Here is a 60,948-nt window from a genome sequence, read left to right as displayed (position 1 = left end):
TGATTAAATTTTGAAACCAAAGGTTCAAATTGTGTACTATCTAACCCCATCTAGTCATTATAGCTTTACAATAATTGTTAAATGAGATGTAACACAAACCTAATTGTTGTTGCTTACGAGATTTTTTAGGTATTTAGATAAATTTATAACAAAAATTCCACTTCGAAAAGAGTTCAACAAAAAGTATACACAATGTTAACCAAGCTACCTTTAAAATCATAATTTTACTCGGTGTTTATTTTTGTTTCCTTGAAAGTGCGAAGAAAAGAAAAAATAATAATAGGAAAAATGATTATGTTATGGATTGTTATATCATCGAAAATATCAATAAAAATTAAATATAATTAAAATTAGTTAAAAATTTATACATTTAAAAATCTCAATTGCTATTCGCAACACCATTTTTACTAATATGATATTTTACATTCCTAAACTACCCTTCCTTATTCCTTTCCCCTCTCTCTCCTCTCTCCTCTCCTCTCTCTCCTCCCCAACCTCATGTCCCAATTGCACCCTTTTTTTATTTTTCTTTTCTTTTTCCCAACCCCCACCCTACATTTTAGCATTCTTTTTCTTTTATTGTTATCTTTCTTTTCATCTCTACCTACTCAACCTCCCACCCCAAGTAAACTTTGTGTTTTTTTCTTTTCATTTATTTTATTTTTCACACTCAATTGTTTTTCATATTCTTCTTATATTTTAAAACAAAATAATTTCTTTAAATAATAAATTATAAAATTATATTTTCACCAAAAGTATATTATGTAAAATGATTTTATTATATTCAATGTTTTAATGTGAAATTCATAACTCAATTTTTTAAAATAAATATTATTATTAAAATTTTAAAATAAACAATATTTAATTGGAATGGTTTTTTAAAAAATATTTTTTTTTATTGTGTTCGATATGATTTTTTTTGTAACCCAAACAAAAATATTGCATATAACTAAAGATTGATTAAGAATATGAGTAATGTAATAATTATTTGTGTATGCAAAGTAAAGACTCATAAAACAAAGTATGTAATCAAGAGCCTAAAAAAATGTCAAAACAATATACTTCTTTATAAAAAAAATAAAAGTTATAAATCTTACCTGAAAATTATCATAAGATGATTGAATTTCGTTATTCATTGTATTTCGTATGTGATTCGTACCCTTAATTAACTAGAATTTAGGTTTAATATGTTGAGAGGAGGTTAGAGAGAGTTCTTTATTAAAAAGGGTATATATGAAAAAAAAAATATGACAAAAAAGTGTTACATTAGCAAAAGAGATGTTGCGAATAGCAACCCCTTAAAAATTATTTAGTATTTACATGAGTTAAAATGAGTGATTTTAAATCTTTTGTTTCCTTATATTTTTCTTCTCTATTTTATTCCCTTATATTTTCCCTTCAAGTTTTCAGGAATCAAATATTGTCTAAAAGTTCTAACTAAAACAAAAATCGTAAAAATTCTAAATTAAGCTATTCACTCAATAAAAAATGATAGATTCATTCAACAATAATGATCATACCGTTCCAATGCATCAAGTTTATAATGTTTTTTAAAAGTTTAATACTACGATACCTTGACACAGAGGTGAAGGGTACTATGGTGATTTTATATATCAAACTTGAGAGCTGAACACATGAATGACCTTATCTAACAAATCCAACATCTAGCTAGTTGATATTTACCTCAAATAGATTTAGAATAATAATGAGAGCATAAATTAAAAGGTATAATTTCTAATCCAAAACTAACTAAAGTAAAATAGGAAATCTCTTTGAGAAATGACTTTATTTTAACAATTGAACTTTTAAATTGTATATTCAAGAAATAAGTTTTAATTGCTATAAATCCAAGAAAGCATCACAAATCCACTTTCTATTATCCATATGAAGAGTAAAAAATAAAAAATAAAAAAATGTTGAAATTAATCTCAACAATATTCATAAATCGGAAAATACATTTCATAAAAATAAGTTTTAACTTAGAAAAATTCTAATAGTTTCTTAACAACCAAACATGAATAAAAATCCTAATCATTATCTAATTATAAATTTTCTACTAATTACATAATTAATTGTCAGAAAATATTTATTATGGTAATAAATTAAATTTTTGTATATATTTGTAAATATATTAAATTACTATTTCTTAAATTATTAATTTTAGAATTAGAATAAAAAATAATAATTTAGATTTATTTACATTTTAGACAAAAAAAAAAAAAAACTACCACTTAGTCATGTTATGCATTTTTCCAACCCTTTATGTATAATAATAATAATAATAAAGAATTGTATAAATATAAAAATTTTAATAATTTTCATGATATTTTATTTTCCTTTATATGTCATATCACTTAACATGGAGTAGGAAGTCCCTTCATTCACGTAACTTTCTCAATTAATTGAAGTTGGTCAGTGGTCCATAGGAGAAAATTGTAGAAGTCTAGAAATGCCTTTTGTAGAAAATATATACATCATACATTAAAGTATTATTTATTATTTTCCTTAGACAATGACTTCAGGAATTTTGTGACATGTTGACTCTTGACTGAAACAAAGTCTTAGTCTATATTCCATGTGAGTTGGGAAAAAAAAAATAAAAATGAAGCTTTAATTTTTATTTTATTTTTTTCATTTTTCTAGCTTTCATTAATTTTCTTGTGGGAGGTACCTATCCAGTGGACCATTTTCAGATAGGGTCTTGTAGACCCCCCTGGAGGCAGAGATTTTTTTATTTGGATTTATTTTATTTCTTTTCCTTTTCCTACCTTTTTCCCGGGGCTCGACATGATGGTCAGGAGCTGGTTTTTGGGGCAGAGAGGGGACTCAAGTGGGCGGCTCTCGGGGGGCAGATTGGACGGGATACGACTGGCTTGCTGAGGAAGACAGGAACAGAAGAAAAACAGAGGAGAAAAGAAGAAAAGGGAAGGGAGGAAGGAGGACTTTTGGGCAGCAGAGGACGTCCGCAAGAGGATCCGCCGAGAGAGAAGAAAGGAAAGGTATGTCTTCCATGAATCATTGAACTCATTTTATCGGTACATATTCCTATTCCTCTTTTTTCTGGATAGTGTTTACGGATTTTTTGGTTATACGTTCAGTTTTATGGTCGCCATTTGGTCTATGAATTCATTGTGGCTAGCTCGTTTATTTTCCTCGGGATGATTTGAGAGCAACTCGGCTCTGTTTCTGTTGCACTATACTTCATGGGAGAGTTTTGTTTTTGTCCTCGCTCCCGTGGAATGCATCCGGATCCACCCACCTACAGCGAAGCCCATGGATCCAAGCGCGAAACATAGGTTTGTTTGCCTTAGTTGTTTGGTCAGCTGGTGCCCTCCTTTTTATTTTCTTGTAGTTTCCTCTCCTTCCCCTGTTTCTGATGTCCATCTAAGGGGAGCCAGGCAATGGATTTAAATCGATAAAAGGGTTCTGGACCCATCAAACTTGAGGAATCAGTTGCCCAGACATTTCGTTGTCGGAGAGAATACCAACCCCGAAGTCGAGAGTGCCTTGAAGGATCCATACTTGAACCCTGCCCTTCAAGCGGACGTCACTGGCACTCGAAAGGCTGCTGCCATGCATATCCCCAACAGTCCCTTTTGTTCAGCAGCCCCATAGCCGTGCACCCATGTTCCCGGCATGGCCGTTACCCTCACCTTTCTTCCCCATCACCTTTTCTTCCTCTAGTCGCCATACCCATTTCCGCAAGGGCTCCCAAAGCCACTCTTCTGCACGCGTGGGATCCAAGCAGGCAAGCTGCCTCCGCCATCTCCCTCCTCATTATTCGCCATCGCCCTCGCCGTCTCCATCGGCGGCACGTCTGCCAGAGGCCCGGAGAGCTTCGCAACTTTCCATGCACGCCGGCCTTCCCTCCCTGCGTCTTCTTGCTGTGCGCACCACGTCGGCGAGGCGCTGGCTCGCCTCACCAACCGCCATCACCCGCTCCGGCTAGGTGAGCACTCGCATCAGCCACCATGACGACGACACTTTCTGGATACCGTCGAACCGCTGCCACGGCTCCTCTCTCCACCTTGCTGCTGGCCATGAAGGCTTCCTCTGAGGATGGTGTGCGTTTAGAGGGGGGTAAGCTAGGAAGAAGATGGAGTTTCGGGCTTGGGTTTGGGATGGGTTTTTGAGCCCGCCCATGGTAGCTTTGGATTTGGGTTGGAGCACCAAGCCCAAGTTTGTGAACAAGTAAGCCCTCCAGGCTGCCCAATTCCTAAATAATCATTTTTTTAAAAATAAAACAAAGCCTCTAATTTCCATAATTAATTAATCAAATCATTTCCTTTTATTTGTTACCTTATTTTTACCCATTTAGTTAACTCATCTTAAAGGCAATTAAAGAACAAATTACTATTGTTAATTATATTTTTATCTTGGAGCTTATTTCATCTAATTTAACTAGTTTAAACATTATGATTGTTAATTATTATTATTACTTCGTACGCATCTATTTATCATCTTTTGAAAATCTCAGTCATCAAAGTTAAATTCTAATCCTTGAAAAACCCCATATCCTAATCTAATCTTTCAATAATCTATTTAAATCCCATTTTCATCAATTAAGAATTATCACCATATATGTCTAGCTATTTAAAGTCTAAGGCTTCCAAATAAATCATGTGTCTTAATTTAATTCTTCAATAATTAGTTCAAATCTCATTATCACCCATTAGAGTTAGTATCCCATATTTATATACTAATTTAAAATCCAACCCTTCGTAAATCCAATGTCCTAGCTTAATTTTCAAACTCCTAAAAATTCCACTGTCCTTGTTATCCCGTTTTAACTGATTATTTTCGTTAATTAGTATTATCATCCTATATTAGTTTATTTATTCAAAATTCAACCCTTAAAAAAAAAAGGATCCAATGTCATAATTCAATTCTCGATCCTAAAATCCCACTATTTGTCTAAACGTTATTTTCTTTAATTTGAATTAATATCCTATATTCATTTATTAATTTAAAGTCTAATCCATTAAGAAAATCCCATGTTTTAATTTAATTCCTCAAATACTCTTTTAAATCTCATATTCATCAATTAGAACTACTATCCTATATTCTCCTATCTATTTATGTCAATCCTTCAAAAATCCTAAGTCTTAATTTAATTCTTGTCTGAATCATGTTTTCATAAATCAAATCATTATCCCTTATTTATTATTTATTCAAAGCCCAATCTATAAAAAAGGTCACATGTTTTAATTTAATTCCCCAAAAACTCTTTTAAATCTCATATTTATCAATTAGAACTACTATCCTATATTCTCCTATCTATCTATGTCAATCTTTCAAAAATCCTAAGTTTTAATTTAATTCTTGTTTAAATCATATTTTCATAAATCGAATTATTATCCCGCATTTATTTAGTTATTTAAAATCTAATCCTTCAAAATCCCCTGTCTTAATTTAGTTTCTCAGTAATTCGTTTAAATCTTATTTCCATCAATTAGGATTATTATAACGTATTCGTCTATTTATTTAAAACCTAGTTCTTCAAAAATCTCTTGTCTTAATTCAATTTTTCAATCTTATTTTTCAATCTTATAAATTCTACAGTTCATCTAAATTTTATCTTCATCAATTAGAAACATTATTCCCATATCCATTCAAAGTCTAATCTTCCGAAAACCCCATGCCTTAATCAAAACTTTAATCCCAAAAATTCTACTATCCATCTTTATTCACCGAAATGTTATTCTCGTTAATTAGTATTATAATCACATACCTACCTATTTAGTCAAAGTCATGTCCCTTAAAAAATCCAACGCCCTAATTCAAATTCTCAATTAGAAAAATTCCACTATCCTCTTTTTTTTATTCGTTTAAACATTATTTTGGTTCATCAGTATCATTACTCCATACTTATTTACTTATTTATTTCGATCATTAACATTCAATTCTTCAAAGCCGGACCTCCAAATTTAACCTTGAGACTAAAAAATTCCACCATTCTCTTTTATTCATCCAAATGTCGCCTTTGTTATCATTGTTATAAATTCCACGTTTACTTATTTCTTCCTTCTAAAAATTCCAATAATTAGAGTCCAATTATTCAGAGATCCGACTTTCAAACTTAATTTTCAAAATCCCACTATTCACTATTCATCCGTCCAAATATCGTTTTGATTAATTAGTAACATTATTCCATACTTACCCATTTACTTCTCTTAAAAATTTCATTACATCTAATTCCTAAGAATCCAATTTTCAAATGATCTCTAAGATTCCGATTCTCAAATGAATTTCAAAAATCAAGTGTTCTTTCGAACAATTTTAATCCCTGTTCAGTGATGCATGTGATATGTTTTGTGCTCTATATGGTGTACTAACCCTCTCTAATGATAGCGCATGGTGGCTCGTGGCCCAGGTATGTACCCATTTTCCCTCTAACCGTTGTCTATGCATGTCTCGATTCTTATGTGTGCATGCTCATTCAGGATATTCATTGATTTACTCATCAGTTGCCACGTCAGTTTCATTTTAATAGTCGAGACCCGACTTTAGGGGCTTAGAGGGGTGCTACGGTCTTTACCGTACCTTCCCGATGAGTAACCTGACCCCCGAACCCAATCCGATTTTTCACAGACCACCTTTTCCAAAACAAGGAGTCGCACTTAGGGTTTTTCTTTCTTATTTTGTTTACCCTTTAAAAATAAAACAAAAATAAGTGGCGACTCCAAGTCATTTTTCTTAATCAATATAAAATCAATTTTTCGAAATCAAAATCGAGCTCGCCATCGAGTGGGAAACGCATGAGCCGAAATGCGGGGTCCACAGGTCTACATCAGTATTTAGATTTATAGCAACAGATGAAGTTGAGGACAGGATGGTGTTCATGATTGGCTCAATATTCTTGTGATACTTGCTCCACAAAGGGCTGAAAGGTCTTCATCAATTGTTTGTTTATGACTAGCATTGGCACGAAGACTTAAAATGGTTAAATAAATTTAAAATTTTGAGGGGAGAAGTGAGGGAAAGAAATGAACAAAAATAGATGGGAAGAAAAAAGTGAAGGAAAAAAAATTGAAGTTAATATGTTTTTTTAATTTATTTTATTTATTTATTTTATTAAATATAAATTAAATAATTTTAAAATGTATAAAATTTTAATTTATTTTTATTATATATATATTTGTATTTCCACAATGAAACCATTAATTAAAAAATTATTTTTCTTAGTTTAATTTCATAAACAAATATAGTTTAAGGGTTTATTGTTTTTTTAAAATTTAAAATTTTAATTCTAACTTAAGTCTTAAAACAAGTTAATTTAAAATTTAAGATAAAAGAAAAACAATGAATTAGTTTTTCTATTAAGATAAAATTGTCTTAAAAAATAATAAATTAAACAAATAAACGATCTTTAAAATGACTTAAATATTAAAACAATATTTTTTAAGAATTAAGTCAAAGAAAAAAAAATTGAAAACAAATCACTTAATATTTCATACTATTTAAATTTAAGTTAAATTAAAGTCTATTTAAATTGAGATAAGAAAAAGAAAAAAGAATGTCGGAATAGCAAATTCTAAGAGGAGTTTAAAAATACCTTTTGAAGAGAATATGTATATAATACATTAAAACACCATTTATAACTTTTTTTTTTTCATGATTTTTAAAATTTCCTTGGACATTTCTTGAAGGACTTTGATGACATCTTAATTATTGACTTATACAAAGTCCTTAGTCTATGTCGTATAAAAAAAATGGTTTTTTTTTTTCTTTTGGCAATGCTTGAAGTTTGCAGAACTTGGTAATTTACATCATTCATTTGATTTACTCATGAATAGAATAGTATATAATATATATGATCCAATCATGACTGAACCTTAATCCAATCATTTGAAAAAATTGGTAAATCTCAAATACAAGTCTGAAATATTTTGTGAATCTACCTATTAAACAAACATAATGGAAAAAATATTATTCTATCATTATATTATCCATTGTTTAATTTCCAAAATTAATATTTATTTTTTTCCCAAATTAAAAATAAAAAGTTAACAAATTAATCTCAACAATGTTCATAAATCATAAAATACATTACATAAAAATAAGTTTTAGCTTAGAAAACTTCTAATAGTTTCTTAACAATCAAACTGTAGACCTCTTCAAAGACCAGGGGTTTTTCATTCGTTTTGGGACCACTCGGGAGAGAAATTTTTTCCTTTTTTCTTTTTTTGAAGTGGAAGGGACCTCTTTCTGGAGAAGAAACTAGCTGTATGGACGTGTGGCAAAGGCGACCATGGTGGTGGTTGAGGATGACATCCTCCCTAAGCAATGCATAGTGGAGTGGGTAGTATGGCTTGCTGGGGAAGACAAAAACAGGGGTTTTGAGAGATATTTGGGGGGGGGGGGGGGGGGGGGGGTGGAGTTGGATAGCTGGGAGGGAAGGAGACGGAGAGGAGAGGAGAGCAAGCCAAAGAGGATTCAGTCTGTTTTATTTCTCCCGTTTTGAACAGTTCTCCTATGTTTCTTTTCATTTGTGGATTCCTTTGACACTTGAAGACTACTTGTGCATTTTTATTTTTATTTTTTTGTTTTGGAGTGTTCTGAGTGTAGATTCATCACTGCATTTGATTTTTGGAGATCATGCCCACGTTTCCTTTTGGTTCCACCTAAACCCCTCCCATTGACATCTGTGGAATGGGGCAAGACTTAGCAGCCTTCTTTTTATATATATATGTGTACATGCTCTGTTTTCTTCTCATGTTTTTTTCTTTTAAGTTTTTTTTTTGAAATGTTGAGTGTCGCACTTCGTACATGCTCCTATGTTTCTTTTCATTTGTGGATTCCTTTGACACTTGAAGACTACTTGTGCATTTTTATTTTTATTTTTTTGTTTTGGAGTGTTCTGGGTGTAGATTCATCACTGCATTTGATTTTTGGAGATCATGACCACGTTTCCTTTTGGTTCCACCTAAACCCCTCCCATTGACATCTGTGGAATGGGGCGAGACTTAGCAGCCTTCTTTTTATATATATATGTGTACATGCTCTGTTTTCTTCTCATGTTTTTTTCTTTTAAGTTTTTTTTTTGAAATGTTGAGTGTCGCACTTCATACTGGTCATCTGGGTCGAGGTGCTTACGGAAAAACTCAAGTCCATTCCATAGATGCAAACTGCCTTACCTCCTCATTTTGATTGTATTGGAAAGAGGCACTCGATTAGCAAAAGTGTTATATTGAAAGTTGATTATAATAGAGATGTGTTGCAATCTTTGGTAAATGAAATTGTCACATCCATTTTCTCTGAGGAAGGTCCCAATGAGGTCTTGAAGTTCTTTGATTCATTACCGCCTTTGTTCATGGAAAATTTATTTTCAGAGGGTTTCAGTGTCAGCTTGGAGGATTCTTCCGATCCCAGGGAGGTCATACAGAATATCCAAAAAAAGGTTGAGGACATTTCATCGTTGTTGTATAACTTAAGGTCGAAGTATAATGAATTGCTAGAGTTGCAGGCAGAGAATCACTTGAGACATACCAAGGTTCTTGTTGCTAATTTAATTTTGAATTCATCTGCACTGGGTAATTTAAATGATTCTAAGAGTGATTCGGCTATTAACAAGGTAGTTCAACAAATGGGGTTCCTAGGACTACAACCTTCAGAAAAGGGTAAGTTCTATTCCAGGATCTGGGTTGAGGGCATGGCTTATCTAATTCAAAAGCAAGTATCCTTTTCATGAAACTGTTTCTCCCATGGCTTAGATCCTTATGAGGAAATGGTTCATTCAATTTCCACGAGAAATAATTGTACGATCATCAAGGGGCTTGTCTGGACTAGGAACTTTGTTTAAAAACTTAATGGCCACTCTTCGAGATGTTGTTATCTGTTATGATGGTACAGTGAGGAATGTTTGTAGCAATTCAACTATCCAATTTGAGTATGGAGTGAAGACTAGAACTAACTCCGAGCATCCCTTCCCTGCTGGTGAGCCTGTCGGTGTTTTAGCCGCTACCAGGTTCCACAGAATCATGGGTGCACCCCTTTGCTCCGGTTCACATAAGATCCGCCGACCCTTTGTCTCATCTTTAGTACGCCATATATGCGCCCCCCCCCCCCCCCCCCCCCCCCCCCAAGCTTCCTCTAATCTGCTAGCATCCCAAATCCATCCACCCACGTGCATGAGAGCCACTACCTTCTCCATACCCATTTCTCGCTAACCCACATCGCTTAATATCATTGATCCTATGCACTCACTGTATCCTCATGCGCCTTTCATTCATGATTACTACTCAAAAAGTGCTATTTCATACCTTGTAATTAACTCTTTTAAACACTTTTGAGTAGTAGTTATTGCTTTTTAACCCAATTAACATGTTAAGGACCCTTGCAATCGTTTCTAATCAAATTGTGTTAAGTTTTGGTGTTTTTGATAGCTTTTTGCTCACCAAAGCAATTTAAGAATGAGGGAGAGTTGTATATAGTTCATGGCAAAGCTTTTGGAAGCTCAAATTCATGAAGAACCAAGCTTTGGAGCCTCATAGTCCTTTGCCTTAGTCGTTCAAAGTATGCAAGGAAAGAGCACTGGAGAGAGGAAAATAGAGTGAAGAAAACAGAGGACAGCAGCTGCAGCCTTCTTTCGCACTTTTGGAGCACTTCCTGAAGTCCATTTTCTACATTCTATATACCATTTCAAAGCTCAGGAAGTCAAGAATCCAATGCTTCAAACGGTACACAATTCAGAGTTGAAATGAAGGAGTTACAGCCATTGCAAGCCGATCACTCTAAGCTGAAGGAAGAATTTTGCACAGCGTTGCGAAATCACCCTTTTGTTGCAAGATGATTTCGCAGCCTTTTTGTACAGTGCTGTGGAATTCCCCCTAAAGTTTCCCGATAGTTGCAACACATTGGAAGCCGAACACCGCAAGTTGAAAGCCAACTTCGTAGCGCTGCGAAATCAGCCTTTTGTTGCGAAGTGATTTCGCAGCCCTTTTTGTGCGTCTGCGAAATTTCGCAGACCTCGTTTTCACCTGCGAAATGGTCCTTAGTGCTTCCCGATATTTGCGACCGAAACTTTGAGATATTTTTCTTCAGATTTTTGTGTCTAAATTTCCATTTTCTCCTTGTATTCAACCACTTATGTAATTCCTTAGCTAAGAAGTATCCAAGGAAGGGTAAATTACCTTCCTATATAAACTCTCTTGTAAACACTAAAAAATGGGACTCTTGGAGGACTCTCGGAGGAGCTTGTTCCAGGAGATCCATCATATAGATAGATATATAAATATATAGAATATACAGAGCCTTGCTCTGTTTTTCCTTCTCTTTCATTTTCATTTTCTTGCTAGCCAAACAAACTCTGAGGATTTTTCCTCAGAGGATGAGAGGCTAGGCTCTTCGTCTCTTGGAGTGAGGAAATCCGGGTAAGTTTCCACATGCATAATTTGGAAGTTTTGTTGTTTTAGTTATTAATGAAGAGAAAGTGTGACTCGTTAATGATTTCTATCTTTTTAGTTAACTTAAAACGCTTTTAAATCACCTGGGCCAACACTTGGTAAGGCAAGTGATCTCCGTCCATGGAGATTCACTAGTTTACCCCTTGCGAGCCTTTGGTAGGTGGTTTGAAGGTAGGATTTTCTAGAATAGCCAACACTTGGTAAGCTTTTGGACTCTAAGGAGACATCCATTAGTTATCTATTGCGAGCTTTTGAAGGAAAGTCCAAGGTTAAAGATCACCTTGAATGGCAAATGCTAGGTGAGAGGCACAAGTCATTGCAAGGTGCATCAGTGAGAGAGATTTAGTGTTTGAACCCATTAATGGGAAGTTTCTGTACAACACCGGTTGGAGAAGGAACTATATGTTAATTATCTAATGCGAGGAAAAGAAACAAGTGACCGAAACTCCCTTTTTGTATGAGGAATCTGAGCCTAGTGATCTGAAACTCCAAGAAACATTTTTCTTTGTAAGTAAAATCAGTTACTATTTTTGGTTAGTTTAAAACCAAACCTTTTTCATTCAAACATCTTTATGTTTTCTTTTAAAGCTAACCTTGAAATGAAAAGACACCAATTCAGCTTTGAATTAATATCATTTGCAAAGTGAAAACCCATCCCAGTGAACGATCCTAGAGCCACTATGCTATAGTAGCTTTGTCTTTGCTACCCTAGTAAATGGTGTAATAGGTTATAAATTTTGTTGATTACTCTCTCAATCAAGGAGCACCAGCTGAACACGAATCAGCTGAGACACCAATTGGGCACGAATCAATTCACACCCCCACTAACCCATTTTCTCCACCATCTATCATATCCATCCCGAGACCCATCAAACCCGCTCCGTTTCACCATCTTTCTGTCCTTCGTGCTAGCCATACCCATCATTCACTCACGCTTGCAGGAATCAAGCATCCTCCACCATACCCATTTCCCTCTCATGCACGCACTAGAATCATGTTTCCGTCGCTAACCCACTTCTCACTAACCTTCATACACCACATCCATCTCCATGCTCATTCCCTTACTCACCATCCTCCGTCATAACCACCATACCCGTGTCGTGCTCATCTCCATTGGAATCCCAAAGTCACCTACCTACATGCATTGGAATCATGCATGCATGGCCACCCCCTATGGACACTTTCACTCACATCCACCGAACCTCTCATGCCCACTACCACCGAATTCACTTTCTCTCTCTTTACCACATTACATACCCATTTTCCAAGTGCACCTCAAACCTATTCCCTCCATTGTTGCATGGCCATACGTGGCCTCATTAACGTCCATCACACATTTCTCCAACCGCTTACATGCCATTACATGTCGTTCATACCCATCATAATTGACACCCACAGTTCATCCCATATGAGCTTACCATTTCTCTCATACCCGTGATCACACCTAACTTTTTATCTCTCTTATTGACCTAACCCATCTATCCCACTTTTCTTCATCACCCATCCCGTTGGCTACATCCCCTATCTTTCATATCTATCCGCTCTTATTATTCATGCATACGGGACTTGGGTTATAAGAACACCGTCGAGTGCATTTAATGAGAAAAATTGAGCATTTGCGTTTGCTTTGAACTTCGAGACTTGTTGGATCAAAGCTAGATTTCAGGAAGAAGATTGACTCATCTCCAATCTCAGTCAAAAATGCCGAGAAAATGGAAATTGGCACGGATAAAGAACGGGATGATCATCACCATGAGCACTTACGAATGGAAGCCTTCAATTTTGTTTGGCCAAATATTGAGTCCACTATTAAGGATGTTTTGAGGAACATCCATCTTAAGGCAACTATTCACTGGTTTGGTTTTCACCTAGAATATGGGGTTACATTGATGATTTGATGACGTTGGGAAGAGTTCGGTCTGCATCTAAAATCTCATGGATGTCATGTGGCTAACTTATCATACATTAATTTTTTGGCTAATAATGGCATTGGCGGCTGTCTCAGAGGTTTGTTGAGACAGTTTCTAATGGTTGCTTTGGACGCAGCTGATGTATCCATTTTAGCATCATGGTGTAGTGATTCGGGCAGCTACAACAAGCCGGTGGTTGTGATAATAGATGATATGAAGCGATGTTGTGGGTCCGTGTTATCAGATTTCATTCTCATGTTGAGTGAATGGGTGGTCAAGGTTCCAGTCATTTTAATGATGAGATTTGTAACAACTCTTGATGCCCCGAGAAATATACTTCCTTCAAATGTATTCCAACAGATGCACGTTTTTAAATTCCTCTTGGGATCTCCGTATGAGAGAATGGATGCGATGGTTGAAGTTGTTCTTGTGAGACTGTGTTTTGAGTTTCGTGTTGGCTACAAGGTGACTGTTTTCATGAGAAACTGTCCAAGTTTGTGAGTTATGACTTGAAGGACTTCTAGGTTGCATCAAGTCATCGAAGTGGCTGATATCGTTGATACATTTAAGCTTCAAGTGCAATCAGTATTGGACAAGAATCAGTTAGCCATTTACATGAAGAGACATGTCAAATCGTTGACACCGGAGCTCGTTGGAGAGATTACCTAGATTTTTTTAGGATGTGGGCTGGTCACTACAAGCAGATCAAGTGCACAGAAGGAGTGTCAAACACTGATATTGTGGGACGCATGATTTTTTGTATGAAAGAGAGTGGCAGTCCTAAATACTTTTCTTTTTAAAGACAATTCATCCAATATGTCCGCTGTAAATGCAATTCAGGAAGTGGCTCTTCAAATTGATAAATGGTAGTTTTTTCATTCATTCTTTCATTCGTTCATGTACAGAATATATATAGAGGGTAATCACCATTCTAAGAATGGGAAAGAATGATACAAGGAAAGAATGATATAAGGAAATAACAATTAATATCCTAATATCTCAACTTTCCTAATATCTCAATATTCCTAATATCTCAATATTCATAATATCTCAACTTTCCAAATATCTAAACATTCCTAATATTTCAACACTAAATGATATAAGGAAAGCATTCCTAATATCTCAACACTCCCCCTCAAGTTGGTGCATAGATGTCACACATGCTCAACTTGTCTAAAAATTTTGAGAACACTTGACTTGAGACAGCTTTGGTAAGGATATCGACCAATTGATCTTCTGATCAAATCTTAAGCAATTCCATAATCTTATCATCCAACTTTTCCTTAATGAAGAATCTATCCACCTCGACATGCTTTGTACGATCATGTTGTACTGGATTATGAGCAATGTCACATGCGGCTTTATTGTCACAAAACAATCGAATTGGTTGGCTAGATAGGTAACCTAAATCCTGTAAGAGGAGTCTTAGCCATAATGCCTCACAAAGTCCTAGAGCCATACCTTTAAATTCCGCTTCTGCACTTGAACGAGCGACGACATTCTGCTTCTTACTTTTCCATGTCACAAGATTATCACCTACAAAGGTAAAGTAACCAGATGTAGATCGTCTATCATCCACTGCACCGGCCAATCAGCATCAGTATATACTTCTATACTCTGATGATCAACATTTTTAGCGAACAAAATTCCCTTCCTAGGAGCATTCTTCAAATACCTCAAAATACGCATGACTGCATTCATATGTTGCTCTCCAGGATTATGCATGTATTGACTCACTACACTCAATGTATAAGCAAGATCTGGTCTTGTATGAGCTAAGTACATTAATCTCCCCACAAGTCTCTAGTATCTTCCCTTATCGGTTGATACTTGATTAGGCTCAACACACAATTTCAGACCTTCTTCTATTGGTGTATTAACAGGTTGACATCCCGACATTCCAGTCTCCTGTAAAAGATCTAAAGCATACTTTCTTTGAGACAGAAAAATTCCTTCACTTGATCAAGAAACTTCAATCCTAAGAAAGTATTTCAGATGACCTAGATCTTTCATTTCGAATTCTATAGATAGATAATTTTGTAGAGCTTTTATTTCTTCAGGATCATTTCCTGTAACTACCATGTCATCCACATATATGATGAGTGTCGTAATCTTACCATGTTGCTTTTTCAGGAACAAAGTGTGATCTGAATTACTTTGACGATAGCCAAAAGCTCTCATTGACTTTGTGAACCTTCCAAACCATGCTCTCAGGGATTGCTTCAACCCATACAATGACTTCTTCAATTTGCACACCTTCTGACATTGCTTTTCTGACACCATGCATCCTGGTGGAAGATCCATATATACTTCTTCAGATAACTCACCATGTAGAAAGGCATTTTTCACATCAAATTGTTGTAATGGCCAATCTAGGTTTGCAGCTAAAGACAGTAATACTCGAACTGTGTTGATCTTAGTTACAGGTGCAAATGTCTCTGTGTAGTCAATTCCATAAGTTTGAGTGTACCCTTTTACTACCAGTCTTGCTTTAAATAGTTCAATACTACCATCTGCCTTGTACTTCACAGTATAGATCCAACGACACCCAACTGGCTTTTTTCCTGGTGGACATTCTACGAGTTCCCATGTTTCATTCTTCTGCAATGATTTCATCTCTTCATTCATGGTTGCTTTCCACCTTGGATCAGCTAAGGCTTCATGCACACTGTTAGGAATAGCTACAGTAGATAATTGATTTACAAATGACTTATTTGATTCAGACAAACGATGGTTAGACACATAGTTGCTCATGGGATATTTGACTTTGGTAGACAATTCAGGTTCATATGTGGGTTTAAGAATACCTCTATTATGACGGTGTAGTAACCATTTCATGAATGGATCAGGTTCCAAATTAAGAACACCCTCAACAGACGACGTTTGGTTTGGTATTTCAGTGAAGACATCTTCGGACCCAAATACTTGACCACTCATATCCAACTTACCCGCTTCCTAGTTCACTAGTTCAGATTGTCTAGATTCATCTTCCTCAGAGATATGATAATCATAATCGAGAGTCTGAATTTCCTTATGGTACTCCCCCTGAAGTTCAGACTCAGATGAAAAATACATTGAATCTTCATGAAACACTACATCCATTGTAATATACATTTGTCGAGTTGGAGGATGGTAACATCGATATCCCTTTTTGTGCAATGCATATCCAACAAACACACATTGCAATGCATGGGAAGTTAACTTGGTGCGTTGGTGCTTGTGTAGATGCACAAATGCCACGCAACCAAAAACACGAGGAGGTAGATTTGGGATGGTTAGGGCAACTACGACATTAGTAAGAGCTTGGAGAGGTGTTTGAAAGTTAATTGAGCTAGAAGGTACCCGATTGATCAAGTATGCGGCAGATGTGATTGCTTCTCCCCAATAAGATATCGGTGTTTTTGCTGCTATCAAGGAAGCACGAACAGCCTTTAACAAGTGCCGATTTTTTCGTTCAGTGACTCCATTTTGCTGGGGTGTATTGGAACAAGTAGTCTGATGAATGATGCCATGTCCTTCCAAATACTTTTGAAGATCAGAACTTTGATATTCTCCACCATTATCACTACGCAGAACCCGAACCTTTGCATTGTACTGAGTTTCAATCATTTTATGAAAATTTTAAAACAACAAGTTCACTTCATCTTTGGTCTTCATCAAGCATAATGATTCGTGCCCAATTGGTGTCTCAGCTGATTCATGTCCAGCTGGTGCTCCTTGATTGAGGGAGTAATCAACAAAATTTATAACCTATTACACCATATACTAGGGTAGCAAAGAAAAAGCTATTATAGTATAACGGCTCTAGGATCGTTCACTGGGAAGGGTTTCCAAATTACAAATGATATTAATTCAAAGTGAATTGGTAGTGTTTCATTTCAAGGTTAGCTTAAGAAAGAAAACTCAAACCTTGATTGGAAAAGATTTAGATTCAAACTAACTCACAAAACAAGTAATGGGAATAACTTAGGAAGAAAAACATTCCTTAGAGGGTCAGGTTCATTGGGGTGGTTCCTCATGCAAAAGACATAGCTCCGGTCAGATGGTTCATTTCCTCGCGTTAGAGATTCAACATATAGTCAATTCTCTAATCGGTGTTGTACAGATACATCCTTTAATTAGATTTCAACTTTAATTATCTCACTGATGCAACTTGCAATGGTTCAAACCTCTCACTAAGCCTTAACCATTCAAGGTGATCTTTAACCTTGGACTTCCCTTCTCAGGCTCGCAAGAGATAACTAATGGATGTCTCCTTGGAGTCCAAAAGCTTACCAAGTGTTGGCAATTCCAGAAAATCCTACCTTAAAGTCACCTCCCAGAGGCTCGCAAGGGGTAAACTAGTGCATCTCCATGGTTGGAGATCACTTGCCTTACCAAGTGTTGGCCTAGGTGACGCTAAGGTGTTTTAAGTTAACTAAAAACATAGAAATCACTAAAGGATTTCACTTCCTCTTCATTCATGGCTGAAACCACAGAGCTTTGCATTCTTGCACTTGGAACCTTCACCGGCAACCTTAGCTCTAAGAAACTAAAGGTTTAGTTACTCATTCTCTGGGAAAAATTCCTTAGAGAGTGCATAACTTAGTAAGAAATAAAAAAAATACAAAGTGAGAAGTTAAGGCAAAACAAAGGACCTGAACTTTACTTGCTTTTCCAAAACTTTACAAAAGGTCTCCTCCCTGAGAACAGGCTCTCGAGGGGTATTTATATATGAACATAATACAAAACTAATTATTACATGGATATTTACTCTTTTTACTAACTTAAAAGCTAAGGAATCTTGTAATTGGTGGCTTACAAGGAGAATTTTGGGATTTAGACAACAAAAATCTGATGGAAAATATCTCCCAATGTCGGTAGCAAATATCGGGACGCACTAAGGACCATTTCGCAAGAGAAAATGATGTCTGCGAGATTTCGCAGAAATACAAAAAGGGCTGCGAAATCACTTCGCAGCAAAAGGTTATTCTCGCAGGGCTGCGAAGTTGGCTTTCATCTTGAGGTTCTCAGCTTCCAACTTGTCGCACATATCGGGCAACTTCAGGAGGAAATCCACCACACTGTACAAAAAGGCTGCGAAATCACTTCGCAACAAAAGGGTGATTTCGCAACACTTTTGCAAAATGCTTTCTTCAGCTTAGAGTGATTGACTTGCAGTGGCTGTAACTTCTTCGTTTCAACTCCAAATTGTGTATCATTTGAAGCATTGGATTGTTGACTTCCTGAGCTTTGAAATGACATATAGCATGCATCAATTGGACTTTAGAAAGTGCTCCAAAAGTGGCTGACACGACTGTCATCAAGAATATGCTTCATGGCAGATTCTCTTTACTTCTTCTCCTTGCATTCCGGATTTACTTATGGCAAAGGACTTCAAAGCTTCGGTTCTTCATGTTTCTGAGCTTCCAATTGCTTTTCCCAAGATTCCATATAACTCTCCTCAATCTCGGATTGCTTTGGTGATCAAAAGGCTATCAAAACACCAAAACTTAACATAATTTGATTAGAATTGATTGCAAGGGTCCTTAACATGTTAATTGGATTAAAATGCAATAACTACTACTCAAAAGTGTTTAAAAGAGTTTATTACAAGCTATCAAAGAGCATTTTTTGAGTAGTAATCACATAACCATGTCATTCTGGTACAATCATCAATAAAAGTAACAAACCAACATGAGCCACTCAAAGTTAGGACTTTGGATGGGCCCCAAACATCATAATGTATAACCATAAAATGAAACGGACTTTTATTCAAAATTAACGGAAATGAAGCACGATGGCTTTTAGCCAATTCACAAATATCACAACGGAAACCAGAAATATCACTCTTTGCAAACAAATTAGGAAACAATTTTTTTAAATAACCAAAGGAAGCATGTCCCAGACGTTGATGCCACAACCAAATTTCAGACTTTTTCTTCTCCCCCTCAAATCCATCTGCCATTAAAGCTTGTTGCAACTTATTTGAATCCTTTGACTGCAAGTCCAAGTAATAGAGTTTTCCCCGCTTAATACCACAACCAATCGTCTGTCTTGTTTGGATGTCCTTAATCACACAAAATTCAAACCAAAAAATGACAATACAAGATAAGACTGCAGTGATTTGAGAAACTGACAAAAGATTGTAATCTAAATATGGAACAACTAAAACAGAATCCAAATTCAAAGTATCAGTAAGAGTTAAGGATCCTTCCCCAATGACTGGGGTTGTGTTACCATTAGTTGTGGAAACAATTTTTTGTGAGGAAGGTCTAAGGGGTGAAACTTGTCTAAAATCAAAAGTCATATGATCTGTAGCACCAGAATCAATTATCCATGCACTATTAATAACAGGTGTAAAAGTATTTAAAAACTTACCACTATGATCAGTAGCGGCTACCAATGCAGAAGCTTTCTCAGCAACATTAGCCTATGTTTTTATTTCGGCAATAGTTGCAGTCGAGGTTTTCTTGGAATCCTTCTTCCGTTGATCACGATTATTATCACTAATAACAAAGTGTTGATAGCCTAAACATGATCTAAAGGTCCATGGTTCAAACCCTCGGTTCCTCATTGTTTTCCTGGTCATACCAAGAGTCGTTGCTTTGAAATTGTGGGATATCCAGACTAGTGGGACCAGTCTTATTGCAGTGAGTGCATTTGAAGGTTGACTTATCAATATTAGGGCTTGTCTTAGGATGGTTGATCGCTGTCGGACTACCATAGCGACAAAATATCCAGGATTTCAGTTCCATGGCTCTAATACCATCTTCAAATTGATAAATGATAGTTTTTTCATTCATTCTTTCATTCGTTCATGTACAGAGTATATATAGAGGGTAATCACCATTCTAAGAATGGGAAAGAATGATACAAGGAAAGAATGATATAAGGAAATAACAACTAATATCCTAATATCTCAACTTTCCTAATATCTCAATATTCCTAATATCTCAATATTCATAATATCTCAACTTTCCTAATATCTAAACATTCCTAATATCTCAACACTAAATGATATAAGGAAAGAATGATATAAGGAAAGCATTCCTAATATCTCAATAGTGGCGTCTCCACAAATGTATGCCTTGGATGTAAATCTCTGCCCTCGCCGCCTCTACCAACTTGAGTCAGAGCGCATGAGTACCCAAATCGCTATTCAGATTTTGGCAAAGACCCTTCATGGCAATGCCAGCTCCAGATTTCAGCCTTTGTCTCTTTGTAATTCCAAAATGAGTGCAAATGGAGGAAGAGTTTAAGGCTTTGATTGTTCTCTCACATCATTTGGAGATAGCAAGGTTCCGTTAGTTCGGGAACGAAGCAGCTAAGAATTGACACATAGTTGCAATTATTCTAGGTTTTGAGCAAGCAATCAGAGCCTGTGCCATTCACGTTCTTTCTTCAATTATCAAAAGATTCCTAGGACTATACTTCTTGTTATCATTGGTGGAGTTTTCGAGAAGGTGATGAGCTACTGGTGTAGCAGTTGCAGCAGCACTCTAAAGACCCATTCCCGCATGGTTATTCCTTATCAACTCTCCTATTTATGTATTTTTGCATGGTTACCTTAGACATGGGCCTTAGACCACGTGCCCTCTTTTTTATTATTATTTTTCATCATCTTTGATTTTAAAATCATTGCCCCATATCTCGTTTATGTAAATATTTTTTCAAATTCAGTTTTTCAAATAATCCCAACTCCTCCACTTTTTCTTTTATTCTTAGTTTTTTTTTTTTAGTTACCAAGATCTCATTTTCAATAAAATTTGGCCGCCATTTTTCCTTCCGGCAAGCCATCTTCGAATTTTCTTTGATTCTCAAAATGTTTTAAAATAAGTAGGAATTAAATCCCGTGATTCCGAATAATGGAATTTACGGAATAAATTCATGCAAGAATAAAGCGGGCTTTGGTGGGAGCCCAACATTATTGGATGTTTCCTTTTGAAAATCAACTTGATTGAATTGTGATATATGATGATTTCATATTTTGTTTAGTGACATGTGAACCATATTTTATGATCATTATTGTACACTAACCCCCTTTCTTGATAGCACATTGTGGATCGTTGCTCAGGTACGCACCCACGTTCACTCTGGTCATTCTCTACGCATGTGCATGATCATTTTAGGTATCCATCAATTTTCTTATCAATTGTCATGTCAGCTTCATTTCATTAATAGAGATCCATCTTTAGGAACTTAGAGGGGTGCTACGGTCTTTTCCGTACCTTCCCGATAAGTAACTTGACTCCCGATCCGGTTTTTCACAGACCACATTTTCTGAAAATAAAAAGTTACACTTAGAGTTTTCTTTTTTATTTTGTTTACCCTATAAAAATAAAACAAAAATAAGTGGCAACTCCAAGTCATTTTTCTTAATAAATAAAATCATTTTCAAGTAAAAACCGAGCTCGCCATCGAGTGGAAGCTTATGAGCCAAAATACGGGGTCCACACAAATATAAATAAAAATCCTAATCATTATCTAATTATAAATTTTCTACTAATTACATAATTAATTGTTAGAAATTTTTTATTACGGTAATAAATTAAGAATTTTGATATATTTGTAAATATATTAAATTACTATTTCTTAAATTATTAATTTTAGAATTAAAATAAAAAAAATAATAATTTAGGTTTATTTAGATTTTAGACAAAAATAAATAAATACCACATAGACTTGTTATGCATTTTTTCAACCCTTTATAATAATAATAATAATAATAATAATAATAATACTTTCTTCAATTAATTGAAGTTGTTAAGTGGTCCGAGAAAATTGTAGAAGTGTAGAAATGCCTTTTGAAGAAAATATATACATCTTATATTAAAATATTATTTATTATTTTGTGATTATTTTCCTTAGACAATGACTTTAAAGACTTTTCCGACACGTTGACTCTTGACTAAAACAAGGTCACTAGTCTATTGCGTGTGAGTTAAGCAAAAAAAATGAAACTTCATTTTTTGTTTTCATTAATTTTCTTGTGGTAGGTGCCTAATGCCTATCGAATGGACCATTTTGAGATAGGGTTCTACATCAGTATTTAGATTTATAGCCACGGTTAAAGTTGAGGACACGATGGGGTCCATGATTGGCTCATACGCTTGTGATACATGGCCCATGAAGAGCCGAAAGGTCTTCATCACCTTTTTGTTTTGTGACTGGCATTGCCACCAGATATAAAAATTAAATTTCAATTACAAATTCATAAATCAAAAGATACGTTACAAAAATAAATTTCAATTAAAAATTAATAAATCAAAAGATACATTACATAAAAATAAATGTTAACCTATTACATAATCAATCGTCACAAAATGTTTATTTTGTAATAATAATAAACATTTTTCCAAAAGGCATAGACTTGTTATGCAGTTTTCCAACCCTTTATAATAATAATAAAAAATTGAATATCTATAAAATTTTAAATAATTTTCATGACATTTTATTTTCCTTTATAGGCCATATCACTTAAATTCCCGTAACTTTCTTCAATTAATTGAAGTTGGTAAATGGTCCATAGGAGAAAATTGTATGAGTCTATAAATGCCTTTTGGAGAAAATATGTACATCACACATTAAAGTATTATTTATTATTTTATAATTATTTTCTTTAGACAATGACTTCACCGACTTTTGTGACATGTTGACTCTTGACTGAAACAAAGTCCTTACTCTATTGCGTGTGAGTTAGGCAAAAAAATGAAGCTTTATTTTTTATTTTTTGTTTTTGCCCATGAGAAAAACTTGTAGTAGGAGTCTAAAAATGCATTTTAAAGAAAATATATACACCATTCATTAAAGCATTATTTGAATTTCTTTTCTAGGTAATTGTTCATAATGACTTCAAGGACTTTTGTGGCATCTTGACTTTTAATCGAAGAAAAGTTCTTAGTCTATATGTGTGTTAGGCAAAATAAATAAATAAAATATTTTTTCTTTTTCTTTGGATGGACAACAACTTCATATTTCAAAAGCTTGATAATTATCTTAATAAATAAAATATCTTAAATTAATTTAATTATGGGCAAAAGGGCCATGTGTGGTCTAATCGTGATTGAATCTTGATCCAATCCTTTAAAAAAAATTTCTAAGTCTCAAATACTAGTATTGGTTTGACATATTTTCCAAGTTTATGTTTGGTTTGGACAAAATTTGGGGGAAATACAAGGGAAAAAATATCAAAAAAAAAAAAAAAAAAAATTGGATGAAAAAAAAAAGAAAAAAAATATAACATAGATTTAAAGTTAATAAATTATTTTTATAAACTACTTCAAACTCATTTCACTTATTTTAACTTTTCAATATAAAGACTAAATTTAAATTAATAATTTTATTTTATTCATAATAATTTAGGACTCTGTGTACTTTCTTGAGATTTATAATGCTTTATAAATACAATCAACCAAATATTACACAATAAAAAAAAGAGGTAAATTTCAAACATCCGCTTGACATTTTTGTAGATATGTTTATCAAGTGAACAAAATGGAGAAAATATAATATTTTCCTTTTACAAATTTATTAATTTGATTATTAAAAATTTAGTGAACCACAAATGCATGTGAGATAATATTTAGTGAATTTATTTTGAAAAAATAAAATATTTTTAAAAAATATGACAACTAAAAAATAACTTCATAAATTTATAGTAAATTATGAGAAGCAAAATATGAAGTCGAAAAATAACTTCAAATTTTGCACCTTTTAAGTCGAATATATAATAGATAGATTTGATTAGATCGGTTTCTATTGATTCGTTGTTTTGAAATGAATACTGAACCAATGTAATTGTTTTTATTTTTATTTTTATTTTTTTGATAAATAATAGATAAATTCGGTTGGTTTAGCTTTGATTGGTTCATGAACACTAAACCAATGTAATCATTTTTTTTTTTAAAAATAGAAACAAACATCTTTAAATGGAAATAAAAAGTAATAAGATTGGATTGGTTAGGTTTGAAGTCAGTTTGGTTCACTAATGTCCTTGAACTTAGATTTCTAATTTACCCTCATTTAATAATTAACTAGAATAAAAAAATCCAATTAATTTTAAAAATAAAATTTAGATTTTTACATTTTTCCCAAATTAAAAATAAAAATTAATAAATTAATTTCAACAATATTCACAAATTTGAAGATAGTTATATAAAAATAAGTTTTAGCATATAAATTTTTTAACAACCAAGCATAATTAGAAATCCTAATAATTATCTAATTATTATTTTTCTACACTTTGCATAATTAGTCATTATAAAAAAATTGGGGTCGTTCATGTCCTTGAATTTACACTTATCTAATTATTCATTAAAATAAAAAAAAATCCAATTAATTTTGAAAACTAAAATTTTAGTCTTTCTTATTTTTCCCAAATTTAAAAGAAAAAAATTAATAATTAATCTCGACAATATTCATAAATCTGAAAATATATTATATAAAAATAAATTTTAACTTAGAAATTTTTTAACATTTTCTTAACAACCAAGCATAACTAAAAATCCTAATAATTATCTAATTATTAAATTTCTATAAATAACATAATTAATTATTATATATATATATTTTTATGGTAATGAATTATAATATTTTGAGATAGTTGTAAATATATTAAATTACTATTTCTTAAATTATTAATTTTAAAATAATAATAATAATAACTAATTTTATAGTTATTTTTAATGTGTAAAAATAAATAAATTTAAGCCTTTATACATTACTAAAAACAAGCAATTTAACACTTAAAAATATTTAGCATTAATAAAAAAAAATGACCTAAATACTTAATAATATTCCATTCAGATTTTAGAGAAAAACTAAATACCACTTATTTAACCATGTTTTTGTTTTTTGTTTTGTTTTTTGTTTTTGTTTTTTTTTTTTTTTTTTTGCAAGCTAAACCAAACGTCTTTAAATGAAAAACTGAACTAATTAGGCTACAATGAATTGGTTAAAATTGGTTTGGTTAGATAAGGAAATTTTTTATTTTAAAAAAAAAAAGAATTTTTTTATTTAGAAAAAATAAATTTTTTCATTAAAAAAAAATGCAACTTCCCTTTTTTTTTTTTCCTAACTCACACCAAATAGACAAGGACTTTGTTTCAGTCAACAGTCAACATGTCACAAAAGTCCTTGGAGTCACTGTCTAAGAAAACAATCAAGAGGTGGAGAAATTCAAAAAATGTTTTAATACTTTCCCTAAAAGACATTTTTAGACTTGTGTGGAAATTGTTTTTCTTTTTAGATTTGTGTCAAAATTTTCTTGTATTGACGGTCACTAACTTTAAATAATTGAAGAAAGCTATTTGAAACTTTCTCCTCCAAACGAAAATAAAATATCATGAAAATTTATATATATTGAAATTCTTTATTACATATATAAATGGCTTGAGTAATGCATAATAAGTGTAAGGTGGTATTTAATTATTTTTTGTTTGAAATTTGAATAGGCATAACTTTGACTTAAATATAGTAGACTGATTAAGTGTTTAAGTTGCTTATTTCTTATTATTATATAAATATTGTCAAGTGTTAAACTGCTTGTTTTTATTAATGTTTGGAATGTTATATTTATTTATGTTTACATGTTAAAAATATCTAAAAAATAGTTATTATATTTTTTATTTTGATTTTAAAATTAATAATTTAAAAATGGTAATTTAATATATTTTAAAATATACCAAAATATCATAATTTATTAGCATAATAAAATTGCATAATAATTAATTATATAATTAGTAGAAAATTGATAATTAGATAATAATTAGGATTTCTAATTATACTTGGTAGTTAATAAAATGTTAGAAATTTTCTTAGTTAAAACTTATTTTTATGTAACCTATCTTGGGATTTATGAATAACATAGTTGAGATTAATTTATTAATTTTTGAATTTTGAATTTGGGAAAAATATTAAAATCTAAATTTTAATTTTTTAATTAATTGAAATTTTTTATTCTAGTTAATAATTAGATGAGTGTAAATTAGGAATAAAAAAAATTCTTTTTTTCTTTGGACCAAACACTTGGTAATTAATGTCTTGAATTAATTTACTCAGGGATAGAAGAGATATGTGATCCGATTGTGATTGAACTTGATAATTTCTTCTATATTTATGGCGGCCAAAAGACTTAAAATAGTTGACTAAATTATTTATATAGCACCCACTAATAACTTTGCAACTTTGCATTCATCAAATGGCAAGTTGGAAAACCACCCTTCTACTTCTTACTCTTTTTCTCCTTTCTCTGTTTCTCGAGCGTCTCCTAGCTGAAGCTACTATTATCAATTCCATTGATGGTGGTATGAACAAGGGCTGCATTGAGGTAGAGCGGAAAGCGCTTCTTGAATTCAAAAATGGACTGAAAGATCCTTCAGGTAGGCTTTCTTCCTGGGTTGGTGCAGATTGCTGCAAGTGGAAAGGTGTGGATTGCAACAACCAAACAGGGCATGTTGTCAAGGTTGACCTAAAATCTGGTGGTGACTTCTCACGTTTGGGTGGTGAGATAAGTGATTCCTTACTTGACTTGAAACATTTAAATTACTTGGACCTAAGTTTTAATGATTTTCAAGGAATTCCAATTCCAAATTTCTTGGGCTCATTTGAAAGATTGAGATACCTTGATCTCTCCTATGCAGCATTTGGTGGAATGATTCCTCCTCATCTTGGAAATTTATCACAGTTATGTTATCTTAACCTTAGTGGAGGAGATTACTACTACAACTTTTCTGCTCCATTAATGAGGGTTCATAATTTGAATTGGCTTTCTGGTCTTTCTTCTTTAAAATACCTTGATATGGGGCATGTGAACCTTAGTAAAGCAACCACAAATTGGATGCAAGCTGCAAACATGCTTCCATTTTTGTTAGAATTACATTTGTCCAATTGTGAACTCAGTCATTTCCCTCAGTACTCCAATCCGTTTGTTAATTTGACTTCTATTTTGGTCATTGATCTCTCCTACAACAATTTCAACACTACTTTGCCTGGCTGGTTGTTTAACATCAGTACCCTTATGGATCTTTATTTAAATGGTGCTACAATTAAAGGTCCGATTCCCCATGTTAACTTGCTAAGCCTTCACAACTTGGTAACCTTAGATCTCTCGTACAATCATATTGGAAGTGAAGGAATTGAATTGGTGAATGGTTTATCAGCATGCGCTAATAGTTCCTTGGAAGAGTTAAACTTGGGCGATAATCAAGTCAGTGGTCAGTTGCCAGATTCATTAGGGCTCTTTAAGAATTTAAAATCCCTACACTTGAGCTATAATAGTTTTGTTGGTCCCTTCCCCAATTCAATTCAACACCTTACCAACTTAGAGAGTCTTTATCTGAGTAAAAACTCCATCTCAGGTCCAATTCCAACATGGATTGGAAACTTGCTGCGCATGAAGAGACTTGACTTGTCATTCAATCTAATGAATGGGACGATTCCAGAAAGTATCGGACAACTTAGAGAGCTGACTGAGTTGTTTCTTGGTTGGAATTCTTGGGAAGGGGTAATATCTGAAATTCATTTCAGTAATCTTACAAAACTGGAATATTTCTCTTCACACTTATCACCCAAAAACCAGTCTCTCCGTTTTCACGTGAGACCTGAATGGATTCCTCCCTTCAGCCTCTGGAATATCGATATTTCCAACTGCTATGTTTCTCCCAAGTTCCCCAACTGGCTTAGAACTCAAAAGAGACTTGACACAATAGTTCTAAAAAATGTGGGGATTTCAGATACAATACCAGAATGGCTTTGGAAACTAGATTTTTTTTGGTTAGATCTTTCTAGAAACCAATTGTATGGAAAGCTTCCCAACTCATTATCTTTTAGCCCAGAAGCATTCGTGGTGGATTTAAGCTTCAACCGCTTGGTGGGCCGATTGCCACTTTGGTTTAATGTGACATGGCTCTTTCTGGGAAACAATTTATTTTCAGGTCCAATTCCCTTGAACATCGGGGAATTATCGAGTTTGGAAGTCCTTGATGTTTCTGGTAACTTGTTAAATGGCAGCATTCCTTTATCAATTAGTAAACTGAAGGATTTGGGAGTAATTGATCTCTCAAACAATCATTTATCTGGAAAGATTCCAATGAATTGGAATAATTTCCACCAGCTTTGGACCATAGATCTATCCAAGAACAAACTGTCAAGTGGGATTCCAAGTTCGATGTGTTCAATATCTTCACTTAGCTTGTTGAAATTGGGTGACAACAATCTTTCTGGGGAACTCTCTCCAAGCATACAAAACTGCACAAGGTTGTACTCCCTTGATCTTGGAAATAACAGGTTTTCGGGCGAGATACCCAAATGGATTGGAGAAAGAATGTCATCATTGGGGCAACTTCGTTTACGAGGCAACATGTTGACAGGAGATATTCCTGAACAACTGTGTCGGCTTTCTTATCTCCATATTTTGGATCTTGCACTTAATAATTTATCAGGATCCATCCCACAATGCTTAGGCAATTTGACTGCTTTAAGTTCTGTGACCTTATTAGGCATAGAATTTGATGACATGACCAGGGGGCATGTCTCCTATTCAGAGCGCATGGAGCTAGTTGTGAAGGGACAAGATATGGAATTTGATAGCATACTGCGAATTGTGAATTTGATTGATCTTTCTAGTAATAACATTTGGGGAGAGATCCCAAAAGAGATCACAAATCTCTCGACCCTGGGTACCTTGAATTTGTCCCGAAACCAGTTGACTGGAAAGATACCTGAGAAGATTGGAGCCATGCAAGGGCTAGAAACTCTTGACCTCTCATGCAATTGCCTGTCAGGCCCAATTCCTCCGAGCATGTCTTCTATAACCTCATTGAACCATTTGAACCTATCGCATAACCGCCTGTCAGGACCAATTCCAACAACCAACCAGTTCTCGACATTCAACGATCCATCCATTTATGAGGCGAACCTGGGACTTTATGGGCCTCCATTGTCAACCAACTGCTCCACCAACTGCTCCACTTTAAATGATCAAGATCACAAAGATGAGGAGGAAGATGAAGATGAATGGGACATGTCATGGTTCTTCATAAGCATGGGATTGGGCTTTCCGGTGGGATTTTGGGCTGTATGTGGCAGTTTGGTTCTAAAGAAGTCTTGGAGGCAGGCATATTTCCGGTTCATTGATGAAACCAGAGATAGGCTATATGTCTTCACTGCAGTGAATGTGGCTCGTCTGAAAAGGAAGATGGAAGCAAATGGAGTTCATGGCTAAAAAGGTGAAATATCTTACATCACTTCCCATTCTTTTTCCTTTTTTTTTTCTTCCTTGTTTGTTTTTTAATTTCATTGTATTTTTGGTGTGTTATGATTATCATCACAATGAATTCAGCTCTTTTGCAGAGGGTGATAAGGTTTCAAAATAACAAACATCATACAAAAAGAAGGTAAGATGAATTTCATTACAATGTAGTGTAAGGCCATCTCCGTTTAGGTACATATTTGTTAGCTATTAATCTTTTTATACTTATATTTTATTATATGATTTCTTAAATTCTTGAATTGGAAATAATGTTTTAAATTAACAAAAGAAATTGAATTGTTGTCTTGTTGGACTCGGATTTTGTTAAAAGTATATTCATTTAAATGTTTGAATCATGTTATAGTAAGCGACATATTTGTAGACCCTTCAACTATGCATATGAATATAAGTTGTTTCTCTTCCCTTACTACAATTAAGTTCCTAAATACAATGCATAGGGTAATCAATCTCCTAGTTTGAGTCATTAGAAAGAGGATTGAGGAAGTTTATAATTGGGTTCAACTCTTTGAAGTTGCAGAATGTGATTTTCATAGGGAAGGTTAAGATATGTGTAATTTTTTCTAAGATTCAACTCCAAAAAATATACAAGCAAGCAACTAAGATTATAGATTGTTATAGGTTATTAGTTGAAACTCTAAATTTATTGACAAATATACTCACTTGAGTATGGTTAATACCACAAGTATGAAAACTATAGGAATTTAAACAGTCTCAATAACCAAGTTTGTTAATATTGAACATGTTGTTTATATTCTTTGATGAAAATCTAAATGTTGCTTAAATTGGAGTAATAATAATAATAATAATAATATTGAACATGTTGTTTATATTCTTTGATGAAAATCTAAATGTTGCTTAAATTGGAGCTAATCATGTGTATTTACTTGTTTCAGATTGAATACAATGATGAATTCTCGGTGGTAATAAAGATTGCTTTTGGTACTAGTAGTATTTGAGAACTCTATCTTTGAAATGTTGGCAAACAATTATTTTTCTTCAGGTAGGTTTGTTATTTATGAATTGTCATTTAAGTGAGAAAAGTTGTAATATTAGGTTGGATACTCAACCTACTTTTGATATTTTTGAGTCATCTATGCCTTAAAATTGTCCTTTCAACTTTTATGTTTATGTTAATTTGGTAGTTGATTATCACTAAGTACCATTCAAAAATTTTGTCCATTATTGATTGAAATATATTTTTGGTATAAGCTTCAAGTGCTTGAGCTAATTGTACATTATTGAAAAATATGGTAAACCTCATCACCTCTAGTTGTAGAATATTTTCCAAATAATGTGTTTTCTCTTCATTTTGTTTAGCAAAATATGGCCTAACAACATTGTTATAATATAAAAACAACACTCTAAAATAAACTTATTGTAAATATAAGGAATGTTTTATTTAAACCATGGATATATATATATATATATATATGCAATCATTTTTTTATTTTTAATGAGGGTTGTATGCAAACTTATGTTTTGGAAACCCCACTTTTGAGTGCTCCAAGCCTTGAAAGCTAGATTCAAGTGCTTGAGCACTCGATCTCCAAAATCTTTTTCAATTAAAAGTTATTATCCTTTTCATAACTCTTTATACTTATGCTATCTAATATCTAGTTAACTCTAAATATTCTTATATCTTTAATGGGGTGTAAGTTATGGGAAATTATAAAAAGTCTCAAACTAGAATGAATTGAACAAAATTCCAACAAAATTGAGCTTTTAAATATTTTTTCTATTAATTGAAGTCATGGACTAAGAAACTTGTGATCATCTCTTAGGTTTACTATATGGTCCATAATATAAATCTAAATCTTGCTTAAATTAAAGTAAATTATACTTATTTACATGTTTTAGATTGAAACAGGGAGCTCGTCATGGTTAATGAAAGTTTCTTTTCATACTAGTGTTTGAGAAATTTGTTTGAAATATTTGTCCATAACCATATTTCTTTAGGATATTCTATTATTTATAAAGACTATTATTTGAATGAGAGATGATTTAATATTAAGTATTAGACTTAGCCCACATTTGAAAATGTTCTTTCAACTTTTATTATTTATATACTGACCTTTTTTTTTATACATATTTTTAATCACAAAAAGTAATAATAATTTTTATATTAAAAATAGAAAATTTTATACCAAAAGTATAAACTCATCTTATATCTTTAAAAATCACTATAAATTTTTTTAATAAGTCTCCAAAAGTTTTAATATTTTATATTGAAGTTACCTTCATTTTCTATTTTTAAAAACAAAAATTAAGTACATATAAGCACAAACTAGCCAATGCTAACCTAAAATCTCTTAACATGGTTACCACATATTTAACATGATTGGGAGGTAAATTATAAAAGCCCCTACAAGCCTCTGGTAATGAGAATTAGAGTTTATTGGGTGGTGATTTTAGGAAGGACTTCTAATAATTTTAAGTTTTAACACTTAAAATTTTTTATCTTTCAAGTATTAAAAAGATTAGAAACACTTCTTAAAAGCATTGTCAAACATACTTTAAAAATGTCTTTGACAGTAAGTTTAGAAAATATTTCTAATTTTTTTAACATTTGAATGATAAAATTTTTTAAGTATTAAAAATATTAGAAATATTTTCTAAAATCACTGTCAAATGGGTTATAAGTCAGCTTGGAAATGATTTTGAAAATTGTTCTAAAAAAAAAAAAAAGTTTTTAAGAATGGTTTTAAAAAACAATTCTCTAATATTTATATGATAAAAATTTGTTTAAGAATTTGAAATATTTTTAACGTATTTTTTGCTTTCAAATATTTTTCAAAAAAATAAGTTTTGTATGTAACATTTTATTTTTAATTATTCTTTATATTTATCTTATTATTTTTTTAAAAATAATCATAAAAAACAATTGAAAACACATTTTTTTTTTTTAAGAACAAAAACTATTTTCTTATTGTCAAACAAGATTTTCTTATTTTCAATTCTCAAAAAATAGAAAACTATTTTTTACAACCATTGACAAAGAGTTGTGCAATACAAGTGTTGCAAGTGTTGTAAGTTTATAGCGGCGAAGGCCATAGGGATGCAGAATAAATCCTATACTTGCAGCCACTGGTAAAAAAATACAAGTAGAAGTTGTGAAGCTATCCCCGCGATCATGTTTTTTTCTCAACTAAAAGCTCTATATGTGGCTGGGACAGCTGATAGTTGCTGCTATAAAGGTGTGATATCTACAAAATTTAATACTATATAGTACTTATATACATGACCTTTTGTCAATTGCAACTATAGGGCTTCATATGCATGCCACTTTTCCTTGCCCGGTGCCATAGGTTATTATGTGGACACAGCTGAAGTCTTGAATATATATTTTTTCAAATATTTTGATTAAAATTCTCATTTCAATATTGAAGAGGTCCTGCTACATTTTTCAGAACAAAATTTTAATTTCTAATATTGCATAATCCAAATATATATATATATATATATATGTATCCGAACTGCATAATCAATTAATGATCCCCAATTCAAAGTTCTGCTGTCAAAGGATAAGGAAACTTCAATAAACAAGAAAAATTATCTCCTCCAATACTAAGTTCTAACTAAAATTCAGTCTTCAGAGACTGATCTGCTGCCCTAGCCTTTGAACTTGCCAAATACCAATGATAATCCCCTTTCTTGAAACAACCAAACTTTGAAATTACTTGAAAAGTCAAATTAAATAAATTGCACTAAACTCAAACAAAGTTTGGTTTCTTTCTTGGGTTTCAATTTCCAACTCCTTATCCTTTTACCATCTTTCCTTAACAAAGTTCCTTCTTTCTATCAAAAAGAGAGAAGATCAAAGCTGAGACAAATTTAGCCTCAAAGCAGAAAAAGAGCGAAAAACTATGTCTAACTAATCAAAAACCATGCTTCCATATCACATAATCAGAACTCCACAACAATCAACCAAAAACATAAAATTCCAATACCTTGTCCCTTCCAAGGGCAACATAGTGTCGTAAGCCATTGCATGAGCCATCCTTGAAAAAGATAGAACAATACAATCTTAAATTAAGTTTTGGACAAACAAATGACCTGAATCTAAGCATTTAATATGAAAACAAAAGTAAATTCAAGGAAATGTCTGTTATCCTCTCAAGCGTACTATAGTAGGATAGCGCAAACATAAGACAGGGCTGTGAAAGAAGTGGCAGATCCATTATTTCTGCTCCTAATGATGGGGTAACAAATGGGGTACTCTAAAGGGTATGTATAATCATGTGACTGTCATTTTCCATGTGTAAATGCAGAAGAGCTATATAGTTACTTGGAGGAGTTCATACAAAATACACAGGATAACAAATGATATGCCTATGCATAGAACAGAATTCCAATAAAAGCTAGTTTTGAGATTTCCTTTTTATTGTGGGGTTGGGTGGAGTAGGAAGGAGGTGGGATTAATTTGATTTCACTCGGTAAACATTTCTCAGTTTGAATATGATCATGCTAAGAATGAAGTACCTGGTGGACAAGCATGTGTGAAATAGTAGTTTTTGGAAGGGAGCTTCTTAATGCTTTTGAGAGATTAATACATGAACATTGGAGAGGATCCTAGGCAGACAACCACCAACGTCTTCCTTCCAAAGGTACGTCTACAGAATCAAAGATATCTTCCAAATGATTCTCAGTAAATGCTACCCAACCCTCATACGATAACTTGTCCATTCCACTAGCAAATAAATTTGCTAAATGTATCTTCAGCCAATGTAAGCCTGACTTCCCGAGAAGGCGTCCCTCTACCAACTCCAGGATACCTCGACACAAGTCAGAGTTGAGATGGTTTAAATATGGGTGCATGGGGTAGGCAAATTAAGTGTAACAGATGTCAAGAATATGATGGAATGATAAATTGTTTAAATGCCCAAAAAACTTCAGAAACGGTACTTTGATTCTTTATCAAGCAAGCCTCCTATGGGACAATGCCCTAGTTGTTCATTGGGACTTCTATCACCTATTAGATGAATTCTAAGATACTAAGAGACTTCCTAACTAGTTAACAGAACTAGAAAGTAATAGTTACTTATCTTAATATAAGAGACAAGATGAAATCAATACAGAATTACTCACGATTTTCCATCACCAAGTTTCTACCAGTCTGGTTCTTACTACTTGTGGATCCTGCATAATTCAGACAATACGGAAAGATAATACAATATATGAAAGTAGAATATCATAAACAACTCATTTTCTCATCATTAGAAGAAGAAAAAAAAAACTTTGATTATACTCACAACTTTGAGAAAACTTCGCTTGATTTCATACACCCAATATAAACTCGAGGCTTATTCAAATGAGTAGCAAGAGTTGCTTCCAGAGTATCTGTATGAAAACGATGGGTAAGTCATCATGCTTTTGTAAGTGTTTTTATTGTCAATATTTGAACCATTAAACATTATAAGATGATTGCTCAGGCTATTAACCTACCTGTTAGTTGCCTTAATATCCCATTGCTGGCCTATTACTTAGTAACTTAAAAGTTTTTGGTAAAGTGGTGGTTTAACATTGACGTCTTAAGTTTGAAACACACCTGAGGAAGCGTATTAAGACTATTGGGAAATTCTGGATTCAAACTTCACCCCATGTGTGCGCTAAGGCTATTAACTTAAGTATCAATCACTTGATATGCATTGTCTTGGATAAAGGGAAAGAAAGAAAGATTAGTTATGGCAAAAGTGATGTTAACATATAAGGTTTAAAGTAATGCTCTCAAATGAAGAATGACATACTTTTGTGCTAAGCATATAAGTGCAGTTTAGCACATAAGTTATGTCAATATTAATTTTTGCAGCAGTGAATCACAATATTACTTCCTGTTTCATTATTATACAAACTATTGTCTCCCTTATTACGTTAAAGACAAACTCAAAATTTCTGTAAATAGGGGTATAGAGGGTACGTGCAGGGCAGGGGCAGGGGCAGGGGCACTTGATGGTTTTTTGCTCTCCATTCAATTGAGCAACTTCAGAAAAATCCTAGAGAAAGAAGATTTTAGCTTCTCATAATTTGCCCCTATTAGCTCCAAGGCTTTTCAAATTGGTTGATGGAGTTTGCAAACTATTGAAAGATGACTATTGCAAACTAAGAAAATATACAAAACAATGAAAAAAGAATAGAAGAGAAATGGAAGTCCACTAAAAGTTTCCATGTTAATAAGAGTTCAGCCTACAAGCCTCCTGTTTTTATCCCTTATATGCTTATAACAGAAATGTCAATGTGTTAAGTGGCAACTGGGTCATTCTCTATGTAAATCATACAAAGAATAAAAAGCGAAACTTACAAAAAGAAGGGTATTCTACCAGTTGGCATCCATCCCCTACGGATTGCATCTCTATTGTTCTTGTGGCCAAACTTTGTCATAATTCCTACAACAAAGCTTTTTCTTAGGAGGAGTCTCCTTATTTTCTGACAAGTTCTTTGAGATAAAATCTTCCTGTTGTGCTACAACTAGCTCCATCTCAAGGGCTGCTAACTTCTTCTGTTGTTCCTATAAAATTGAAGAAACATCACCATGACCTCTAGATTATATTTTGTCTATTATAACAAAAGCCCCAAAAAAAACCCCACATAAAGGAAGGATAGCTATAATTTATTTACCTGCATGCTATAATTTGCAGTGTGTCATTGGCTCATTGCACCTGAAAACTATTAAAATGGAAAAACCCATTATCTAGTCAATTACTCTGAATGATTAATTTCAAAAAATGAAAATAGGCTAGTATCAACTCCAATTGTTTCAATAAAAGAAAAATAAAAAAGACGAAAACAGAAAGAAAAAAAGAAAAAAACATGAGCTCATGCAAATCACTAGTTTATTTAGCATTGCAATGTAATGCTATAGAACATATAATTAATCTAAACCATGATGGACTGATTCCAGTTCCATACAATGTCAAGACCCCCTTTGTATCATTATAATTCTATAATTTAATCTTGATAACAAAATAATCCCAAAAAATGCATTAACAAAATTGTGGGGAAGAAAATTTGAAGCTAAAATTGAATAACAATATCAAGCTCTCTAATCAAATAAACCCTATTCTCATAATCCAGCCATAGCCTACTAATAGCATATTTCCATAAAAACAATTTATTTATTTATTTATTTTTGAACAAAATAGACCAATTATAATCAAAAACCTAAATTAACAAAATTAACCACACCAGAAGCAATATTACAGCTAAGAAACGAAAATCATTTCACAATACGAAACAATGTGAGAACTCACCAGCAGATGACGTAAATCGATGTCATGGTGGCGAACATGGCTAGCATGAGAACCGAAACTAGAGATTTGAAAGCCGAACTAGATAGCCGGTGATTTCGTCCCCGGCTATGCGTTTCATCGCTGTGAAGCGAAGAAGACACCAATCTTTAGAGACCTTTCATCAGTGGCTGGCCAACCGGGTTGAATTTCGGGTTATTGTTTCTCTTTGACTAGATTTCGGCTCTAAATTTGAAATACACAAGATAGGCATATATAGACATATGTACTTCCCAAATCCACATTTATATTACTAGGAAAGATAACATTGAAGGAAAATAAAGTAAAAAATTTAAAATAAAGGAACTAAAAACAATTAACCTCAGCATATTTTAATAAATTTTTTTTCATTAATAAAGAGGAATATAAAAATAATATAATACATTGATTCTAGTATTTTTTATTTTTTTTTAAATTTTAAATTTTTTATTTTTTTAAAATTTTTTTATTTTTTATTTACATTTTCTCTTTAATTTTCTAAGAAATAAACAATTCGCTTGTCTTAACAAGAAAAAAAAGAAAAAAAGAAAATTCAAAGGGTTAATTAACTTTAGACCATTAAGTAAATAAATTTCAGATTTAATCATTTTCTTTTAACAAAATAAATTTGATTACTCCACAAAAGTCAAATTACTGTTAAATATTTGGATTAGGTTACAAAAGTCAAATTATTATTAAATATATATTAATGATTTATATTAATATTTTTAAAATGAACAAATGAATAAATATGAAATGTTAAAATCAATACGATGGTTCAATTATAATTAACTTGTGATATTTGTATAAATAAAATTAGAAAATCATAATATATTTATATAGATTTTAATATTTCTAATTTTATTAAATAATTATATTATATTATTTAATTATTAAAAAATATGTTACATATGAAAAAATAAAATTTTATTGGTTAATTTTATATGCTTCCAATGGCTATTTATTATATTGATCGAATTATTATCTTAGTGTATTTTTTACCTATATTATTTTCATATTTATTATCTTATGCATGAATGTATATTTATTTTAAATATCCATCTTCTTGTTAGTATTGTAAATCAATGATATAACAAAAGAAGAAGTTAGTCTATTAGTATTGTTTGGACCATTAATTGGACCACCGAACCAAGTGTAAAAGCACACACATGGAAAGACTTGAGTTTGAAAGTATCTTAATACACTTGCCTCAAGTATCTCTCAAATTAAAATAAAATAATGATAATACATATATTATATAATACATCTGGATTCTTCGTTTAAACAAATCGTCCATGACATGTGGACAAGAAAAAAGATGAAGACTTTTTCCTTAGATTTTTTTCTCCCTTGGACAATGACTTAAAACTTTAAAGATTTGGTAGTTGACATATGTTACAGTAAAAAGTCTCTTACACAATTTTATTTTATTTTGACAATAACTTAACTTGGAAGGCTTTGGTAATTAGTATAATTAATTATGAATTGGGCCAGCTATGATTTGAACTTGCAGCATGTCTATCCATTCAAAAACTTCGATAAATCTAAAGTCTTGTCTGTTAACTTGATGAAGCACAAGATACTTTACTATCTGCTTTTGAGTCAAACAAGCAATCACATTTTCCTAGTGTTTTCATTATTATTTTTCTTGCAATGTTAGTTGAATGCGGTAGACGAGGTTGGCCCATATATGGCCGAAAGGTCTTTGCTCCTTAAATTTTTTGAGCTGGTTTATATGAAGACTTACTATTAAATAAATCCAACAAAAGACTAATGGTATCTACCTATAAAGAAATACTGTCTTTGCTGTGATCTATCTTTGTAGAGCATTAGCAATGGCGACCAGGAAAACCTTCATCATATTTCTTATCCTTCTTTTGGTTCCTTTATTTCTAAAATTTTTCTTACTTGAAGCCCTTGTGATCAATTCCACTGATGGTGATAGGGACGTAGTTTGCATTGAGATGGAGCGGAAAGCCCTTCTTAAATTCAAAGGTGGTCTGGAAGACCCTTCAGGTCGGCTTTCTTCTTGGGTTGGTGGAGATTGTTGCAAATGGCAAGGCGTGGATTGCAATAATGGGACAGGACATGTTATAAAGCTAGACCTCAAAAACCCTTATCAATCCGATGAAGCAGCATTTCCCTTGTCTCGTTTAATTGGCCAGATAAGTGATTCCTTGCTTGACTTGAAATATTTGAATTACCTGGATTTGTCTAAAAATGAATTGAGCGGCCTGATCCCTGATTCAATAGGAAACCTTGACAACTTAAGATATCTTGATCTTAGTGACAACTCAATCTCGGGTTCAATTCCAGCATCCATTGGAAGGCTGTTGTTGTTGGAGGAATTGGACCTCTCTCACAACGGAATGAATGGGACCATCCCAGAAAGTATAGGACAACTTAAAGAGCTCCTTACCTTAACATTTGATTGGAATCCTTGGAAGGGGAGGGTATCCGAAATTCACTTCATGGGTCTTATAAAACTGGAATATTTCTCCTCATACTTATCACCGGCTACAAACAACTCTCTGGTTTTCGATATTACAAGTGACTGGATTCCTCCTTTCAGTCTCAAGGTTATCAGAATCGGCAACTGCATACTGTCTCAAACATTCCCTGCCTGGCTCGGAACTCAGAAGGAACTTTACCAAATAATCCTCCATAATGTTGGGATTTCAGACACTATACCAGAATGGCTTTGGAAGTTGTCTCCACAGCTTGGGTGGTTAGATCTTTCCAGGAACCAATTGAGGGGAAAGCCTCCCAGTCCCTTATCCTTCAGCACATCGCATGGATGGAGTATGGCAGATTTAAGTTTCAACCGCTTAGAGGGTCCACTCCCACTTTGGTATAATTTGACATATCTTGTTTTGGGGAACAATTTATTTTCAGGTCCAGTTCCGTCCAATATTGGGGAATTATCAAGTTTGAGAGTCCTGACTATTTCGGGGAACTTGTTGAATGGGACCATCCCATCATCATTAACTAACCTGAAGTATTTGAGGATTATTGATCTCTCAAATAACCATTTATCTGGAAAGATTCCCAATCATTGGAAAGATATGGAAATGCTTGGCATCATTGATCTATCCAAGAACAGACTGTATGGCGAGATTCCAAGTTCCATATGTTCAATCCATGTAATTTACTTGTTGAAACTGGGCGACAACCATCTTTCTGGGGAACTCTCTCCAAGCTTACAAAACTGCAGTCTGTACTCCCTTGATCTTGGAAATAACAGGTTTTCAGGTGAGATACCCAAATGGATCGGAGAAAGAATGTCATCACTGAAGCAGCTACGCTTACGAGGCAACATGCTGACCGGAAATATTCCTGAGCAACTATGTGGGCTTTCTGATCTCCGCATTTTGGACCTTGCACTTAATAATCTATCAGGATCCATCCCTCCATGCTTAGGCCATTTGAGTGCTATGAATCATGTGACCTTATTAGATCCTTCTCCAGATTACCTATATACTGATTATTACTACACGGAGGGAATGGAGCTAGTTGTGAAGGGAAAAGAAATGGAATTTGAGAGGATACTTTCAATTGTGAAGTTGATAGACCTTTCTAGGAATAACTTATGGGGAGAGATTCCACATGGGATTAAAAATCTCTCAACCTTGGGTACCTTGAATTTGTCCCGGAACCAATTGACTGGAAAGATACCCGAGGACATTGGAGCCATGCAAGGGTTAGAAACTCTGGACCTCTCGAGCAACCGCCTTTCAGGCCCAATTCCTCTGAGCATGGCTTCTATAACCTCATTGAGCGATTTGAACTTGTCGCATAACCTCCTGTCAGGACCCATTCCAACAACCAACCAATTCCCTACATTCAATGATCCATCCATGTATGAGGGTAACCTGGCACTTTGTGGGCTTCCATTGTCAACCCAGTGCTCCACTCCTAATGAAGATCACAAAGATGAGGAAGATGAGAAGGAAGATCATGACGATGGGTGGGAAACATTGTGGTTCTTCACAAGCATGGGATTGGGCTTCCCGGTGGGATTTTGGGCTGTATGTGGCACTTTGGCTCTAAAAAAGTCTTGGAGGCATGCTTATTTTCGGTTTGTTGGTGAAGCGAAAGATAGGATGTATGTCTTTATTGCAGTGAATGTGGCTCGTTTCCGAAGGAAGATGAAAAGAAATGGTGGAGCTCAAGGTTGAAGAGGTGAGTTATCTTGCATATTTTCCCTTTCTTTTTCCTTGTTTATTTATTTATTTTAATTTTTTGTGTGAATTATCATCAGAATGAATTCATCTATTTTGCAGAGGGTGACGTGATTTCAAAATAACAAAATCATAAAAAAAAAAAAAAAAAAAAACAAAGGGAAGATGAATTCCAATGCATAAGGTAATGCAAACCTATCTTCATCACACATTCTATTAATCTTGTTATATATACTCAAATTTTATTAAATGATTTCTTAATTAATTGGAAAAAATGGTTTAAATTCACAAAAATAAAAAAAATAAAAAAATGAATGATCGTATTGTTGAATTTAGAGTTTACGAAAATTGTAGTGCTTTAAGCACTCAAATCATATTATGAACTGAAGATAAGTTAGAAGTGAACTTGAATTCTTTTGATGAAATTAATCTTTATAGGATGGTGTTAAATGCCGATTAATTAGATGCTTATAACTTATATGCATGTAAAAGTTTTTCCTTTCTAACAACTAGATTCATTTTTTTTAACGAAGTCCTTATTTTTGTGACCATTGAATGTTATCAATAAAGAGAATGATATATTAGGATCAAAGAATGATATATGTATAAGGTAATCAATTTCTGAGTTTAAACCCTTAAACAAAGCGTCCTAGGGAATCTATAAATCTATAATTGATTCAATTCTCTAAAGTTGTAGAAAGTGATTTTCTCAATGGAGTTGTAAGGATACATATCTCCGAGATTAAATGCCAAAATACAAGCAAGTAGCTAGGACTACAATTTGCTTGGTTAGAAGTCTCTAAATTTATGGAGAGATATACTCTCATGATTACTATGACTTATACCATTAGATATAAACACTTCCTCATCTTTGTGAATATTTTTGTTGTTAATTGAAGTCATGGACAGAGAAACTTTTGATCTGCTATTAGGTTGATCATACAAAAATATATGATATTGAACATAAGCTTGTGAAATTTGAAGCTTATTACGTGTATTTACTTGTTTCAGATCGAATACAATGGAGGAATCCATATGGTGAATGAAGGTTTGATTTGGTACTAGTGTTAAAGAATTGTATGTTTGAAATATTTGTTTGTAATTATTTTTCTTTTAGATGTTCTGTTACTTATAAAGACTGTAATTATAGCGAGGAAGAAGCTCTATTGAAATATAGATAGAGATATGAGTTAATTGTAGACCAATGAAAAATATTTCATAAAGTAGGAGGCAGGGAGGAAAAGCACGATAGGAGGCATGTCTCAGGCCAGAAAGGAAGGAAACAGAGAGGCCAGAAGCGATATAGGCTAAAGACTGAGGTCAAGTCGTCTTCAGTCTATATTGTGATCCCATGCCAATTGATTTTTATATGAGACAGGGAAGCACCAACCAAGACTCTTTATACAAGGGGCTTTGAAGAATTTCTTCAGAGGCAGCACCCATCAACTTACAACAAAACTTATAGATTGATCAGGACTCTAACATCATGGAGGCAGACTAATGAATACAAATTCAATCATTTTTCGTTCCTATAAAACAGTGAAACGAGGCATCTGGTTCATGGATCACTTTACAACTCTGCCCAAAGAAGGACAAATAAAGTTGAACAAGGGAATTAGAGACCCCAAATTCTTTCAGTAATGCTGATTTTGAAGCAAAACTTCACCTGAAAGCACATACAGAGCAAAGCTTGGCTTACCTTCTACAGCTACTGTGGGCAGGGCTGAGCCTCCTCTTCCTATCACTAAAGCTCAGACTCCGAACCAAACCGGGAAGGCAACGCTGTGCAGAGTGAGCGGATTTCTCTCTCAGGTTTGTAACCTCTATTTGGAGTTCTTTCACTACTGCAACCTCTATTTGGAAGAAAGTAAAAAAATGGTAGCCTTGGCTTTCAGCCTTCCATTTTCCATATTACTTTCTATTCCTTGTAGGTCTTGATCGCCTTCAAATGGATCATCGTCAAAGCTCTCTTGGAAGAGCTCAATCAGTTTCTTCTTATCAGATGGGGAGGGTTCAGTCATGGAATTGGGTGTTTTGTTCATAGAAAGAGATCTATCAAGTCAAGGAGTTTCTCTGAAACTGCTTTGGTTCATTGGAGTATATATTGCCATGATAGGGTAGTGTTGAATCTGCATGAAATAGAACCAAGAAATTTTCCCATACTGCAATGCCTATTTTAGTTGTGGCCCTCAGCAAAACACACCATACTCCTCTGAAGATAACCAGGAAAAAAATGAATTTCTTTCCATGAAAAATTTAAGTTAATCTTACGAGCACTGATGCTGAAGAAATTTTCACAATCAGATTCTAACCAGGGTTGCGAATCAAAAAATACCTCCTCTTTGCTACCTACAAAAAAAAAAATTAAAAAAAAATGGTGCACTTCAATAAAAGAAAATGCCATGAAATTCCAAATAACATGACCAGAAGAGTGAGCAAATCAAGATATTGAATTCTATGGAGTTATAGAACAGTGAGAAAGAGCCTTAGATTGTCTAGTCAAGATATTGAATACTTGAGAAACCATTTTTATGTAGGAAGCTAGTAACAATTGCTGTGAATTGCATAATCAAAGAATCGTAGCAGGCTTAATGTCCCAACACAAAAACAGGATTTATAGTGCCTGGGATGTACCAAGGGAACCTTCAAATCAATTTCCAATATCTTATAGTCGTGTTTCCATGTCTTATGAGAATTGAATTGCACCCTTCTATTTGTATGACAATAGTACTATAATGGAGCCATTAAACATAACTGACTTCAACTGTCAAATGCTACCTAAAATACAAGGGAGTCATTCAAATTCAGTTTCGGAATTGAGTAGGCAGCTAAAAACAAAAACATCGTACAAATAACAGTTCTATGCTCCTGAAGATGGCCATGTTTCCCCATTCATCCAGGGGTGCTCAAATTGAAACTCTTTCTCTGCCACAAAAAAGCAACCAGTCTATGGCAACCACTAATGTCCTCATGCTGCTATATATGGAACAACGAGACACACAACTAGACAATTGCCAGTCAAAATTCATTTTCATCTAACAAATTCAACCTTTGCCTTTTTTTTATAAAGAATTATTATACTCATTAATAAATTTAACACATTAAGTCTTGCTCAATTTGGAGTTTATTTATCTAGATAAAAAATTTATAAAAATATGATATATAGAAGAAATTAACAAAGTCATTTTAAATAAATTTTGGTCTATGACTTTCTAATGTTATTGAGTTCCATAACTTTCGAGTACTAATTAAATTAGTTTTTAAGTTTCAAATTACTTTTAAAAATTAATAAATTTTATGTATCAAACATAGTTTGATTTAAAATTTAATTGCTTTATGAAAAATTTTAGAGAAATTAAAAGAAAATTATAAAAGTATGTGTAATTTAAAGTGTAGACTTGTGAAAGAGTGATAAAAAATGGATATATTACTTTGAAAAAAATATTACAAGATATATAGAATACACTAGTTGACTTATAGAGCTCTAAACTAGGAAAAATATCCTAACATGCTATACATAGCAGAACACATCAATGGGAATAATACAATTGTAAATATATAGCTAATTGATAGGAAAAATGCCTATTCCTACAAATTATTTCCTTTTCTAACACTCTCCCTCAAACTGATGCCAAGATATTTCGTATCCCAAGCTTGCTAATTATCTATTGAAAGTTTGCATTTGATAATCCTTTTGTGAGCACATCTGCAAGTTGGTTAGAGGATGAAACATATGGAGGACAAACTTGTCTAGAGTCAAGCTTTTCTTTTATAAAATATCTATCAATTTCCACATGCTTGGTCTGGTCATGTTGAATTGAGATTTGTGTTCTATTTATAGCTGCTTTATTGTCGCAATAAAGCATCTTCACTCTCACTTGCAAGTTTGAGAGTATTATCTTCAACCAAAGTAGTTCGCATCTTCCTTGCACTATTACCCTAAACTCTACCTTTGCACTAGAACAAGTCACCATTGGTTGTTTCTTACTTCTCCAAGTGACTATATTCCCTCCTAAGAAGGTGCAATACCCCATAGTCGATCTTCCGTCTACCCTGGAGCCAACCCAATCAACATATATATAAACTTTTAACTTAAAATTGCCACCTTTCTTAAACAAGAGTTCTTTCCTTGGAGTTTCTTTTTATGTTTAAAATAGAAAACTATTTTTAAAAATTCATAATGTTTATAAGTGAAATAGAAAACAAGTAGAAGTTGTTTTCACCAATTTTTAAAAATAAAACATTGAAATTTTTTAAAAAATCATAAAAAATAAATAAAATTGACACATGATATCATTCTTTTTCTCCCTCCATGACCTAATGCCAATACTAAAAATCTTCAAATTATTGAAATTATTATTTAATTTATTTAAGTTTTTGAGTTATTTGTTGTCTTGGTCAATAGGATCTTTTAATAGTATTATGGTTATTGTATGTACGTATCATGGTCAATACTATGATCTTTTGTTGAGCTTGATTATTAGGAGAGTCTATTTTTGGCACATTGTGTAATGTAGTAGTGGTGATGTATTGTTTAGCAAAGTAGTTTTTTCTCATTGTATTATGTGTCTAATTATAGAGCACTTTAGGTAGTGGTCTTGGTCTGTTGCCATTTTTTTTACTTTTTACCATTGGTTTAATTGTCTATATAAAGGTTGTTCGTTAATGAAAATCTATAGCAAAAAATATGTCTTTGTTGTGTGTTTTTTTTTTTTACTTGCAACTTTATTTACTTTTCTTAGTAATTCTGTAACAATGGCATCAAAATGTGAAAAGGAGGGGGTGATAAATAATAAAAGGAAAAGAAAAAAAAAAGTCTAGGTCAAGGGAAAAGGGGTGTGCGATAGAGTCTGTACCTGTAGTTTTTTCTATTTTACTTGTTTTCTTTTTTGTAGCAACAACACTGAAGAACAATGACCTTTGAAAATCTTGTGCAACCAACTATCCCATGCTTCGATGGTCACTATGATCATTGGAGACATGTTGATGGAGAATTTCCTAAGATCCAAGGAGTACTAGAACGTTATGGAATCTAATGTAGTAGAACCAACAACTAGAGTCATGTTGATAGATATACCGAGAGTAGAATTAGAAGCTTTGAAGTTAAAGGACCTCAAACATATTTGGAATGCAATGAAGAAAAAGTATCAAGGGAAAATGAAGCAAAGCGTGTGCAGTTCCCAAAAATTAAGACATGTGCCTTAGAACCCTAGTATAACACAAGTTCCCAAAAATTCTTGTCTGTCTCTTCCGTAAACTAACTTAAGCTTCGAAGGGGGTGCCTAGAAAAATTATCCAAACACTCTTTGTTACAAGTACACTCGTCGTTCTCTCAAAGGAAGCTAGTCAAACAAAGCATTATTGGCCGTGTACCAACAATTGGCTTATGATATAGAATGGGATACAATAATATGAATTGAGTTGGTCCAATAACTTGTTATAAACTATAATAATATTATTAAAATATTTTCACACACAATGTCCTTTAAAAGATGGAGGTTTTTTTGTTTTGGTTTTTCAAGTATATCATGTACCTATTGTGAGATTACTCTCTTTTTTGATATATGATATATATCTCATATTGATGAAAGAAATAATAATTATGAAAATTTGAATTTTTGGATATAAAATTAATATCTCCTCCAGGTACAAATCAAAACTTGAATATTCACATATTTAATATTGTGACACCTCAAACCTGGAGGCTAAGGGTATTATTATCATTTTATATGTTAAACCTTAGAGCTTAACACATGAATGACCTTAATTAACTAATCAAACATCTAATTAATTGACTTTTACCTCAAATAGATTTAGAACAATAATCAAAGCATAAATTAAAATGTTATAAATTTCTAATCCAAAACTAGCTAAAGTAAAATAGAAAGTCTCTTCTAGAAATGACTTCATTTAAACTATTGAACTTTTAAGTTGCTCTTTAAAGAAATAAATTCAAAATTTAAAATTTACATTATTATTTGAAGCATAATTTCCATGTAATATAATTATAAGGAAGTTATATATTCAAGAGATAAGTTTCTATTAGTGCTTCATAAGTTGTCATACATTTGAAATAGTTTTATTGTTATAAATCCAAGAAAGTATCATAAATCTTCTTTTTGTTATCCATATGCAAATTCAAAGAAACAAAGTTTCTTTAATAGATTGTGACATAAAATTAAATACAATAGGTAGAAAAAGAGTCATGTTTTCTTTTCCAACACCTATATCTCATTTGGTTATGGCATCCTAGCTAGTGTTATTAAAACTAGGCTTTATTTAATTTGTTGAATAGAAAGATTTACAAATAAGTTTTGATTGTATTTTTTTATGAGTTCATGCTTATCTATTTATTTTACTTTTTGAAGAATTTGAAGACTAAAATATGAAGAATTTGAAGACAAACTATGGAGGAACACAGACTCAATTCATTCTGTGATACTTTTTTTTTTTTTTTTTTACAATGAAAGAAAGCATAAATAAATATCCTACAGATATGAGACAATTCCGGAATGGTACACTATCACGGACGGAATTTCCCTTACATGGAAAGTGTTAGATGGAAAGTGAATAAACTCTTACATGGAAAGTGAATAAACTACCTTGCTAGAATTACTCCTAAATCAATTATAATAAAGGCTGTACATTACACTAATTCAGGGAAGTAAACAGAGGATGGTAAATATGGGGAGGAACATGCACAGGCAGGAAGGCGACGTGGGCTTGATTTCCAACACTCCCCCTCAAGCCGCGTTGTAGATGTTGATCATTCCAAGTTTTTCTGTCAGATTTTCGAAGTTACCTCGAGCAAGAGCTTTTGTGAGAATGTCAGCCGTTTGACAGTTTGTCGGAGTGTAGCTGACTTTGAAAACTCCTTCTTCAATCTTTTCCTTGATAAAGTGTCGATCTATCTCCACATGCTTAGTTCGATCATGATGAACCGGATTCTTAGCGATACTGATGGCAGCTTGATTGTCGCAGTATAACACCATGGGATGCTTCAATGGAACCCGTAATTCTTCTAACAGCCTGTTCAACCAGATTCCCTCGCAGATACCTTGTGCCATAGCACGAAATTCTGCCTCAGCACTACTACGGGCTACCACTGACTGTTTCTTGCTTCGCCATGTAACCAAGTTCCCCCAGACAAATGAACAATAGCCTGAAGTTGATCTCCGATCAGTCACTGAACCTGCCCAATCTGCATCTGAAAAAATCTCAATCTCTTTCTTTGTTGTTCTTTGAAAGAAGAGACCCTTTCCCGGTGTCATCTTGAGGTACCTCAATATTCTGATCACAGCAGTCATGCGTTTTTCGGTTGGATTATTCATGAATTGACTTACCACACTAACGGAGAAGCCGATGTCTGGCCTTGTATGAGAAAGATAGATGAGTTTCCCCACAAGACGTTGATATCTTCCTTTATCAACTGGCGCACTTCCATCACTTTCTTCCAGTTTGATAGTTGTATCCATAGGTGTTTCTGTCGGCTTGCATCCTAGCATTCCTGTTTCATTCAATAAGTCCAGAACGTATTTGCGTTGTGAGACTGCTATACCTTTCTTTGACCTAGCAATCTCCATTCCGAGAAAGTACTTGAGGTTTCCAAGATCCTTGATCTCAAATTCCTTTGTCAGTAATTTTTTAAGTAAGTCAATTTTCTCTTCATGATCACCTGTCAAAATTATGTCGTCCACATATATAATGATAATTGCCAGCTTCCCTTCTGGGAAGTGACATTGAACGAATCCGTACCCTTTCACTACCTTAGTGAACCGTTCAAACCAGGCCCTGGGAGATTGTTTGAGACCATACAAGGATTTTTGGAGTCTGCAAACCTTGTTGAAATTTGATGTCATCTCAAGTCCAGCAGGAATGTCCATGTAAACTTCTTCCTCTAAGTCACCATTGAGGAAGGCATTCTTCACATCAAGTTGGTGAAGCGACCAATCGAGATTAGCTGCCAAGGATAAAAGTACACGAACAGTATTGAGCTTGGCAACTGGAGCAAAAGTTTCTTGATAGTCAATGCCATAGGATTGGGTGAATCCTTTGGCGACCAACCGAGCCTTATACCTGTCCACATTACCATCTGCCTTGTATTTTACTGTGAAAATCCACTTACACCCAACTGGTTTCTTACCTCTTGGGAGGTTAGTAATTTCCCACGTACCATTCTTTTCCAACGCCCGAACTTCCTCATCGACTGCCGCCTTCCACTTAGGATACTTGAAAGCTTCCTGAATATTCCGAGGAACTTGTATCTCTGTGATGCTAGAAGTGAATGCACGAAACGTAGGTGATAGCTTATCATAAGAAATAAAATTTCCAATGGGATGCTGAGTGCATGATCTAACTCCTTTCCTTCAAGCTATGGGCATATTAAGAATATCATTTTCTAACTCGGAATCAACAGTACCATCAGGAGCGTTGTTACCTGGAAGTTTGCTTGGATTAGGACCCGGTTCAGCCTCATGGGTTTGTTGAGAAAGTGCTCCTTCCTCCGTTTCCTCTTGGATGTGGTCCTTATCCCACAAGTCAACAATGGACTCGGGCTGATTAAATGACTCTGGAGGAATGTGATTTTCAGTGGTGATGGGTGACTCACTGAATGACTCAAGATCCCAAAATTGATATTCCTGAGTTGAATTCTCCCCCTGAATATCGTTTTTAGGATAGTAAGGCTGAGTTTCAAAAAAAGTGACATCCATTGAATTGTAGAATTTTCTTGTGACCGGGGAGTAACACTTATACCCTTTTTGATTTGAAGAATACCCAAGAAAGATGCACTTGAGTGACCTAGGATCAAGTTTACTTCTATGTTGTTGATTGATATGAACAAAGACAGAGCACCCGAAAATTTTGGGTGGGACGGTGGAGATGAGACGAGTAGTCGGAAAGGATTTTAGGAGTGTTTGACAAGGTGTTTGGAATTTTAGTACCCTAGACGGCATCCTATTGATGAGGTAGGCTGCCGTAAGGACAGCTTGCCCCCATAATAATTTTGGAACATTCATGGAGAACATTAGTGATCTAGCCACCTCTAACAAATGCCTATTTTTCCTTTCAGCGATTCCGTTTTGTTGTGGGGTATCAACACATGAACTTAAGTGAACTATCCCTTCTTGTGCTAGAAATTCTCCTAGAATGGAGTTGAAATAATCCCTAGCATTATCAGACTTTAGAATTTGTATTTTTGACTAGAATTGGGTCTAAATCATATTTTTAAAATTTTTGAAAATTTGCCTCGTTTCAGATTTTTCTTTCATGAGGAATACCCAGGTTAATCTAGTGTGATCATCTATGAATGAGACAAACCACCTAGTACCAGTTACATTTTTTATTCTTGACGGACCCCAGATATCGCTATGAATCATTGAGAATGGACTAGACTCTTTATAGGGTTGAATGGGAAATTGAGACCGGACTTGCTTTGATAATTGACAGATTTCACACTCAAAGGATTTTGGATTTTTATTAAATAATGACGGAAATAAATGCTTAAGATACTTAACATTTGGATGACCTAAGCGATAGTGCCACAACATAATTGCACTATCGTTATTTTGACATGAAACCGAAAAAGAATTACTACCAACTGCCATTTGAGGTTGTTCTTGTGGATCGTGGCGCTCCTTAAGGATGTAGAGTCCAGAGCATTCCTCAGCATTGCCAATCGTCTTCCCCGAATCCAAATCCTGAAATTCACAGTGAGTGGAGGAAAAATTAGTAATACACCTCTTTTCCTTAGTGAGTTTACTAATTGACAATAGATTACAGTCTAAGTGAGGAACAAGGAGAACAGAGTTGAGAGTAAGATCCCTTGATAGCACAACTGAACTTGTTCCGGCAACCTTTGATAGTGAACCATCTGCTATTCGGACTGTTAAATTATTTGGACATGAGCTATATGTATAAAAAATTGTCGCATTTCCCGTCATATGATCAGATGCTCCTGAGTCCACGATCCAAGGTTTTTTACGTTTCTTACTAGCAGTGAAGGCACTCAAAAAATTACCTTTGTGAGCCAAGGTTCCGGAACCAATGACCTGGTTGGAAGATTAGCCAGTTTGTGACTGTACTGACAAAAGAGGAGACAGTAGTTTCTGAAGCATCTCCATTTGCTACTTATTAAAAGGGCTAGCTTCAGGTTGTGGCGATTGTTCATCGGTAGCCACATGATTGCCTCGTCCTTCTTTCTCAAGTGGTTGACGTGGCTTCCAATCTACTGGCTTTCCATGAATCTTCCAGCAAATTTCTCTTGAGTGTCCCGGCTTTCTGCAATGATCACACCAAGGTCTACCTCCTTTAATTTTTTGACAGTTGTCAAAAGGAGCAAATTGAGTCTTAAGAGCCGAGCTTTCTGCCATATTCAGTTGTTGATGGGATCCCATCATTAGATTTTTCCGACTTTCTTCGCGATGGACTTCAGAGAATGCCTTTCTGAGGCTAGGTAGAGGTTTTACTCCCATGATTCTTCCTCTGATTTCATCAAGATTTTTGTTCAAGCCTAACAAAAATTTAAACACACGTTTCCCTTCGACAATCTTTTTATACAACAAACCATCTGTAACACAATTTCAGTTATGAACCTCAAACGTATCAAGTTGACGCCATAGACGAGTAAGAGTATTGAAATATTCAGTTACCGTAAGGTTACCTTGACGCAAATCGTGGAGGATGCCTTCAATCTGGATGATTTCAGATGTGTTTTCCTTGTCTGAGAAAGTTTCTTTTGCAATGTCCCAGATTTCTTTGGCAGTATCAAATGACAAAAAATTTTCACCAATGTCAGTGGTCATAGAGTTGACTAGCCAGGACATGACCATATTATTTTCTGCTATCCACTTTTTGTAGGTTGATGCTGTGGTTTCTGGTGCCGCCGAAGCTCCGGTGATGTAGTCATCTTTCTCCTTTCCCCGTATAAACATTAATATGGACTGAGACCATTGCAAATAATTTTGCCCATTCAGTTTATGGGCTGTGATTGGAAGATGAGAGGTTTCCATCTGATGAGAGGATGAAGACGATGAGATGATGATATCAGAAGTAGAGGATGATGAGTTGGTAGCCATTCCAAAGGCTGGACCGTATTTAGGCATAAACTAGAAGAATAGAATTGAGTAGGAAAAAAAAAATACTGACTAAAGATGAAGACGATGAGACAGGATTAAACCTGCTCTGATACCATGAAGAATTTGAAGACAAACTATGGAGGAACACATACTCAATTCATTCTGTGATACTTTTTTTTTTTTTTTTTTACAATGAAAGAAAGCATAAATAAATATCCTATAGATATGAGACAATTCCGGAATGGTACACTATCACGGACGGAATTTCCCTTACATGGAAAGTGTTACATGGAAAGTGAATAAACTCTTACATGGAAAGTGAATAAACTACCTTGCTAGAATTACTCCTAAATCAATTATAATAAAGGTTGTACATTACACTAATTTAGGGAAGTAAACAGAGGATGCTAAATATGGGGAGGAACATGCACAAGCAGGAAGGCGACGTGGGCTTGATTTCCAACACTTTTAAGTCTAAAAGTAACTTGTTTTAAGATTCAATATATTTTTATAGTTTTTTTTTAATTTAACATTTTTTAAAGACAATTTTGTCTCAACAGAAAAAGTAATTTTTTTTATAACTTTTATCTTACTAGAAAAAAGTTATTTTCTCTCCTTTCAACCATTAACTTTATCATAGTACTCAAATTTAATTCGTTATACAAAATAAACCAAATTTATTTTTGAAAATTTTCCACATCTCTTAATTTTTTTTTTTAAAGAATAATTTATTTCAATTTTGTGTAATGTGAGTGATAAATGATTGTATCATAGATTAGTAAATTTGTCATAAAAAATCCTACTATACGTTCAATAGGCTTTGCTTTATTTATTCATTCTATTTTTTATCAAGATAATTTATAGCTAAAATATTCTCAGTGAATTGCTACTAATAATTAAACAAACAATATTAAAATTACTTAATTTGGATAAAAAATTAATCTAAAATAAATTTATATTAAATCTAAAAAGTTTAAAACTAAAATCAACATTCTATAGCAAATAGCCATTATTTTTATCTCATACATAATTCATCCAATTTCAATTAGACTAAATTTCATAAATTTATGTATACTCCTCATTGAATAATAAAATTATAAAATCTAGACTAAAAAATAAATTTACTACAAATTTTCTTAATTCAAACCGAATGACATTGATTAAGTAGCATATATAATAGACAAGGTTAGGTAGGTTCACTTCCCATTGGTTCATTGTTTTCAAATGAACACGTAAGCATTTTTTGTTTTTGTTTTTTTGGTGTGTTTTTTTTTTTGTTTTGCAAACTAAATCAAATATCTTTAATTGAAAACCAAACTAATTAGACTAGATTGGACTGGTTGAAGTCAAATTAGGGTCGTTCATGTCCTTGAATTTACACTTATCTAATTGTTCATTAGAATAAAAAAATTCCAATTAATTTTGAAAACTAAAATTTTAGTCTTTCTTATTTTTCCCAAATTAAAAAGAAAAAAATTAATAATTAATCTCAACAATATTCATAAATCTGAAAATATATTATATAAAAATAAAATTTAACTTAGAAATTTTTTAACATTTTCTTAACAACCAAGCATAACTAAAAATCCTAATAATTATCTAATTATTAATTTTGTATAAATTACATAATTAATTATTATAAATTTTTTGTTATGGTAATAAATTATAATATTTTGAGATAGTTGTAAATATATTAAATTACTATTTCTTAAATTATTAATTTAAAATAATAATAATAATAACTAATTTTATAGTTATTTTTAATGTGTAAAAATAAATAAGTTTAAACCTTTATACATTACTAAAAACAAGCAATTTAATACTTAAAAATATTTAGCATTAATAAAAAAATAAATGACCTAAACACTTAATAATATTCCATTCAGACTTTAGACAAAAAAAAATAAATACCACTTATTTAAGTTTTTTATTTATTTTTATTTTGCAAGCTGAACCAAACGTCTTTAAATGAAAAACCAAACTAATTAGGCTACAATGGATTGGTTAAAATTGGTTCAGTTAGTTCATGAGCTTGAACTTATATTCCTAATTTACACTCATCTAATTATTCACTAGAATAAACATTTTCAGTTAATTTAAAAAATAAAATTTAGATTTTAATATTTTTCCCAAATTAAAAATTAAAAATTTAATAAATTAATCTCAACTATATTATTCATAAATCCCAAGATAGGTTACATAAAAATAAGTTTTAACTAAGAAAATTTCTAACATTTTATTAACTACCAAGTATAATTAAAAATCCTAATTATTATGTAATTATCAATTTTCAACCAATTATATAATTAATTATTATAAAATTTTATTATAGTAATAAATTATGATATTTTGGTATATTTTAAAATATATTAAATTACCATTTTTATATTATTAATTTTAAAGTCAAATTAAAAAATATAATAACTAATTTTTAAATATTTTTAACATCTAAATATAAATAAGTCTAACCTTTCAAATATTAATAAAAACATGCAATTTAACATTTAACAATATTTATATAATAATAAGAAATAAACAACCTAAACACTTGATCACTCTATTATTGTAGACCCCTTTGTGGACCAAAAGTTTTTTTTCCTTTTTTTTTTATTTTTTTACCATAATAGGAAGAGCTAGCAACATCTTGGAGGAGTAGGTGGTCGACTTTCCAAGTGAGTTGCATGCATGGGACGCATGGCCAAGGACACCACCACCTTGCCATGGTGGTGGTTGAGATGGGGGATTTTTTTTATTTTTTATTTTTATTTTTTTCTTAACAGCTTCTGAGCAAGGAGCAATGGAACGAGTGGGGTTGGTAGAAGCTTGGAGAGGAAGGAAAATAAAGGGAAAATGGCATAACGTGAAAAAACAGAGATAGCGAGGGATGAGAAAATGAGCAACAGATGAGGGAGATTGCAGCTTGCTGGAAGCTAGACAATATTTGCTCAGGAGGAATCGCTCAAGTTTGACCATTTCACATCTTAGGTTCTCTATTTTTTTTTACAGTCATACCATGTTTCTTGTTGATATTTGGATTTTTGTTTTGGCGCTTGAATGTGTTAAGTCTATTTCCCACTTCTATTTATTTTGTCTTTGTTTCAGTTGAGTTTGATGCTTGAAAATCATGCCTTTTATTTATGTTAATTCTACCAAGAATGCCAAAATATCAAGTGATTGTGCTAGCTTGATCACTTCTTTTCTCTCTCATATCCACCACCACAGTCCAATACTCATTGGAATCCACTACCCGCCACTAAATTTCGCCGGAAACCCTCAAAACGGGTCTCTCCATCCATAGCCAGTCAAGCTTAGTCACATAATCACACTACCACACCCACAAAGTCTTCTTCTTCTGCAACTACATCCTCTTGGGAGCAACCTCCAGCTGCATTTTTCCTAACACCCTTACTTCACGGTGTCATCGAGTGTTCAACGAGTGCTGATGAGCGCACCACTCTCCACTAACCTCCGCAGCAAGTACAACGTTCGCTCCATGCCTATTCGCAAGGACGACGAGGTCCAGGTCGTTCGGGGAACCTTCAAGGGCCGAGAAGGGAAAGTCGTTCAAGTTTACTGCCAAAAACGGGTCATCCATGTCAAACGGATCTCTCACGAGAAGATTCCAATAGGTTTTCCTCACTCCAGATCAACGCCTCTTTAGATGAATCTGGTCCAGTTGATGCAGGACATTCTCGGATTTGATGGAAATGTGGGATGCACTAAAAAACAAATCCACAATTTTTATCTATGGAGGTGGGGCAATAGTTGCAGTTTGGCTGTCGACCATCATTGTTAGTGCTATCATTAGTTGCAGAAGTCATTTTGGTGCTATTATTAAATCTTCAGAGTGCAGTCAGATTCAAGATTAAGGTTGTGGGATTTTGTGTCCAATTGTAACACACTAGTGGACTTTGAAATTGTGTGGCTACAAACCAACAAAAATTTAATCTCAAACTTTAATCTTGAAATGTTGTTTTTTCAAAATTCCAATTTTCAAAAATTTCATTCTCAAATAATTTTTTTTTTAATTCCAATTTCCAAATCTAATTTTCAAAACTTCCTCGAATAATTTTCCAAAATTCCAATTTCCAAGTTTAATTTTCAAAACTTTCATTTTCAAATAATTCTTCAAAATTCCAATTTTAAAATTTAATTTTCAAAACTTCCATTTTCAAATAATTTTCCAAAATCCCAATTTTCATCTCAAATTTAATTTTCAAAACTTTCATTTTCGAATAATTCTTCAAATTTCCAATTTTAAATTTTAATTTTCAAAACTTTCATTTTCAAATAATTTTCAAAAATTCCAATTTTCATCTTAAATTTAATTTTTGAATAATTCTTCAAAATTCCAATTTTTAAAATTTAATTTTCAAAACTTTCATTTTCAAATAAATTTTCAAAATTCCAATTTCAAGTTTAATTTTCAAAGCTCTCATTTTCAAAATTTTAAATATAAAAATGAATAAATTTTCATAATTCCAAAATAGTGGAATTTATGATAATTAATTCATAACAAAATAAATTGGGCTTTAGTGGGGGCCCTACATATAAGTTTTCTCTTTTGATTGTCAACAGTTATGCTTAATGAATATTGTTTGATCTTTGTCTTGTTCTTTGATATGCATGTGATAATATTATACTTGAGCTAACTTTGTCTCCATGATAGCGCACTATTACTTGCTGCTAAGGTACGATCTTACTCCCACTTATTCTTATGCATGATTCGTTTTATTATTTGATCATTTCATTGGTATCCATTGATTTCCTTATCAATTGTCACATCTGTCTCACCTTATTAGTAGAGACCTTATTATAGGGCTTAGAGGGGTGTTACGTCTCACCACCGTACCTTCCCACTAGGAAATCTAACCCTCGAACCTAGATTTGGTTTTTCACAGACCGTCTTTTCCAAATAAGGAGTCACACTTAGGGTTTTCTTTCTTATTTTATTTTTCCTTAAAAAAAATAAAACAAAAATAAGTGACGACTCCAAGTTTTTTTTTTCTAAAAATCATATTTTCATTGAATAAATAAAAAGCGAGTCGCATCATCGAGTGGGAAAGCATCGTGCTAGAAATGTGGGGTACACAAAATGGCGACTCCACTAGGGAATTTTTGAGGGTCGAACTTGAATTCAAGTTAAGGCAAATGTGGCATTTGATTATTCGGTTGATGGATACCCTCCCTTTGTGCTTCTCTATGCTTGAGTGATCATAGCACATTGAGGATTTTGATGTGGTGACTTTCTATGTTTGATTGCTATATCCATTTGCGACATTGGCATGCTGATGATATTGATTGAATCTACTCTTGCCATGATTTTCTTGCTCACTTTGACATGTATATTCACATTGTTGTATGTCTTGTTTATCTTAGTGTTGGCTCTCTTGCTTGTATATTATCTTGATCATCTTGGAGCATGCTATTCTTGCTAGTTATTATCTTGATTATCATATTTCTTGCTTAGGTTGTGTGTAGATTTGGATGATATACATGTGTTTTGCATGACTATCTGTTGTATAACTTCTCTCATTCTGTGTGATTGCATGAGTTGCTTGTCTATGTGGGACACACACCTATCCTCTTGTCTCCAAGTCCCTAGTCTTGGTTGACCTTGTTTTCCTTGATCTTGTATTCAATATGAGACTTGTTGCTTTGTTTGTTCTTTGACTGAGCTAGTGGTTAGGAGTAGGGTCTAGCGATGGGTTATATCTATGTTTGGGAGCATTTTGGAGGTGGTCGACACATTGATGTTTGTAGGACCTCAGGCACTACCAACTCTCCTAAAAGCAATTGCTTGTAGAAAAGGTGCATACCCTAGCCTTATAGTGCATTCACCCAAGCGCCCACGGCAAACACAAGGGGAGTTGATGGACGCGGCCAACCCTCCGATCTGCCAACAATCTCCCCCTCAACGACACCCCTAGGGTTCGAACCCGTGACCTTGGCTCTGATACCACTTGTAGGACCTCAGACGCTACCAACTCTCCTAAAAGCAATTGTTTGTAGGAAAGACGCATACCCTACCCTTATAATGCATTCACCCAAGCGCCCACGGCGAACATAAGGGGAGTTGATGGACGCAGCCAACCCTTCGATCTGCTAACAATGTTGATTAGAGTATGACCTTTGAAGACTTGTATAGCTTAGAGCTAGATTTCAGGATATTTGTGTGTCCAGTGTGTTTTCTTTTAGTTTCATAGGATTTTTGGATGCACCCACGCCACTCACTATGCACCTTAGGTTGTCGATGAGTGATCAGAGTTGTGAGATACGTCAGTCATTAGGAGAGCCTTCACCATAGGAGTTCTCTGAGCTGCGAGGTAGTGCATGTGTGGAGGTAATGACCACCTTACATGGAAGCGCCCTGTCTCTTTGGAGGCATACAAAGGGTTGCATACTGCCAAAGGATATGATCGCTTCTACTAGGGACCCTTGAAAGCCTATATTTCTTCTTTTTAGAGCCACATTGACCTTATAAGTAAAGCCTTAGATCCTTCAATTAGGATTCCTTTCCCTACACGTGGGTGCATCTAAGAACTTTTAGAGCCTCTTTAGTTACAGTTCGGATCCAATACTCCCTCTTTTGGTCTTTAGTTGAGAGTGCTTAGAGATCAATGCAAGTTTGAGTATCAGTTGGACCACCCATTGCTGTATAGTTTTGGTTTCTTTTTGTCGCTCATTGAGTTTAGCTTGTTTTCTCCCTAGGGCTTTCATATTTATTTCTTAGCTTGACACATCCTTTCTTTTTGTTGTCGCTTGTTGGATGCTTTGGGATATGTTTGTTGATCATGATCATCTTTTTACACTGTACACCTATCACGAGCCCAATATCTCATTCTTTGTTTGATCATTGATTCAATTTTCAACTCGATGCTCACATTTTCATTACGGAAAGGTGAAAAACATGTTTTCACAGTCACATTTTTTCCAGAGATTCGCCTTGATCACCGTATTTTTTTTTTCTCTTTATGGAGCTCAAGTTCAAGGTTAAGTTAAGGATATGTGGTTATAGATGGAGCATCAATCTTGTGATATTGTGTTTCTCACACCTCTTTCATATTGGATTATTGATAGGAATTCTCTAGTCACAATTGTAGCCATCTCATAGTGGACACCTTTATGACTCCAGAGTTCTCATCATACATCCAGATTTCGGATTGCCACCTCAGGATCATGTGTTTACATGTTGTATGGTTGTCTTTTAGGGTTCTATCTTGTGTCCATCCATTTCGTTTGCATTGTAGGGAGTCAATTTAGGAGTTGGTTGAGTTTGGACTCACATTCTTGGAGGAGAATTGGAGGTCAATTGATCAGAGCAGATTCACATCAAAGTTCAAACAGTTTAGTTGAGATGTCAGACGAGCTAGCTTCTACACTTGCTTCTATTTAGGAGTTCATGGCAAGGGTTAGTAGACGTTTGGATCAGATTGAGAGTTCTCGCCAAGATCATCATCTAGTCGGCATCAGCACTGATGAGACAGTTTCCTATGCATCTTAGACAACACAGGTTCTTCCACCTGGGACTTCACATGACGTTTCATTCCATCTATCAAATCATTGTGAGACTGCTCCACCACATGTTACCACAGTGTCGCCTTCCATTGTTACTACTACTGATGATACTAGATTGGCCGAGCATGAGGCCAAGGTTGAGAGGCTTGAGTCCAAGATGAGGTAGATTAGATTACAGGATGGAGGTTTGACTTGGGATGATAAGGATGGCATACCGACGGCTAGCTTGCCTACCAAGTTTTGCATGCTAAACATTGAACGTTATAGTGGGATTGGTTGTCCCAAGATCCGTTTGAGACTATACAACACAGTCATGAGAGCACAGGGGATAGATGATGCACAATTAGTGGTTTTTTTCCCTTTGTCACTTAGTAAAGTAGCTTAGAGATGGTTTGCCTTAGTTAAGCCTTCGAGACTTCGCACCTAAGAGGATGTGGCTCATGATTTTTTGACTCAGTTTGCTTTTAGTGCTGACATTGATGTATCTAGACGAGAGTTGGAGGCCACCAGACAGAGGTTAGACGAGTCTATTTCCTCATTTGTCAATTGTTGGAGGGCAAATGTGGCAGGTATGATAAACTGACCTAAGAAGCGGGATCAGATTGATATGGTTCTTCGGAACCTATAGCCAAGGTTTGTTAGACGCCTTGTGGGCATTCCATTTCAGGATCTTAAGAGTCTAGTTCATGCAGCTCTCAGTGTTGAGGAGGCCATTGCTCTAGGATTATGGACAAATACTGCTCCTTCCCCTAACAATAAGGGAAAGAAGCCGGTTAGATTATCTAGTAGGTCTGGAGAGGTTGACACCATTAGCTATCAGCATCAAAGGCTTGCATATCACTCGCTTTATAGGCCTCCTACAATTAGAGCTCATTTCTCTCATCCACAACATCGTATCAGTCAATTTATGTTTAGCAGCCTTACATTGCTCGGACTAGCATGCAATCACGGCCACCACATCCGAGCTACTCCCCTATTACCTAGACCATATGCACCAAGGCTCACGATACAGTTCACTCCATTGAGCATGACTTTGACTAGAGCTTTTGAAAAACTCAGAGACGCTGGTGTGATTGTTTCTTTGGCACCACGCCCTTTGCCGTATCCTATTCTTCCTCATTTTTGCTTACATGAGTATTGCTTATATCATCATATTCAAGGGCATGATGCTGAGTGTTGTGTGGCGCTCCATCATGTGATAAAGGACTTGATTGATTCAAGGTTGGTCAACTTGTTTGGACCAAGTGTGACCACCAATCCCCTGCCTACACATTTTACACATGCAGTTCCCTCTCTTCCTAGTCTTCAGTAGATTGATTGGGATGTTGATGATATTGATTGGTAGATG

At 33.8% G+C, this 60,948-nt stretch overlaps 2 protein-coding genes and 2 long non-coding RNA genes across 7 annotated transcripts; 3 read left to right on the top strand and 1 right to left on the bottom strand.

The window, feature by feature from the left end:
• Positions 1–2,663: 2,663 nt before the first annotated feature.
• Positions 2,664–4,248, top strand: LOC109123118 (uncharacterized). Its single transcript, XR_002030790.2, has 2 exons — positions 2,664–2,999; positions 3,099–4,248. It is a non-coding gene; the product is annotated as an uncharacterized LOC109123118 (long non-coding RNA).
• A 22,222-nt stretch (positions 4,249–26,470) lies between these two features.
• Positions 26,471–30,716, top strand: LOC100242071 (receptor-like protein EIX2). Of its 2 annotated transcripts, none has more exons than XR_002030788.2 (3): positions 26,471–29,523; positions 29,637–29,691; positions 30,461–30,716. XR_002030788.2 is itself a non-coding variant. In XM_010657399.3 (3 exons), exon 1 carries the CDS (start codon positions 26,496–26,498, stop codon positions 29,517–29,519), a length of 3,024 nt encoding a protein of 1,007 aa, XP_010655701.1. In that variant the 5' UTR covers positions 26,471–26,495; the 3' UTR covers positions 29,520–29,523; positions 29,648–29,691; positions 30,461–30,716. The 2 variants fall into 2 exon arrangements, 1 of the variants encoding a protein (XP_010655701.1); XM_010657399.3 differs by having other exon boundaries at positions 29,648–29,691.
• Positions 30,717–33,032: 2,316 nt separating this feature from the next.
• Positions 33,033–37,049, bottom strand: LOC104880521 (uncharacterized). 3 transcript variants are annotated; one of them, XR_009464547.1, is made up of 6 exons: positions 36,812–37,049; positions 36,180–36,227; positions 35,863–36,069; positions 34,817–34,904; positions 34,047–34,703; positions 33,033–33,565 (listed from the first exon to the last, which is right to left on the bottom strand). It is a non-coding gene; the product is annotated as an uncharacterized LOC104880521 (long non-coding RNA). The 3 variants fall into 3 exon arrangements; XR_786772.2 differs by having other exon boundaries at positions 34,653–34,703; XR_786773.2 differs by having other exon boundaries at positions 34,653–34,703; positions 35,882–36,069.
• A 1,612-nt stretch (positions 37,050–38,661) lies between these two features.
• On the top strand, positions 38,662–41,004 carry LOC100855337 (receptor-like protein 46). The gene has a single exon (XM_003631282.3). It carries the CDS (start codon positions 38,662–38,664, stop codon positions 41,002–41,004), a length of 2,343 nt encoding a protein of 780 aa, XP_003631330.3.
• Positions 41,005–60,948: the final 19,944 nt, after the last annotated feature.

The sequence above is a fragment of the Vitis vinifera genome, chromosome 1 (genome assembly GCF_030704535.1).
Source record: "Vitis vinifera cultivar Pinot Noir 40024 chromosome 1, ASM3070453v1".
Taxonomy (NCBI): Eukaryota; Viridiplantae; Streptophyta; class Magnoliopsida; order Vitales; family Vitaceae; genus Vitis; species Vitis vinifera.
The sequence above is the reverse complement of the archived record's forward strand: the minus strand, read 5'-3'. Positions and strand labels throughout refer to the sequence as shown.

Excerpts from the sequence above, each read along its gene's own strand:
- LOC100855337 (XM_003631282.3), top strand. The coding sequence starts at position 38,662 with ATGGCGACCAGGAAAACCTTCATCATATTTCTTATCCTTCTTTTGGTT.
- LOC100242071 (XM_010657399.3), top strand. The coding sequence starts at position 26,496 with ATGGCAAGTTGGAAAACCACCCTTCTACTTCTTACTCTTTTTCTCCTT.